We start from the raw sequence: 72,089 nt of genomic DNA, 5'->3' as shown, positions 1-72,089 counted from the left end.
GGTAAGAAGTATTTCCGTCCGTCATATTCAACTTTAATTCACGTGTATAGCAGCCAACCGGCGAAAAGAAAACCGTCAAATTGTAACTCTAGTTAGTTTTAACTTTCTCCTCGCGTATAACCAAATTATTCAGCTCGACGCTCGCTTGAGTGGCGCACATGTTTGGAGTTCCGTATCCTAGCAACGTCAGACCGTTCAATTCAAATGGTTAATTTATTTAAAAAAAATACTTTTTGTGGATTTAAATACTGCAATTAATGTAGGTTAGTGTCTTTAAATTAATAGTCAATCACATATATATAAAGAATTGTTTTGGTATTTCTTAATAATTAATTAATATGTATTTGTCTAAAGCACGAGACAAACTGTCTTTATTTTATTTTGTTTAATTTTAATTCCAATTTGTGGACTATTATTAAAATGCTATTATCTTGCTGAATAATAGCATTTTATTTTCTATGCCATTTAATTTTTGTTCGGAAAACAGTAGGCTTCACTTTTCTGTTTTATTTCTGTTTTATTTTAATTTGTTGATTTTTCTAAATTATTTTACTAAATATATTTACATACATATATATTATTTTATTTTTTTATTTGTTGATTTTTTTATCATTTCAACTGTCTCACTAAGCGTTCTGTTATTGTTATTTTATTGTCTTGCTTTTGCTGCTTTGTCTGTCAAAGCACTTTGTAAACTCTGTTTTAAAGGTGCTATAAATAAAGTTATTATTATTATTACATTGAGAATAAATCCCAAGCCTATGATTGGTCTGTAGCACCATTACGTCATCATCCTCCTTCGTACAATGCGTTAAAGGGAAGTTGAAATAAGTGTGAGAGGGACATCACGGAGGCTTTTATGACATCTAATGTGACGGTTAGCTGGTAATCGACTCTCTGAACGGACACTGACACAAAGACTGCTCTGAAGACACCATTCACAATAACTAGCCTTCTCTTTCTGGTAGGTGAGTAGCTATTATTAGCGCTAGCTAGCTAGCTAATGGCTATCTGAAGGGCTCCTCCTGATGCTAATTACGTTAGCTAGCTAGCTAATGGCTATTTGAAGGGCTCCTCTTGATGCTAATAGCGTTAGCTAGCTAGCTAATGGCTATCTGAAGGGCTCATCCTGGTGCTAATAACGTTAGTTAGCTAGCTAATGGCTAAACAACGTCTGTGTTAACCAGCCCAGTGTCTATTCTCTGGCTAGATGCTAACGTTTAGCTAGCCGACACTGGATAGGGCCAAGCTAGGTAACGTAAAATCATTGTAACTTAACGTTGTATGTAACGTTTGGTGAATCTGGATCAGTCGTCATGTTTATTAGATTGCCTACAGTTAAACTACGTTTAATACAGGCAACAACTGCGACTCTATAACACTGATTGATGAGGGACTTCACAAAATTAACGTCATGCAGCTAATGTTAGCTAGCTGTCACTATTAGCAGTACACACCCTAAACTGCATCATCTGTTTTGGCCATTCTCAAACGTTACGTAGATGTCAGACCTAAGCTTAGTGTGTGCGGTACTATTAGACAGACTATTGTGTTTTCTGACAGCTGACGTTAGGTAGTGGTTTGTTCTAATCTAGACATTTTGAATTTACTAGGTAGCTTTGTTGCTAACGCTAGCAGTCGTTAGCTTGCTAATTCGAGCCAGTCAACAACAACATAACAGGTTATTTGTGGTTAACTCTGTGTCGTAATGGGATTTCGACAAAGTTGACTCATTTTTGGACGGATGCTGTGTGTGTTCTTAGTTGGTGGCAATGAATGCAAAATGTCTTAGTTAGAGAGAGATTCTGTTGTCTTAATATAGTGTCGTTGTTAGTCACCTTTAAATCTACAGATTTAGGTGTGTGTGTGTGTGTATCTATCTATCTATCTATCTATCTATCTATCTATCTATCTATCTATCTATCTATCTATCTATATATCTATATATATATATATATATATATATATATATATATATATATATATATATATATATATATATATATATATAGAAAAATGTCTGTAACTCATCCGTGAAACATTTTCCGCCATACATTCCCAGATCCATACGACACTAATCTCCTTTGTGACGCTCTGCCTCACAACTTGAAAGCTACAAGTTGCCAGAGGCTTGTCATTACAGTTACACCAGTTGGTCAACTTTTACATTTCTAGATGTTGTTAAGTTAGTACAGGTGAGAAACTTCTGCAACTTTGGAAGCAGAAGTTCAGATGCCTAAATGTTGGGGCCACTGTCAGGCAAAATAATAAAAAAAGACTCAGCCAAACCCTAGAATGTTTTGCCATACCTGTCTGCTTGTTATGGCAAGAAACCAACTATTGTGTGCAGAGGGAGAAAAAAAAGTGTGGCTGGTAATGTGAAACTCTTGTTGACTTTGTGTGTAGTTACCTACAGTAAATTTCCCTCCGTTGTCATCGTTTCATCCGTTACATTTCTGGCCTCTGTGTTTGGACCGCTTTGTTTTAAAAGAGATATTGTTAGCACAACAGTGTAAAACTATGACATTAAAATTTCTGAATATTTCCCCCATTCTGCAAACAAAGTGTGCATAAACATTTTAGTTTTTAAAAGACTAAAATGTTTATCTTTGTGGTCGACGATTCCTGAAATCATGTTTATCCAAATAGTCCTTTTTTCATCTAAAGCATCACATGAAGTATGGTGTTAATCTATTCTGAATTCTCGACTATAGCTAGATCGGTCCAGAGTGAACAGTGCACACATATGAGTTATAAATATCAGCTGCAATATTAACCAGGTATGCTGCTTTAATATATTTCATTTGCAAAGGTTATTAATGAGCTGGACAATACTTTTAACGTATTTATTTATTTACATAAAACCTAGTGTTTTCTGTACTATGGCCACTATGTTAAAGGCTCATTCACCTGCAGAGAAAATACTTGCCTTATGATGAATAAGATAACTATGTTCTCATTGCTGTTTGCAACTAAAAGCTAAACAATTTAAGAAAATTGTTTCTTTGCTTGTCGTAATCATGATTCATAGTTGCAGACAATATGTTGCTTAATTTTCGAATAAACACAGTTAACCTCTATGTTTCAATTTGATCTCCTGACATTGATTTTTTGTTTTGTTTTTATGCGACACTGAGCTTTATTTTCTCTCTCCTGCTCAGATATTTTCTACAGTTTTTCACAGTAAGTCAGCCTCCAGAAGAAGAGACCGGGCAGTGTGACATGGCAAGTAGAGGCGGAGCTACACGACCCAATGGGCCAAACGCAGGCAACAAGATCTGCCAGTTCAAACTTGTGCTTTTAGGAGAGTCCGCTGTGGGGAAGTCAAGTCTTGTACTTCGTTTCGTCAAGGGGCAGTTTCACGAATTCCAAGAGAGCACAATCGGAGGTACGTGTCTTTGTCTTTGTTAGGCCATGATGTTGTGGTTTCTTTCCCTCTGTGAACAGGCCTGCAAAATTGCATGCAAGGACTGACATGCCTTTATTTACCCTCTTGTCACAGGGAGACTTGCAGTGAGTCATACAGTGGAATGAACATTGAATATGTAGATCATTTTAAGGTTAGAGGTGAAATGAAGAGGAGATTAAGACTGTGGGTGTGAATATGGTGATGAAGAGGAACGGAGAGCTGCAAGAGTTATTAGGTGAATTCCTGGACGTCGTTATCTAGTTCCTGGTTTGTCCAGCAGATTACGTGAGATTAAAGCAGTCAGTTATCATCTACATACTTATTGGCCTTACATGTTGCTTACTGGATGTCATGTGGTTGATTTAAAATTCAAGGTGTTTTTGACTCAAGGGTCGCTGGTTCAATCCCCAGAACGGCAAATGTGAAGTTCTGGTTAGTTTCCAATGGGGATGTGTGTAACTGACTGAATATGAAAAGGGAGTTTGCCTGTCAATTAATCCACCCAGAGTAAATACGAAAATCTCACCCTACTTAATGCTTCAGCACCCATCCAGATTATCAGTATAAAACATGTTTGATTCACTCGGGTCCCGTTTTCCAAACGTGGACTAAGTCAACCAGATAATCCTGTGTGCGTGCGTGCGTGCTTGCCTGCCTCCAGCACTGGTCTTTAAATGATCACCTTCACAGAAACATGTTTTGTGGATCTCCAGTAAACACATTTGTCATGGGTTCCTCTGCTTTGTGCACCTGCAGCTGCCTTCCTGACTCAGACGGTATGTTTGGACGACACAACGGTCAAGTTTGAAATCTGGGACACAGCTGGTCAGGAGCGCTACCACAGTCTGGCTCCCATGTACTACAGAGGGGCCCAGGCAGCCATCGTGGTGTACGACATAACAAATGAGGTGAGTTCGGGTTGCCAGGTTTTCATGCCATGCGGTTGCAGCTATCGACGTCGCTCTCACTAAGCAGAGCTGGGACAACATTGTTGTGAATGATGAAGAGATAGAGGGGAAGAGGGGGGGAGGGGAGGGTTCCGCTGAGAGAGAAAGACAGACACAAAAATAGAATGAATGTTCCTCAGTGACAAAGCCAGCAGCAATTCTGTTCAAACTAAGTTTTAGAAAAAGTTTAGCATGTAGCCAAGTTTTTTTCTTCCTTGTTTGCATAACTTCCTAATGGCAGTATCACCCTGCCTCCCACGCTATACAAAATGCTGCTCCCACTGTACTGTTTGTTTCATTTTTCATCAAAAGCATTATTTAATTGTTCCCCTGTTGTTTTGATGAAAAGATTAGCAAAAGCCCAGCCAGCCGCCCTGGGAAGCCTCCTGTCGTCCCCATCTTTCCCTCACATGGGTCTCATTGTTGTTTCTCACTAACCGAGTCATCCTGTTTTGCTTGCCAGGAGTCATTTGTACGGGCGAAGAACTGGGTTAAAGAGCTTCAGAGACAAGCCAGTCCAAATATTGTAATAGCTCTGGCTGGGAACAAGGCGGATCTCGCAAGCAAGAGAGCACTGGACTTCCAGGTTTGTGTTCTTATTGATCAATTGTGGAAATGGAACCAGAAAAATCACAACGGGTATATGTCTGTTAAAGCTAGTGTAAAAGATTCAGACTGATAATTGGCCTTGGTCCTGCCTACTGTACCTTCTCCCACATTAAGTGTTTTGAGCATGCAAACTGTGAGCGACTAAAAGTCATTTTAATGAAGGATTTCCTGGTTTCACTTTCATAGGATGCACAGTCATACGCAGACGATAACAGCTTGCTTTTTATGGAAACATCTGCAAAGACCTCTATGAACGTGAACGAGATATTCATGGCCATCGGTGAGTTTCTCTCATATCTTGTCTTTTTTTTTTTTCACATGAAATAAATCCAAGCCGAGCTATTCACCACCTGCCTTGTTGCACCAGCTGTGGACAGACAGCGGTGCATTCTGGTTGCTCTCCTCCACCCATACATTTGGGAAAATGCACACGTATTTGCATGCAGGCGATCACTGTGTCTGATGAACTGGACCGATGAAAAAAGGCCACAACAGGATATGAATAATGGAGGCCGGGTTTATACTGAAATGAAATGTCACGGCCCATAATGCTCAACAAGTACTCGCCACTCTTTTTGGAAACCTCCCCGGTGGCTGTTGAAGTAATGGTGCATCTTGTCAGACCTCGTTGACTACGTCTCTCAGGCAGAGACGTAGTCGTGGCCTCCAGCTGGTCTGGAGGCCACTGAGGCCTTTGAAGAGCGCAGCCCTTAAACTCAGCATCTGAGAGCGGGAGCTCCATTTGAATTTAAAGGACACTGTTCTCTGGCGTGAAGCGATCACAAAGAAGTCCCGTCAGCCTCTTGTGTGACGCCCATACTTCACCCACACAGGTGTTTTCACTTATGTTTGATTCGACTTTTTCTCAAGAACAGACGCTGCTTGATTGACAGCTCCCTCACTCTCCCTGTTAGGGCGGGACAATTGGCACTGTTGTTGTCGTCTGTGTGTTGTCTTTGGCGGTATCATGTAATTATATTTTAATTGAAAACACCTGTGTGATGAGTGTGCAGGTCCTTTTTTAAAGGGATCTTTATGCGAAATGGTTGTTTGTTCGGAAAATAAATAATCTTGGTGTAAACCCTTTATTAAGAATAATCCCTTGATGTACCAGCAACAATAATACAATATACGTAACAAAAACAACAAGATAATTAAACCACATGTGATAAAAACATAGATAAAATAATAGGACAAACAAATTCAGTAGATTATACTCCAATTGGTAGCATTCATTATTAAAGTTATTAAAACATAAAAGGGATCCTATGTTTTAATAACTCAAATACTGATGTGTGTGTGGATATACATCCAGCATCGGTCTGGCTTATTCCTGTTTTATGATTTTATTAGTTGTCAAAAACTGTACAAAAAAATTGACAAAGAGCCACTGAACACCCTGTTTTAGTCTGAACATGCCCCATTCTCAAATTTAAAACATCCATTCAGACCCAGTCTATTCTGCCCAACCACAACCGTTAGAACGGCTTTCATTTTTTGTGACCATAAGTGACACAAGAGGGTGGAGTTCAGTACAAGGAAACACGAAATAAGACATTTTTAGGCAAACAAAATGTTGCATTTAACTTTGATGAACTGAAAACACTGTGAAGGAGTTAAAGTTGTGAAACGAAAACATGGACGACTCCCACACCAACACTGTTTACTCTCAATGGTAATCATTTACTAAATGAACATCATGCTGTAATGAAGAAGCCTGAAACTAGAGATTGAGACCATAAACTCATGTTTACAATGTTTACTGAGGTAATAAATTACGTGAGAAGTAGAGTCATTTTCTCATAGACTTCTATACAACCAGAGGACTCGCCTCCTGCTGGTCAGAAGAGAGAACACACGTTAAAAACACTTCCGCATTGGCTTCACTCTTCAGAATCGGAGGTTGCCGCCTGGTCTGGTCCCATCTTTACAAGTTGAGCAGTTGAATCGGGGGTGTGGTGTCCCAGAGAATGTTACAGAGTTGTAACAGTTTGATTTGAGGGGTCTAGGGGACAGAAATCATAGACCTTCTCTGAAAAATATTTAAATAACCTCTGTAGTGATGTAGACCGCAGACTGGAACCGGAACAATGAAAAGTACAATGAAGTGACCGTACATGTAATTTACTAACTCCTAAGAATAGCTTCTTGGTGACGTCGTCACTGATCTTGTTGCCGTGTCATTACAGCAAAGAAGCTTCCCAAGAATGAGCCTCAGATGGCCGGAGCCAGCAGCGGGCGGAACCGGGGGGTGGACCTGACGGAGACGGCTCAGCCCACCGGCCGTTCCTGCTGCAGTAATAACTAACTCTTCCTGCTCACCCCACACACACACATCCTCTGCCCCCCCCTCCTCCCTCCCATCTGGACATCGGGCTCCTTGGCTTCTTGACGTCAGCCTCACTCCCCTGGAATAGCTAAAAGACTCTGTATAGCTGCATTTCTAATACTTTTCTTTTTGTTTTTTTGATGTTCTTTTGTTTTTTTTCAACTTTTTTTTAAGAAGTGTATATCAGTATAATGGATGCATGTATCACTACAACGCCTAAAAACACATTTTTATCTCTTACTCAGTTTGGAAGACTAACCCACGTTTCAGAAAGACGAGCGAGCGACGGACCTGCGAGCGTGTGATTGCGTGATCTGCTGATGAGAAGGTGTAGCCTCATTTGTCACTTCACAGGGTCGACTGGGGTGCGAATGGTGTTTTGCCTGTGATGCTCTTTGTGCGCGGGTTAAGTTACGCTCACAATCAGAAGAAACCCAAATTGTTCCCATCTTGAGATGCCGGCTGTGAGGCATCGTTGTATTGAAACGGTGCCAGGAAAGATATCCCCCCCCCCCCCCCACGTCTGTTACACAGGAAGACATCCTAATCCAAGGCTCCTAATGCGAAGGGCGGAAGATGCATTCGGTACTGTACTGTTTGTGAAAAAGTTGGAAAATACACAAGTCTTTTGAGAGTATTGAAAAGTAAAAAAACTGCCTTGATACACATCTAGCTTCCTATTCTGCGCGACCATCTGTAGAGCAATATTGCCGCACGTCAACAACAAAGTCTTTGCGGTGTGGAAAACATGGAGTTTTGTAAAGATCGGGAACCAACACCTTCAGGCCAACATGGCGGGATTTTTTTTCTAAATTCTATTTTAACAAAATCCTTTCATGTTGCGGCATCATCAGAGTCCGTCACATTTAGACACTGATACGGTTTCGCGTGGGAAATAAAAACAGGAAACTGCAGAGACTTTGAGCACACGATGTTAAACTCGTTGTTAATCTGCTCTGTTTCTGCATCGATTTGAGTGATCTCAATCAAATTAGGTGGGGGGTCGTTTTTAGAATACAGTTCAGGCCGCACACGAACAGAATATTGGACTACCACCCATTGTCTGTGGAAAAAAAAAAAATATATATATATATATATCCTGAAATGTTGTTCTAAGGTGCAATGTTGTCTTCTTCCTCCTTTAGCACCGCTTGCAGAGCTCCTGAGCTCACAAGGAAATTGTCTAGAGATTCCGAACAATTGTACAGTTCACTATAGTTTTCTTCATCCCAGACTGTGTCACAAACTGGTCACATGTTAAGCAGTGGTGGTCTCTCTTAGGTATATGTAGTGGTCTTAACAAAAAAAAAAAATCCCCTCCCTGGTGTCTTGTTACTTTTCTCAGAAAGGGTCCATGGTCATGTTTGAAAGGAACTTTTATGTCATTGCACAGTGTTGATCATGTTTTAATTAATGACTTGCCCTTCGATTTTATATGACGGACTGTGTTGGACTTGCTAACCTACAGCTATAAGCGGGTGGCATAATTAACCTTACTGGTGGTCTCTCTTACGGCTTAATGAATTTTGATGATGTAAAACAGCATTACTAGTGATGGGCTGATCAGTTTTGAGTGTCTGAATACAACTTAATAAATTCAATAAAGAGGTCTCTTGTACGCCCTTTTTGCTCTGAATGTGTCGGCGGCATCGCATGTGGGAGGAGTTCAGATTCTGCTTTTATTGAAACCAAATTCCATGTTACTCACTGAAAGGCCAAACTTTAATTTAACCACAACTTGGATGCTTTTCTTTAATTACAAGACTGTCGTCCACAAAATCCGTACAGATCTGAGCTTTAAGGTTCTTGTGAGTATTTCTAACTGGAGCTGCAATAATTAATAGATTAAAAGACAATGAATCAGTATTTCATTTTAAGACTTCTCCATGCTTCTGTGGAGCTGTATTTAGGCACAGCGCATGCTTTCAGCTAAATGCTAACGTGTGTTATGTTAAGCAGGTCATTCTACCACGTCCACCATCTTAGCTTATCAGGTTAACGTTTGCTACATTTGCTTATTAGCACAGGTTTTGGTAGAGGCTTATGGGTTTGACCTCATGCTGGTGAAGAAGACACATGGATGTGTGTGCCTCACTTCATTGCAATTCATCCAACAGTCAACACATGACACAAGATTGTTTTGGACAAAACAAGCTTTTTCAAACTAATTTTTAAATCAAAGTTGATAGAGAGGCAGAGATAATCCCACCTTGAAAAATACTGGATCCTACAATTCCCATGATGCAACTTGATTGCTACTTTTTGTTAGACCCTTGCTGCCTGGAAAACACCCTCCAGGGTTTAGGTGTGAGTGAACTGAAGAGTGAAGTCGATGCAGCGCTACTTCTGTCCTCATTTCTCTGCTCTCTTGGTTGAACTCTGGTGTTTCTCATGTATTTCCACCATCTGCCTCCTCTCTCTCAGCTCTTGGCTGTGTTCCATCCCGACTCTTCACACACTCCTCTGAACTCTCAACCGGGCTGATCACATGTTTGGCCAAGACTCAAATCTCAGTGCAGAGATGACCTCCTACTCCTCAATTAGAGTCCTTAGAACCTCGTTAACAGCCTCCTCATCCGCCCACGCAGCAGTGGAGTGGACGGGATGAGGAGTCCTGAGGCTTCACGGCACGGGGATCAATACCCGATTAAACTCCTGGTCTCCCTCTCCTCGTGGTCGCCTTGATGACGTCCCTCAAGAACAGACTGTGCTTCTTTTTTTTATTAGATATTCCAAAGATCATAGAAGACTTGTGGAATAATGTTAGACAGGACTACAATGGGAATGTTGATATGATCTAAATCTACTAAATGGACGTCGTGGTACGATTGTTTTCATTGGCACAAATACACTTTGAACCTCAACACTAAAACAGTATGTATAGTAGTATCACAAAGATTACAAATACATGTAGTTAATGACATTCACAGACATGTTTCTACTTTTCATTATAAGTTATGTGGTTCACTGCTTTCCCACATCGTGCCCTTTTTACTATGTTGAGAAGCCGCTCACCACAGAGATGCACAAGGGAACTTTCTGCCCAAATGCTGATGGCATCTTTCTTTCATCACAGCGGAGCTTCGTGTTGCCAGAACGGCTTAAAAACGAAACGTTAGTCAGACCCTGTGAGTCACTACGTCGCATGCTGCTTCGCTGAAAGAGCTGCTCGTCTACTTTATCCAGAGAGTTGAATCACAAACCCTGTGATGAAAGGTCCAAACATAAGATGAACACCGACCACAGCTTTCGATTACAATCTTTCCAGTGGGAGATTATAACCCCTGATCTTTCCACACTGTCAATAAGGCGGACCGGCTCTGTGCCACCACTCGGAGGGATCCTGGAAATGTAATTTCTGCCCGGTGACGCTTTGGCAGCCTTGTCCTTGTTACAGTCATGCCAATAAAGCATTTTGAATTGAATTTGAATGTGGTTCATCGTATGGAAAGGAGTAGCAAAGGCTTCTCCCAACACTGTTTTATAGTGTTTTTAACTTTAACTCACAACACTGGTGCCAACAACTCATCACAATTAGCCGTTAAGTGAAGTGTCACAGTAAAACAGCTTTACCATAAATGTACTTTACTTTGAGGTACAACTGCTCTGCTGTATTTGCTGTTCACAGTATGATACTGCTATTGAATATTTTATATTGTAGAGGGAGCCGGGACTCCAAAAACGCGTACTTGTTTCCAGGTTGTAGGACTCATGGACGGACAGACGGACGGAACCACTCATCACGCTCTGCACCATAACTGTAAAGCAATTATGGTTGGGTCCATCTCTGTTCGTCTGAAGATATAAAAGTCTTTTAAACTGAATTCAGCTTTCAACGGTTTCCCTGGCAACAAAATTAATTTTGGATTTGTGCAGGATGTGACTGTGTGCAGCCTGCCAAAGAAGAGGACAAAGTGGGAACAGTGGGTGTTGTGGGTGTTGTGACATTTTAGTCAAAAGCCTGCAAACGAGGTGTATCAAAGTTTTCACTCATAAAGTGTGAAAAGTTTGGACGTATCAAAGGATCTCATGACTCAAACTGCACTCTCAGTACTCGGTGCCGTCTGTCAGAGTTGATGGTGATTGTTTCAGTTCGAAATCTGGCCCTTCACACTCATTGACGGAGCTCCTGAGGTAGAAGTGGAAAATACTGCATTTTTTAAAAATGTGACAGGCACCAAAAATAACACTCACTTTGTGAATAAACTTTTCCCTCGGCAGTATATTAGAAGGTGACAACACTGTGTTTAAGATGCCAAACACTGAACGTCTAGTGGATTTGAAGCATTCTGGCTTTCAGCCCTCTGAACGGAAATCCAGAGCAAACCAGCAAGGCCTTTTCTCAAGACAGAGTTGCATCATCTTTCACCGATTTATCACCGCTATAAAAACTCTCGAAAAAAATTAAAATTTCTTGCAAAGCTACATTTTTCATAAGCACACTGAATGTTAATGCGTTTGGTTTCTTTCACATAGTTCACTTCACATAGCCATTTATTTTTAAGCTATAATGAGGAACTTGAATTTTGTGTTGATGTTGGCGGTCCCTGTGGACAAAAGTGGTAGTGCTTTTGAGCACCAGAGTCCCTTCACAAAATCTCTCATTTCACTGCAGCTGGGTCTGACAGTCTGCCCCCTGGTTCTGGTTCTGGTTCTCCCGTGACTCCCTTCCCCCCAGCAGGCCCGGCAATACGGTCTGTAATTACGTAGGTCATATAGAGGCATCAGCATTAAATTGAGACCGTTTCATAACCAGTTAAAAGCTCCTCATAGTAACTTTAAAGGAAGACATTTTGACACGCCACAGTTAGAAAAGCACAGGTGTACGTAATAAATGATTACTGAATTTGTTTTAGCTGCTTCAGTTCCAGGGTCCTGGTTCTGTGCATGCTGGCTCACGGTCACATTCTCATGGTTTACTGGGACACTTGAATCAAACAGAGCCCTCGTTAATGTTATCAGAAGCACCTGTGCTTTTTCCTACTAAGACGAGTTGTGCTGGGGAAAAAAACAACACACCTGGTTCAATCAATTAACTGAGGCAGGTGCATTAAGTGCATTTAAGTACATCACCTCATGTGACAGACTCCACCCATGAGGCCTTTAAATCAGGCCCGACACCGACTCCCTAAATATAAAGACAAATATATCTCCAATTGGTCTTTGAACCGTGTACACTTTATCAATCATAACCGGCTTTATTGAAACTCAGGATTCAATACTTGCAAATGCATTTCCCCCTGTTTGCCACGTGGGGGCAGCAGTGCACTGCGCCAACACAGTATTCCCGTCAGTCCATCCATCTCTGGAAAAGAAAATGAAAATCTTTGCAAAAATAGCCCAGAAAACAACATCCATCATACACCCTCATAAAAAAACTCATGTATTTGCACTTAAAATGTTGACCTGCTGGATTAATAACCACTTTTCACTGCACATCAGTTTTACTGTCAACTACATACAAATGTCAAATCTTGAGTTGAGCGAGTGGCGAGAGGGATGATGCAGCATTATGTTTTTTTCCCAGAGTAGTTCAATTGAAGAAAAAATAAATACATTTTGTGATAAAGAAATCAGAGAACACGATTACATTCGGGCCATTTGCACTAAAAATGGCCCGAATGCACATGTTTAAGTCTTTGAATGCAATTCCTGCACTGACAGGGAAAAATAGAGGAAATATGGAGAGAAGTGAGTCCACTTGGTGCCATGTCCTTTAGGGAAATCAGACATTTACGTTGGCAATAATATGCCATGTTTTCATCAAGTTTTGGTTCTCTGCCCTTATCACATATCATTTTGTTCAAACAAAATGCTGTTGGTGCTGCCAGAAATATAAAATGCATGACTTCATGTCTTTGTGTTTAGAAATATAAAAGCTTTCATGAACTGCCAAGTCTGAATCTATATTTTTGATTGTCGGCCCACGCCAATTTCCGGTAGGCAACAACCTTTCCACTTAACAGAAAATGGCAGGTAGCATCAAAGGGCTGGCTGGCTGCCTGCATGTCATGTGTCGAGGCACAACACGAGGTTTAGAGCTCCTGAAAGTCACGGCCGCTGCCCGCCGTGATCTCACCTGTCCTGGCTGTCGCGCGGTAACCCTGGGACGTCGCCACAGCGACAGCCTCATTACAGTGATAGCTTGTCCGGCTGAAAACATGTCCGCTATGTTTTTTGTCCTCGTTGATGTTATGATGTGCAGTGTTCCGGCGATGGCCGGGGGAGGGGTGGGAGTGGGGGAAGGGGTTTGGCGGACAATTCTGCAAACTGTAAACTCCCGAGCTTCAGACTCCGAGATGTCTTTCATCCACGTCCGGCCTGCAGGCTGACGAAGGGGCAGAGGGAGCGGGTTACCACAGCGACACACCGCAGCATCCCCGGCTCATAAGCCGGTGTGGTTTATCACTATGTGGCTGATGCTTATCTGATCCACCCAGCTCTCCGGTGGCTCACACCTTGATAGTAAACAGGTCATATGGTGTTATATGCGCATACAAAAATAACATCTTCAAACAAGGCTTTGATATTGTATATTGTCCTTTGATATTTGATACCTTGTTATTACAAAAATAGCAATGCCCGGCGTGAAGTTTCCATCTGACCCAATGCCTTATTTCAATGCACATCTTTTGGATTGTTATCTCTGTACATTGCACATGTTCTTGACATGTGAACCTTTGCACGTTCCTTGGTCAATATGTTTGTCACATTTCCATCACTATAGTTCTTTTCATTTTAAATACAGATATATTTGACATACTGTTTTAAAATGTATTTTCCTTGTTGTTATTGTCATTTTTTCGTTTTCTATTTGTAATTCTTGACTTTTCCAATACATGCATTTTATTTGTATCTTCTCTTCCTGTGTTTATTGTTATGCACCAACATATCAAGGCAAATTGTATGGATGTTTAACTTTAAACAGTTTTGTTGTTAAGTCTGAGTTTTTTTTTTTGTGTGATTTTATTTGTGAAATGTTTATTTTGCCATTTTGTCCTGGACCCCGTTGGAAAATAGGATTTAAATCTCAATAGGACCGTCCTGGATAACTATCTACAGGAAGCCTAACATTTGGTGTTTTACAACCACACGCTGAATTGTTTTTTATTATTTAATATCCAATGACAGATTGGATGATTGTAAAATGTTAAAACTCAAAGCAGCAATGAATTGCCTCGTTGCCTGCAGGTTGTGCCAGCGTTACAGCGATTGTAAATGTGCTTGCCTGTAGGAGGCGACATCAGCACGTCTACATCTGCAGTTCTAAACTGCTGCTGCTATTATTGTCATTTCCTGAAGGTGGTGCAGGTTGTCAGGTGGTGCAGGTCGTCAGGTGATACAGCTAAAGTTTTGTCCCCCTGTAATTCCAGATACCATGTCATCTAGTTATAAGTCAAATTGGAGTTGATGTGGCGAAGACAAGCCAGAATTCCTTCAACTCCTATTTCATTTATTCAATGAGATGTTGTCAGCAACGTCTCCACATCGCTAACAAAATATGGAAACATGGACACACCACGAATGACTGAATGTCTTCACAGACTATATGAAGAGGAGAAATGATTTTGTAAGGGACACATTGAATCGTGTATTTAATTGGATACATTTGGACAAAAAAATATGAATTAGTCACTGAAAGTCACTTTTTAGTTTATAGCAAACTTTACTAAAACCAGTGCTGGAAGCGGGCCGCTATCAGGTTCTCTGGTTGATTAAAAATCTTAAAGCCCAGCATAAGTGTTTTTGCTCCGCGCCTCATAAGCTGTATGAACATAAAAACAAGATGGAGAGCATCTGGACGCGCTGACGCACGACTCGGTACGGGGGGGGGGGGCGGAACGAGGGTGCTGTAATTTATCGAAACAATGTTCACGTCCTTTCTGTAAAATACTTACTGAACTATTCGGCATAACTTTTTTAAATTTGTGAACAGACATAATGAAACCCAAACACAAAAGTGTTCTGAATCTGCTCTTTTGATTTACACAAAAGGATTCTTCAGGGCAGACATTTTCAAAAGGTCCGAAATGATGTGGTTAGTTTGAAGTAAAAAAAAACCTTTGATTTTTCTTTCTCTTTTTTATCGTATCTTTTATTCACTGTAGAAATCCAGAGTGTAACAATGGTTACTGTTAGCATGTGAATAGGGGGAGTAGTGGCACTTATTCTTTTGAATCTGACTCCAACAGGAGTGAATTGTTTATTTGTTAGGAACTATTTTTGGACTGATACACATTTGGACTCTAGTGAGTGTTTCTGGCAGTAAGACGGTGTATGTTGGATTTGACTCAGAATAAACCAGAGTCATGGTAATGACCAAACATGTCACCCACACTAACGGTGTGGCTCATTAGTGTGTTTTTAACAGCTATATGATCGATCAGGCTTTGGATGCACAAACGATACCTGTTAGTAGTTATTATTTATTTTGGTATTTTCTTTAATTGGATTTGTTGACAGTAAGAAAGAGAATATCACATATTTTCACCAAGAATTCTGAAACATTAAATGTAACACTGAATCATTTAGGATATCTACCTTACATAAGTACGGTGCTTTCATCCAAAGCACCGCGTATGTAAATGAACATCGATGTCGGTGGCCCCAGAGGGAGTAAAAGCATGAACTCTGAGAGCTTTAATGCAGCTCTCTTCAAACCCAGCGGACTGAAATAAGCTCAATAAGTCTGAGCAGAAGATAAAATCGCTCTCTAAGCTGAGCGTTCACTCTGAAGGGCTCCAGGAAGGTTACATTAAGAGATTGTGATCTTCCAGCCACCAGCAGCTTGCATAGTACCAGTGAATCTCTCATCCAGTATCTCCAACTCTTTCCACAGATGCGTTGCCTCCATATGTGCCCAAATTAAACGCGTTAATGTCTTTTTGTCCTGCTTATTTGGTTCCTTGAAATGAAACGGAGCAGTGTAAGTATTTACACCATCGTGCATTCTGTTATATGAGACAGACATTGTCATGGAAGCTCACCTTCTACTATAGTTCCCTGTCCTTGAAATTTATAGCACCTCTCAAATGTGTCCGCTCACGAGCGCTCACGGCCGGACGGTCGCTGTGTGTTTACTGCTCTGTGGTATTCATCAGGGTCAAAGTGTCCGTCTCACTTGACTGACACCAGTTTCAGCCAATAATTAATGGCTCAATAATTAATGGCTCAATAATTGAGGGAGATTACGGAGAGCTGAGGTCATTCTGTAACGCATGCTAATGAGAGGCTGTCTTTTTTAAGGCTGTTGAGAGTATTTTCAGATTTAAAGAGATATTTAAAACTCCCTCTCTAAAAACCGACTCTAACTCTAAAATTCCAACAAAATGAAACCATAGAATCATGAACCCTGGCGGTAGGCAGACCTAACCTTTGGACAGAGTCAGGCTGCTGTTTCCCCCCCTCTTCCAGTCTTTGTGCTAAGCTAAGCTAACCGGCTGCTTACATTTAACGGACAGATGTGAGAGTGGTAACAGTCTAAATCATGTATATTGCTGACAGAAAGCCAAAGAGTGTATCTTCCAAAATGTTAAACTGTTCCTTTCGCCGTCTTGTTTTGGGACTTTACTCAAACGATTACTTTCGACTTGCAAAAGAAAGCGACTTTGGTATCGCGGACTACAATCAACACCAGAATCTAAAGGAGATGAACAGTTAAATAGCAGAGAGTGATTTTCTGAGTCAGCTGCTTTGTGTGAGTCACAATAACAGGAGAAGGCGATGCTGTCTATATTCATGAGCACTGTGATAAAACAGCTGTCAGCCAAGTCCTTGAAATGTTTTGGATTGCTCTCATTGTTCATGTACCTCTGTTCTTATAGCGGAGTCCCAGAGTTTTCAAGAGCCAGATGCAAACCAGCGCCTGATAGTGAGACACTTCACGAGCTGCGTGTGATTTTAAAGTCACACTGAAGTACGAGTCATGTCTGTTTTTTAGTCAAATTACGGAAAAACTAGAAAGTTAAATACGAAAAGACATGAAGCGTTAATTCAGTTTGGATTAAAGGCAAATTATAACTGCAAAGTCCACTAATTCCACTTTCCTGATTTTAACTTTGTCCCTTATACTTAAAACACTGATAGTAGCTACACGTACAAAAATTAATGCATTGAAATTTGTATTTCCCAAATAACAATTTGTATGTAATCCACGTAACTATGCAGGGAAGTTAAAGGGCGACAAACTCCACACAGGTGGGAGGTCAGGGTGGATGAGGATGTCCGACATCACGTGCCTATCAGACAGCTGTGTCCCGTGTGGAGACACAAGTCAACACTGATCCGTCACGTAACTTCCGTACTTAAGTTACACCACTTCAGTAGTTTTATTGAAAAGACTGCATCCATGTAACAAGAGAACGCACAAAAAAAAGTTTTAGAACAACTTTTCGTAAGTTATAATGCGTTAAAACATGTGTTTTTGTTGCTGAAACAGTCACATTTTTACTTCTGCTGCTTTCATATTGAACCCTTCCGGTTGTATTGCTGACATGGGACGTGAGGTTTTAGCATTCGAGTGTCTGAAGTCGAGAGAAGACTGTTGCCAGGTGACTGACAAAGGATATAAAAAAAAGGATTTTGTGTCCTTGTGCCTTTTCAAAGACATTTTAAACGTAACCTTGATCGGCTCTGACATTTTTAGAAATATCAGCATATGTCGCAACTCGTGAACTTTTGACTTTTGCAAAACTTCCACTTAAAAAGTTGAGAAAAAAAACCTAATTTATTCCTTTATTCAAATGGACTCTTCTTGTAAACATGGTAAACACAACCTCAGTTCAAGTCGCCATCTGCCTCATATATTGTTTGCTGCATAATATAGACGTTTATCCTAAGAAGTCTATTGTATTATAAGAAATCTCCAAATCTCCACGGTCCGTCTATAAAAATCTGGTATGTTTAAAAGACGAAAATAAACAAAGGAATAGGTTAAGGTTAGGGTTAGAGTTAGGATGAATTAGGATTAGGCGAGTCACAGTAAGGGTCAGTAAGTCTTCAGGAAATGAATGTAAGTCAATGTAATGTCCCCAAACGTCAAGAAAATGTATGTAGGTGTGTGTGATTATATATAAAATGTGAGTGAGTGTGTTTATACGTGCACGTGTGTGTGTGTGTGTGTGTGTGTGTGTGTGTGTGTCCTTTAAGTAAGTCTCAACCTTTCTGCTCTAAACCTACTTTGAGCTTCAGTGAGTCACTTGAAAAAGTAGCCACGGTGTTCAGAGAGCAACCGGTGAGCAAACCTTTCAGTGCCTCCTCTCTCGTTAAATCTTTATCTTTTGTTACTGGAGCCTAAAAGCCCTCTGTAAAAACAACACCCACACAGGACACTAAAACCAGGACGCTTTTAAATGCAGGTGTTCTGACAAATTCACAAGCGGGACCGCGTTTCAAGAAGATCATTGCCCGCGAGAGAGCCTTTTTGTAAACATCCAAACGTCAAAGCCTTTAATGGACTGGAATGTTGATTGAGGCATTCATCACGACGTTGAATCAAAGCTTTTGCACGGACGTGTAAAACGGGCTTGCCTGGACCTGCCGGGAGTCCTGAGGGCAATGTCAGTGCAGCTCATGTCGAGTATCTGTTATAACATCTCGCCAGAGCGCTGCGGCCTTCAGGGGTTTCTCTTCTTGACCGTCTGTATATGAAAAATGAAAGACAACTTCGTTCTCTTTACAGTGCCTGCATCATAAATCTATAGCAAGTCATGATTTACTATTAATTATCTCCAATAACACTGAACTGTTTTATTTAAAGCTACGATTGCAGAAGCAATTCACCCACTTTCCACTGAGTGTTATGTGTAAAATGTAAAAGGTTATACCTGTTGGCCAGTATTTCAGAAACATATGTCGACACGCTCTTTATTGTCACCGTGGGGGTGCAGGGCTCCAAATAGAGTCATAAATAACTTTGTCACACTTTGTGTTGTGCTATTATTTTTTTTTACAAGTTGAACAGTGCTTGTTGTTATTCTGAGCAGGTAATAAGTGGACAATGTGCTGCTTTTATTCCATTGTTCTATTGTTTTCTTTGTACGCCGCGGCGTATAAGGAAATGTCACATGGATCTGAAACGGGACTTTTTGGATCTCACGAGCAGGAAATGTCACATAATTTAGACCTAAGATCCGTGACAACAGACTTTAGGGAAAATAATCCTTTTTTTAATTTTAGGATCATAACGATGCTTCATCAGGCCTGATGATAATGACACACAGGTTTTGCCCATTAAAAGTGAATTAAATGAAAAAAGTGGTAGTTCAGTTTTCCATAAATAAATTCCAGTCAAGAGGTTTTTTTCCTCCTTCTGTTTTCTTACCAGCTCCTCTAAACTTTCTGCCAGTTGTGCTTCTGAAAACTGGATAATTTTAGTCTGATAATTAGACTGCATTGCCAGTTAATTTCATGCCATCGTTCAGACTGACATCATGTTGATGTTAGCCGTGTTCTGTTCTGGGAGAGTTGTGTTGTTTTGCTCCAAACGATCAGATATTATTTTCAGGCGAAACGGATGCTGCAGCTTTTTCATGTTAATCAAAGAAATATGACAAATTTAAGAATCTTTATTTTCTACTTATCTGCAAGCCTGCGCAGCTGTGTCGACCTCATCTGTGCGTGTTGCCGTTTACACGGCTTTATTTTTTGCCGCCATTCTTCTGGCTCTGGCACACGAACACAGGAAGTCCACAATCTTAATACCACAAACAAATCCACCACAGACTCAGTTGTTTTTACAACTGGGAAAGCAGCCATCAATGAGAACAACCGACCTATAATTTGTGGCTTTTCAGCAACACAGTTTACGATCTTACTTTTGTTGGTTATTTTATTAACTGATTTTAGCAACAAAATAGTTTTTTTGAGTCAGTGAAATAAATGATTCTGCATTTCTCCCACACCATTTTTCCCACAGCAATGTATTTGGACCTTCGTGTTGACAAATGACAAAATTATGATTTTTATGTTTGAGATATTATTACAATTTTTACTTTATGTTTTTAATGCAACCCCAAGCGCCAGATGTTGGCATTTACCATTTTTGCAAATCAGAAATATGTTTTATATCTACCTTGTATCACACTCACTACCTTGTATCACCACTTGTATCACACTCACACTACCTTGTAACACACTCACACTACCTTGTATCACACTCACACTACCTTGTAACACACTCACACTACCTTGTATCACACTACTTGTATCACACTCACACTACCTTGTATCACACTACCTTGTATCACACTCACACTACCTTGTAACACACTCACACTACCTTGTATCACACTCACACTACCTTGTAACACACTCACACTACCTTGTATCACACTACTTGTATCACACTCACACTACCTTGTATCACACTACCTTGTATCACACTCACACTACCTTGTATCACCACTTGTATCACACTCACACTACCTTGTAACACACTCACACTACCTTGTAACACACTCACACTACCTTGTATCACACTCACACTACCTTGTATCACACTTACACTACCTTGTATCACACTCACACTACCTTGTAACACACTCACACTACCTTGTATCACACTTACACTACCTTGTAACACACTCACACTACCTTGTATCACACTTACACTACCTTGTAACACTCACACTACCTTGTATCACACTCACACTACCTTGTAACACTCACACTACCTTGTATCACACTTACACTACCTTGTATCACACTTACACTACCTTGTATCACCACTTGTAACACACGGTTTAGGCACCAAAACCACTTAGAAAAGAGATCATGGTTTGTAAAAACGTATCAGCGTAACGTAACTAGTGTAAAACAACTGCTGTTAGTGAACATTCATACCAAACATTATGCAGTAAATTATGACCGTAGCCTGTTTGTTAATTATTCATTATATCAACTGTTGCACCATAGCCTGATGATCATGAATATGTTAAATACTAGTTTTATATTGTATTTGTTTAGTTTCAGGTACACATATTCACTCACTATTGGTTATTGATATTAACAAGCCTTTAATGTCAGTGTTTTTCATCATTATTGTACTCATTGTCTTGTAATGGGCTTCAGCTTTGGTTCACTTGATTTCAGTATTAGTCTGGTGATGAACTGGAGTCAAGAACTAAGACGTTCTCCTCTCTGAGTCACACTCAGGCGTATTCTGCATTCCACCACTCGCTTGGTTGGAAGTCCAGCTGTTCACAGCGTTTTCCCCGCTGACGGCGAAGCAGTCAGGCAGTGTTTTTCTGCTGATGGCTCTCCTGAACAGCAGATAGAGAGGCTCCGCATCCCACTTACAGATGTTTGTGATCATTGCTCCAGTGAGATTAAATGGAAGCAAGATGGGGCCCAGAGATTCTGTATTGGTTTTGGAGAGCGAGCGGGGGAAAGAGGCTCCCTCATCTGGCTGCACGGCCATCTTTCATGCCTTGGGGAGTTCGGGGGGTAGATGTGCTACAAACGAGGGATGGATGAATGAGCTTAAGGGTTCATGGAAAAGTTCACAGACTGAACACTGAGCTTAATATGAATCGCATGAGTTATGGTGTTGTGGTGAATTGAGGTCCCTCCAAAAATGTCAGAGTTAGAGCGCTCCGGCTTGCTTTTGTCAGTGATGTTATTTCCTGGATGGAAAAAAGCCATGTGGGCTCTAAGATGTCAAGACATCGTGGATGTATTTATGGTGTGTGCATGCGAGCATCAGTGTCTGTGATTTTTTTTTCTGATATAAGGGCCGATGTTTGTCTGCCACGTGAATGTCTTTTATTGAATCCTCTGCGTGTAAATACAGCGGAAAAATGTTTCCATCATGGTCACATCAATCAGTTTTAGATGTGCGGCTAACGCTGTACTTGTTTGTTGTGTTTGTGCCAAATGTATCAATGTGGTGTACAACGTCTCAGACTTGCTTACAGGACAATTATAGAGAAGTCTAGAGAAGAACTGCTAAAGTTATTGTAAAGATGAAAATATACAAACAAACTAGACCGACGTCTGTCCAAATATGACTTTGCTGACACGGGGAATGTGATGTAGTTGTGCTGAAAACAAATTCCAGCGACCCGGATCATTGAAGGATAAGGGTTAGGGTTATTGTCAACAAATACCACGAGGAGTCCAAAACCAACAAGGAAATTCTCCTGCTAACAAGTAAATATTGATATATTTTATTCTTCCGTGCCACAGAACTCTATTGTCCAAAAACTATTAAAAACACAAACGAGTCACCCTGTTGCAGTGGTTGTTCCTTCATTACCACGAACACACACATTGTAGTTTATTTTGAGTCAATCCCACTGTCCTGCTGCTGTAAATGCTCAATAGAGCACCAAATGTGTATTAATCCACGACTGGAAATAGTCCCCCAACAAATACCCAATTTACATCGTCTACAAAAAATGACAGTGCCCAGCTTTTTGAGCAATTTACTTAAAATGTTTCTTAAATGAAAATATATATTTGTGACTTGGCATGTAGGAAGAAATAGATCATCAAAAAATATGCCTTGCTCATGTTGGGGCAACTGAAGAGGCGTTTTGCCCCAACCATCCAGACGAGTTAGCGAGCTTTGAACACTGAATTCAGCATCAAAATGTCTGGTTGTTGAGTGTTTAGTTGTCAGAAGCGATAGTCCAACAGCGGAGTCAAGTCCTACAGAATTTCGACAGGATCACAACCTTTTTAGAGCAGCGGGTGTTTCAGTTTAACGAGTGACCATGTCAGCTGGTGACTTTCAGCCTAATGTGTCCGTGGTTGCTTGTAGTAATTTATTTTAATGATCGGCGTCGATAATGAACACAGATGAGTCTGTATTTTAAATTGATTGAAAGGTTTTTAGAAGAGACTACATGTTCTGCAAGCATGACGCATTTAGCTGAGAGTCACCAGTTAACACGGTCACTCATTAAACTGAAACACCGGCAGCATCTCCACATGGAAGCTATAAACAGGTTTACTTATCATGAATCTTTTTTTAAAGCGCCTTTATGTATTGTAGAATAAACTCTCTAAATAAAATGTATAGTTACAATATTAGCATGAATCATAAAGTATTGAGAGATGTACTAACACGTAATATATGTTTTCTTTTCATGGGGTTAGTTGACGGGAAGGAAAATACAATTATCCTTTGAGGTAAAGTGAAGTAGTACAGTCGCCTCATCAGCCGCTGCTGGAGAACAATCTGCTGCATTATTATTCCAACAGGTCATCTGTCATCCAGTAAGCGTGAATATACCCAAATGTAATACGTTTGCCATCACTTGTGGACACGTCTGCTCTGCTGGCTCATTCTAGTTATATATACGATATGATGCTGTAAATAATTTAAAATTGACATCAGGATTATAGATTAGTTTTTGTATTACAAGCACACGTCGTGATACAAAGGAGGAGAGCGCACATCCTGCTGAAGCATGTTTTGTAGTGGTGGTAATGGACTTGTGTTAGGAATTTAAATGCTGTATTCTGAATTTGAATTAAGTAGTCTGAATGTGTTCGTGCGTCGGAGAAGCACAATGTGGTGGTAAATGTTGCTGTAAATGCACAATTTGATACAAACAGAGTGAACATCCTTCAGTTCACAGCAAGAGATACATGTACTCTATTATGGGATTCTCTTGTCCGTTTATATTATATTTAAAAGAGTTATGATTTGAACTTGTCCTGTATGAACTGAACTACTGAACTTCACATCACCAGCATGAACAAATTAGGACTCTTTTTATTTGAAATTGTTCACCTTTTACATACTTGACAGTTAATATACACAAGCCTTTGTGGTCCCTCTGGCCCGAGACATGGTAGTGACGATGTGTGCTGGGTATCAACTAGGATGGCCTATGGTGGATGGGAAGCTCTCTCTCTCACACACACACACACACACACACACACATATCCAAATACACCCAGTCAAGCACACATGCAGAAGCACACGCTTGCACACACACATACAGATTTGCAAGGACGGATACCAAAACACACGTCACGACACGTATACTCTAACAATCTAACACAGTCTAGCCAGCTAATGTAGACATCAACAGAGGAGGGGCTTAAAGTGCATACGTGAACAGAGGAGGGACTCGCTCGCTCTTAAGATCAGTGACAGCCTTTTAAATAACGAGCGACAGTAATCCTCCACTAAAGCAATGATCTTAGTGCCACGCTGTATCTTTACAAAAAGCACAACCCTACTGTAGTTTAGCTCAAACTGTGCCTCGCATCATGAAATAATGACACTGCATAGTTCACGGGGGTTAGTCTTATACATTATTGCGGTACAATGTAGATCCAGGCCCGGGGTCCGGCTGTGAGCCGGGGGCTGCAGGATGGCACAGAAAGCATGTATATCGTAGTTTTCAGTGGGATTAGAGAAATAAATCCGTCATGAGTAGCTGCAGTTAAGTCTAGCTTTAAATGTGGGATAATCCATGTGAGGATAGGTGAGAAGGTGTTCCCGGATGCATAGAAGGAGTGCAGATGCTGACGCGACTCCTCGTTCTGGTCTGGGTGAAGCACATGGTTCGGTCCTTGACGGGAGTCGCAGAACCGCCCCGGGTCAAACAGGTCAATAAGGGGCAAATAGGACTTGCGGGTGGCAGGTCCTGACAGGCCCGGGGGCCGGGCGGAGCAGTGCACCGGGGAGGGTCCGTGTCTGGAAGAGGGCAGGGGTCGGGCAGTGGTTGGTGATGTGGTTGGAGCGGTGCGTGAACGCGTTGCTGAGGGCGGCGGCCATTGCCGCCAGGTGAGCAGGGAGGATCTGCGTGGTGAGAGGCGGGCACAGGCGCTCCTTAACCAGGGACAACGTTATCTGGTGGAGACAAAATACAGTCAGTATGTTCACAGGGTGGAGAAACACGTCATGAAAAAGATTAAATTAAACTAAATCAACATTTTAAATCTTCCATTAATAAAAATTATATTTTTTACCTGAGCTAGAAATACCTTTTTGATACTTTCAACACTACAGATACCAAAAACAATACCTCACTGCGTGAAATACAAACAAAGCCCTTTTTTCATTTCAACAAAAGAAGCCAATGTCTGATAATGTTAAATATCTTCTAAACACAAGCTGTTATAGTTAAGAACTAAATAAAACCCAGATCAGGAACTATTTGATCAAAAAGCTCAGAAAAGGGATCGCAAATCTGACAGGACATTCGATACCAACCAATTTTTAGTGCCTAAATAATTTGCCAGTTAGTTCATTATACTGACAGAAAGTGAATCGACAAATATCTTGACAGTCAACACTTCCTTTTTCCAACATCTCAAATGTGAGGATTTCCTGCTTTAAATGTAAATTTGATGAGAACGTGCAATCTGAAGACGTCACATTGAGCTCTGGGATTGACTTTTTTTTTAACGACCACATTTTTGATTCAATTATATTATATTTGTATAGAGCCCAATATCTCAAATAATAAATTTGCCTCAGATTGCTCTACAGTCTGTGCAGCATACGACATCCTCTACCTTTGCATTGGATAAGGGGAAACTGCTAATCCATTCTTTTACTAATGCAGTTTATCTGTTTTGTTGTCATGATTTTCCAGACTGTTCGTTTTTACAACCCTGGATCAACAGAGGCAACATGGAGGTGTCCCTCTCAAACATTAGACACATGAATAAACAGAAAAGTGGCTGAGGACACAAAGGCTGTGCCGGCACAGAGGGAGTTGGGGGCAGGGGATCAAACAGGTGCCAGAAATCAGCTGCTGATTGCTGAAAATGTTTCAGCTGATTTGTAAGACGCCACAGCTCACATAGGAAACAGCAGTAGACGATGTGTCTTTAATCACTTAACAATGTAGCTGCAATTTAGACAAGAGCCATTGGCAAAAAAAGATGCTGAATCCAGACGTCTGTAATGTGTGTTTTCAGTGGTGATTTATTTATTCCAAAGCCCTTTTTTTCTGGATATTAGAAATTGAAGAATTGCTTGAAGAGTGAGTATGGAGGTATGGAGTTTTTATTGAGGGAGACTCAAAAAAGGAGCGAATAAAAGAAACGACAGATGGCCAAACCTCCAAAAACAACCTAATAGGGTGAAAAGGTCGCCAAAGTTATCTGGCTTAATCTTGTGTATCAGTAATGGAAAATCTACGGTCTCACAGCACCGGGACGGCAGCCGTCGTCACGGGTTATCAATCACTGACTCAGGCATCGTAACCCTATGGGAGGCATTCTTTACTCTCCGCTCATCAAAGAAGATCCTCTCCGTTAACTCAGTCAATGATGGGTTTCACAAAAAGTCATTTCCCCCACACTGGTAACCCCCGCGCTTTGTCTCGGCAAACAGTGGGTGTGATTAATGCCGTCTTCTGAGAGCTTCTGTAGGATGGAAAGTCAGACGCTCCTTTATCTTCCCCACATGGCTCCTTCATGCATCCTACAGATTCTGCGTCATGTGGCACTCAAAAAAAACAAGATCCGCCTGGCGTGCAAGAATGCCGAGGGGGGTTTGCCACATAGGACAGCGAGAATCGGAAAGTTAAACAATCAGCTTGAGGAAAGCATTCAAAAGTTCTTTTCAGTTCACTTCTCGCGTTCTGCGGTTTGTAAACTTGCCTGACGCTGACGCAGAGGACCACACGCCGAGCTACTCCAAATAAGTTAAAACCGACATTTACAATTGCTTATAAATAGCATTTGACACCAGTCGGCATTCCGCCTCCAGCGCGCTGACTCGGAGGAGCCTTGATACGCGGCGTTTTGGTCAATAAAATATCAAATTAAATCCCGCTGTTCCCTGCCAGTGCTCTTTAATAAAAAGCCAGGTAACAGGTGATCCGGTTATGAAAGTTGACATTTCATTGGATTAGGTGCCGTCAGACACTTTGGAAGATGATTAAAAAAGAAACATCAAACTGCTAAATTTGTTTTGAAAGCAAGACAGAATGATACTTATTATACTAATAACAGCGTCTCATGGCTTGATGCATCTATTATAACTGCAGTCACTGTGACTGTTGTGATCGACATGAGGACTTTTGTTGCTGATGAAGATGACTGAGACTCACCGGCTGCTTGGTCTGGCCTTTCAGCGGTTTGCTGTAGGGGCTGTATTTAGGTTTGGCTGGTTTGCCTGCTGCTCGGTCTTTATGACGCCGGCTGCTGATATGCTGAAGAGGAGAAATAGGTTGTTAAATGAGGCAGACAGGTCCCGAGTCACAAGATGGTTTAGAATGACAAGCATGTCCTTCTACTGTGGTTAAATATGTAAATGTTCTTCTTCTTTGCATTCCAATAGTAACGAAAAAACAGAATAGAAAAGATAAATCCTTTGTGTCTACCGGTATATATGTGGCTAAAATCCACATTAGCTCGAATGAAAATGTTCACCTACATAATACTTAATAACTAATACAGTTTGCTGTTGGTGAGGCCGAAAGATACGAAGGATAACCAGGAAGGAGAAAGGAGAAAGGCTTCCAGCTCTTATGAACATCCACGGCCGCATTCATGATTGCTGAAGTTTAAAAAAAAGCTCTCTGGTTTGCAATCACTGAAACCACAATGAGGAAAAGGGAAACAACTTGTACCTGGGAACCCTTTTCACCAGCAGTGAACAGATCAATCAGCAAAAAATGGCCTTAGAGTAACATCAAATTTGCTGGATTATTTAATACTTTCAATGTAAATAAGGTGCCAGAGACAGAATAGAAACTATAATTACCAACGTGCAGTTGTATGCCTCTGCAAATCAGTCACATTACAAATGATATCCATGAGGTCACAGAGACCTTTAACCACCGAATTCTAATCGGGTCATCTTTCAGTCCAAGTGGATGTTTGTGCCAAATCAGAAGAAATTACATCAACGTGTTCCTGAGATATCGCATTCGTGAGACTGAACAGGAAAACCTAAATACATGCATAAAATGCATCAGAATAGACTCATAGAACTTACAAAACAAGTGCCAGACCATCCTCGAATGTGTCCATCCTTGTGCCAAGTTAATTTAGCTAATAAGTATTGTGAATAAGTTAGTTCATTTGAAGCAAGTTGGGTATCCCTGCGCTACAGGAAAAGTCTCGGGGTCATTCTGTGGGAAGCATCTTTTGATGTTTCTTGTGTGCAAGTGGCCTGATATTGGTGCTAGAGGAAAGATCAGGGGGGGGGGGGTCACCAAAACCATGAGATACATCTTCAGGGGATCACGAACCTCCACAGCAATCCGACCGTCTGATCTACAGATAGCTTGTCAGACAAATGAGCTGGTTAACAGGAAACTTTGACCAGTTTTTTAGATACTGCACCTTTCTCTGGATCGTCCATAGACAAAGTGTGAAGATTGTCATTATGCTTTTATGACAGAGCTGCCTGTTACCTCAGCCTCAGGCTGGAAGCCATCTCAGGGTAGATAGCTTACCATGCGTTGAGGTGGGAACCTGACTAACAGAGAAGGAGAGGCCAGCACTAAAACACACCCCTCTCAAAGCGGACAGTATTACAGCTTTATTGCGACTGGAGACGTCCATGGTGAAGTACAATGCTGCATTTAAATACAGTTGACAATGGGAAGTGATATGAAAGCTTTTCTGAAGACCCGAGACCGGTGGATCTGAATAAACAAAGAAAACACAGGAATCTGGAATGAAAAACACAGAAATCCTGTGTAACCTCAAGCCAATAAATGATTCTGTGTGGGTACACGTGGACAACAAAAGGCAGATTTCTGGCTGTCTAAATTTCACAAGTCCTTGCAGCGGATTTGACAATCACACTTTTCCTCCGGTTTCGAGCTGTAACTGAAATTTGCCACGCTGGATCCTTTTCACAGAGAATCGCTGCTGTTTTAGAAGTACTCACTAAAAGCCCCTGCATGAAAAATTCATACAAAAGCCTGACTTCTTTCCGGGAGGAATCTCAAGGATAGCTCAGGAAAAAAACGAGTGGTTTTCAAGTATAGTGGATTAAACCCCCCCCCCCCCCCCCCCCTCCCTCCCCTCCCGTGACAGAATGATCAGCTACAAGAAAAGACGATTTGTGGGGCGCCCTAAAGCAACAACTAAGATACACGTTCCTGCCATGCCACACTAAGGAAACTATCACAGAGATCCTTGTTAGCTCTCGAGCCTCATTTCCTTCACATCATGTCAACGAGAAACCCTTTGCTATATTTGAGCAGAGGGATTAGCAGAAACTTGGTTATAGCTCCACTTCTGCAGCAGAAACCTCATTGCTTGGTCTTGTTTATGCTTTACCAAGAGACTTCTGACAGGAAACGCTTTTCTTTGACAGCAGCGCAGCAGGAGGAAAGGAAAGATCATTACTAGTGGCGGTGCATCTTTCTATCCAGAATATTTTCATCTTAAATCCAACAAAAAGTTAAATCTCACACTGAAGTCTTTCCTTTACTTACTTATTTGCCTAAATTTATTTTTCAAAGCTTCAGTCTGCAGGAAAGTTGAAGTTCATTAGCGTTTGAGCATTTCAGAGTTGTCAGTCTTCCTCTGTCCCCCTCACCTGTTTTAGCTGAGTCTCTGAGTTGACGTGCACATCGCACGTCTCACAGTGAAACGTTTTGTTCTGCAGGCCCGTTGTTGATTTGACGGTTGTTACAGCCAGTTTGCTTTTGACTCCCGGCCGGGGGAAAGACTTGATGGAGCCCACGCCGGTCCTGGCCTCGAGCATCGTCTTGTGCTTCGTACCTGCAGGTTCAAACAGGAAGCAGTCAGTACATTTACTTCACCCAGTAGATGCTGCCTGAGGGGAAAGGTGAGATCAGAGGTTCACGGCTGTTATCTTGTCTCTGGTGTGGGAAATATGAAGGTCAGTGCTAAAGGGTCGTCTCGTAACTTAGACTACAACGTCTCAGATCAAAGTAGAGAACCCCGTTAAACTCATTCACACAAAGTGTCATGGTTCCCACAAATCTCCCTTTTTTGGATGTCCCTGCAGGGCACTGTTAGCATTGATGTTCAGGTCAGCCTTTAAGTGACTGGGCTTTCATGTGCAAACACCATCTTTACGTCTGGTTCGATTCCCTGCCGATGGTGCTCGTGTCAACGTGCATTCCCACGCATTTTCTTCAGGAAACGCAATTCGAGGTAGTGATTATCAAAGGAACAGGGCATAACAACAGCTGCAGTGCTAAAATTAATAATGACAATTTTTCATGATGGATTGAGCTAGCTTCTCCTCGATGCTCCAAAATAATACACCACTGGAAATTCACTACATTTCAAACGTTTTTGTTTGTTTTGTTTGAATGTGCTCCCTTCGTCTCCTCTCAGATTGGGAATGATTCTATTATATATATACTTTTGACATATCCAGAAGTTAATATTGGTAGAGTCGAATCCAACAGGTTATTTTCTATATATATTTATTTATTATATACAAAATGAGCAGTTCCAAGTCTCTTTAAAACTGTCATCTTTGGGCTCAACCACTGTACCCAAAGACTTTCCCTTCCTTCACTGTTACATCAGCCAAAAGCATAATGCTGAGACGCTGGAGGAAATTCATCCACCAATTTATCAGGAATGGTTTACAACAATGGCTCAGCTGGCTGGTAATGAAAGGGTCACACAGTCTCTGTTGAACAAGCTTGATCAATATGAGTTCACATGGGAGCCTTTCACTGCCTGGCTATCTGTAGCTTTGAGGTCTCGTGTGGACTCATGTGCTTAAATGTGGAGAAGATGTCAGTGTGTTTGTGTCTGTCATGCCCCTGTTGATAGATTACTTGACTTCCTCTCACTATTCGATTTCGGCCTCGGGACGTCTTTTATCAGCAGATTGAATGGGTGTTATCAGAGGTTATCAGCCTCATAGATTTGGGTTGGAAGGGGCCTGCTACACCTACTAGTGGATTCAAAAGACCGTTATCATGTATAGACATGGTCGATCACCAATACAAATACAAGAAGACGATGCCGACCTTTAGTGGGCAATGTAATTTGGATGGGAGCAAAGGAGGAAGTCATGACACGTAGTATAAAGTGCACTTTCGCCCATGAGACCGCTTTCACACATGTCCCGTGTGAAACTTAAAGTCAACTATAACTTATTTTACCGTACATTTGTACGCCAAGTTACGTAACTTATGTTAAGTGTTCTTATTTGAACCCAACCCACAATCATTTCTTAAAACTAACCAAGCAGCTTTGTTGCCTGAACCTAAAGTCCTTTTGTTTCAATTCACGAGTCAAGGGGTTTTGTCTTATGTACAAATACCTCGTAATTATTAGAAATGGCCAATTGATGTTAACATTTGCAGAAGAATGTCTCTCGGACGTCTCTTACCGCTGTTGTGAGCCTCTAGCTGCGATGCGGAGTTGACCACCACTTTGCACAGCGAGCAGTACAGAAGACGTCGAGCTTTCTCCTCCTCTGTTTCCGCGTCCGTCTCCGCCTCCGGTTTGACCTCAGGCTCCAGGTCTGGTTCTGAGGGCGAGTTGAGAGTCGAGTCCCCTCCAGCTGCCGAGGTAGTCTCCGGGGTCGTCAAGGATGCCAAGGGTAGTGCCGGTCTGATCACAGGGGATAACGTTAGGGGCACCGCTCCAGGAACGCCATCTGCAGAGAGGAAATAGATTATTTATTTTGAATTATATGGCTACATTCATCATTTAGGGGCAAAGATGTTATATTCATGCAATGTTCAACCAATAGGTGTTCTCTGGAGACTTTGAGATGTGGATTTAAAAGCAAGATTATTTCCATAGTTGAATCTGAGTGCTGTAACAAGATGGGTTTTTGTTAGAGTAATGTGAGAGTTGGGAAGAAAGACAGATATTCTGTTAATTTGCACAACATGTTGGCGTGTGAACATTTTAGCTTTAAGACACTGGCAAAAACCACATTCAAAGAGTTTTTGAAGAAGAGCAGAACGTAGGGCTGGGCATTGAAAAAAAAAAAAAAACATCTTCACCAATTTGACAACACTAGGAAATACGCTACAGTTAGAAAACAGGATCAAATATGGAAACGCTGCAAGACGCACAGAACACAACGGAAAAAGCCCCCACAGCAAAATACAACAGACTGCTTTTCCAGCGACATAATAAATACATGCTGCCTTTTCATGACACAAGGAGAAGATATGCAGGGTTGGACATTTCGAATTTTAACTGATTATAACCTGGTTGTAAACATTTCACAATGTGGGGATTATAAAGAGGCGATTTTAAGCTTCAATGCATTCGTTTTCTAATGTGACGCAAAATGTCGAAACTTGAACTGAAAAAGACTGTTTGTATGGTTTTGCTTGCAGATAATCACCGCAAGCATTCTTCCATTTAATGCAACGTGAGATTGGCCTGCTACCGCGGCAGCAAAACAACCCGCACAGCCGTGATGGCCTGCACATGGCTGTGAACACGGAGATGTCTCAACCAGCAGCCATCAGCTAACAGTGCTAGCAATGCTAACAGTGCTAACAATGGCAACAGTGCTGGCAGAGCTAACGGTTTTAACCTGGTGGGCCTTACACTACCCAGTCTGCCCACCGTGGGTGGTTGGACGGCGTTCTCAGCAGTAACCGACCGCTGTGCAGTGCGGTGGCAATTAGCTTGCCAGAGGGACTCACACAGCTTCCATTCAAATAATAGGTATTTAATGAAGTACTTTATTGGTATCGGTATCACTCTAGGACTACTGGTATTTGTACTGTATTGACCATACCCAGCCCTACAAGTAGCCTCAATTTATCTTAATGATGGTAAAGTATATAAATGATGAGTTACTCATATGTCATATGTTCAATTTTTGTTATTGAAATATACAGCTCTGCAAGATAAGCTGACCTTTAATTCACTGTTATTCCATTAATATGTTACACAAATAGCTGCTGTTATCTGAAAGAAATGTCTGATATTTTCAGGCACGAAGACAGCGGTCGATCAATATATTTGACTCATAAAACAACACCACACGTCAGCGTATGGAATACAGAGGACTTACTGCCACATATACGAAAATTTAATTTTGCCTTGGGAGCGCCACCTGATCGATGCCAATGGCTCCGAGTTCTCCGCACTCCGTTGTCACAAAATGAAGATCAGCCAGCCAGGAGAGCAAATCAATAGTGAATTATGTCATGCTATTTTTGTGAGCCATCATATGTGGGTCTCATTTATCCCAGCGGACGTGTGCTCCAGGTTGTATCGTCACGGGGTACACTTCAGGCAAAGGTTAAAAAAATACATCGGAGGTTTGGAGCAGCAGGTATGTTTCTGTTAAAACCTGTGGTGAAAGAAGTATGGACATCCTTTACACGAGAAGAATCAGAGAGAGCTTCTGGCGAATGGTGAATCTATTTAGTCAAGCTGTGGTATTGAATGGAATCCAAGGATTGCAGCTTATTGCGACGGATGCACGTTGAATAAAAGCTTCAGCTAAATGCTTTAAATCTATGCAAATATATGCACTGTGGTTTTTTTCTTTTCATCCATTAACCTTTGAAATGGGTTTGAGGCACATTTATACTTGTTGTAATACTCTCCTCTTACAGTTGACTGACTCCAACTGTGAAATTCGCTGCACTTTTATGAAATCTTGAAAGTAATGAACCGAAGCAAGCGGTAAGAAAATGTACAAAAACAATAGGACGTCTGCATTGAAATGAGGGGGAAAGCTGCAGGGTTTGCTCTGACATTTTGTAACAATATCATGAATTATATGATAACAAATGCTTCATTTTTCGGCAGGGTTGGTGAGCAACAAAGTAAAGCTTAAATGAAAGTGATGATGGTATTTGAAAGTAACCTCCCTAAAGCAGTCTGTCAATGTATTGGTGAAGCTCCACACTCATACCGGGGTGTTGGCTATATTTACACAGCAGGCCTGCCTGCTCTGAATCAGCAACAAAAATACAACCAACAGCCAAAACAGAGTCCACCCTATAAATCTACTTCTTATCAGTGCTTGAAGTGGAAAAAAACAAGTGCCAATACAACACTTATTCACGTACATGTTGGCATGTGCATCGGCCTCTATCAGCAATCATTATTATACGTAGTCTGAATTTCTTCAGTGAATAAAGCATTCTAGGAGATATTGGGTTTGGGGGTCCTTATTATTTAAAAACTATACAATTTCACATAATCTTCGACCCCTATTTTTACTATAGATAACGCCCTAAAAGCTTAAAGATGAATCTTGCGATCGTCAGATATTAATTTTAATTATTTACACGGGGAGGCTTCCAGGAAGGATCCTAATCAGATGCCTGAACCATCTCAGCTGACCCCTTTTAAAGCAAGAGAGCAGCATTTCTACTCCTCTCGAGCTCCTTCAGGATGTCGGAGCTCCTCCACTTATCTGTAACCGGGCTTTTGCAACTGAAGTGCGAGAGCAAGGCCATTATTTCCAACGGGCTCTTTCCCGGGTATCTGCATGCGAGCCATAGCAGCATGCACTACAGGTCACAAAAAGTCAACTAAATACTCTGACCTCAACTAAATGTGTCCAGTGGGATTCAAACGTTATGATGGTGACAATTTTACCAAAGAAAAGAGGGGGATACCAGGTTATCTAAGTGATACTGTGATGCTTTTAATTCTGCGCACTGCGTCGCCTAAACTATTTGTTTTTCCCCGTTTGGTTTAAAGGGGAGCTCATCCAGGCTTTGAAGGAAACTGATTTTGTCCGCTTGTATCCGCGATCCATTCTTTCGGCCCTTACCCAAAGCTCATGACCATAGCTGAGGGTTGAAACATCGGTAACTGAATCAAGACCTCTGTAAAAAACTAAGCTTTGTCCACAGTACTGCAGACACAGCACCAATCCGCCTGTCGATCTCCATCTTACCCTCAGTTGTGAACAAGACTCCAAGGTACTTGAACTTCTCTACTCAGGGCAGTTGAGATTAGGGATGCACCGATACCGATACTAATATTGCACCGATTCTGACTCAGATATCTTGATCTAGTATTGGTGACAATGGGGCAGATCTAATGTTTCTATACTATATACAGTATGTATTGTAATTTTAATTCATGCATACGCTTTCACCAATTTGTTGAAGCATTAAAACAGTTTCCACTTGAAATGTAATTCCTTTAATTTTGAACATGTTTTCTAACAAATTGCTGGTTTGTTATTTTAATAATAACAATTTAGTAACCTATGTGATTATTTTTTATATTTTGTTTTACAAAGTTGGGTAATGCTAAGTCAAGCCTGGTGTTGCCTTACACATAAAAGAATGATCCCAGTCACACAGAGAGAGACATACGCATTGTTAGAGCCAAATATGGTGTTGTAAATACAACTGCATTTCTCTGTGTGAACGTTGGGTGGCGCTGTATTAATGTCCTGGGCTCAGGTATATAGGTCCTGAGCTCACCGTGGTTGTCAGGTGTTTGACCCCGGAAGGGCAAAGGGTTTTGACCGCTATACGCTATTGTGATGCGTCAATGCAACTGGTGCATTTACTGTCGGTGGAAAGAATTGGACCTTTTTATATGTTGTTCCACAACAAAGAAAATAAACAAACTATATATCATTAAACAAAGTTGTCTGAGATGATGTACCTAATGCAACGCACATCACAGGTAATCTAGACGTACAACGAGCGCGTCAACCAGGTCACTCCAGAGGGAAAGACACCTCAGGAGCTTACAGAACAGGACTGGGCTTCTTTAACATGCATTATTTAAACACTGGTATCGGATCGGTACTCGGTATTGGCCGACACCACAAGCTCGTTATCGGTATTGGAACTGAAAAAGTCGGCTGGTGCCCTAATTGAGATACCATTTTACAACAAGCCAAGAAGAAAACCATGTAGAAATGCAAGATTCAAGTTGCACATTTTTTCAGATGAACAAAGTAGTTTATATATATATTACTTTATATTTAAATTATAAACTTGATGACATGGTGTGGTGTCTAAGCGTCTCTCTTCACTCTGTCAGTTTTGCTGCAGTAATTCTTTTAGACTATTTTGACTGTCCCTGACGGGATCTTTCCATCACATGACCTTAAGTTCGGTTGTCTAGATTACCGTTGCCAGCAGAGGATTGAGCGTTGGTGATGCAATGTGGTGCAGCTATGACTAATTGACCTCTACCTGTAAAACTGTGTGTGTTTTCAGTAGACCATGCCTGTGGACTGATCTAAAGAAGAACATCTGGCATTAAAAGGCCATTATTCCAGGCTGTTACACTCAATACCATGACTGGAACATTTATTTAAAGCCTCTAGATGCTAAAAGAGGGGACCAGTGACTTCAGTTATTAGTAGCGCGTAATTTATGTTCTGTTTAATTTGAGTTCAGGCTGAATGCGCTACAGGCAAGAGCCAGAAAATCTACCCATTTCTTCCAATTTATAGAATATAAAAACTGCCTCGCTTAGCTTTACAATCACAGTGTTTTGAGTACAAAAAAGAACACTTACATTTGAAATTCCGCTCAAGCAACACACCTTTTCATGTTCCTTTCAAACCCTAATGGTTTAAGAGCCATCAACGACACAAAGTGTAACTTTGCATTACAATGTCCCATCAAGCCCAAGCCATTACCACAAGAACAATAATTAATCTGTGAACTATTTATGACGTGGCTGACCTTGTCACTCCTGATGAATAATGTTTATGCCACGAGCAGAGCGGCAGCGACCTCTTTGCCCTCTGCAATTAGCAACCACCTACTCCCCAGTTGGCTCCGGTGTGCCAGGCTTCAAAACAACCTGAAATCACAGCGATTAACTCACTCGATGCAAAAAAGCTGCCATCGCACCTGCTCCTCTAGGCAGCTTTTCAATGGCACGGTCACCAGGCCGAGTTTGGTTCCAGATAAGTGCGAGTGAAGGTTTGGTGTTCATGTCTTTACCTGCGAGTCGTCATTGAACTACTTTTTGGCAGATGTTCTCACCACGAGCGAGCTAAAAGAAACGCACCATCAGAATTATCTTAAAGTAGCTTTCAGAGATTCTCCAGGCACTTATCTGTGCTTCACAGATTGCTTTTGGTTCTTTCTGTAGATGGCCTTCATTTTTTTCCTCTTTCATTCATCAACAGCTGAGGAGTACAATCTGAATCATTTTCTCACAAAGACAACGTTGACTCCACATTGACCCGGTGTTTTGAACAGCAAACACCAGTTGGGGAGGGTAAACGGTTCGGGAGCTGTTGTTAAAGAATACTCCAACACTTTGGCATTCTGCTTGTTTTCTCTGATATGTGGAGTGGGAAAATCAATATCAATTTCATTTTTTTATGAATTCAGTAGAGAGATGGCTCCATGATTTTGTTTTAGCCTAACAAACACTGGAAGGAGGGGGAAACAGCCTCCAAAAGCTTTTAATATTGAGCATGAACGTTCATTCTTCAACCTGGAAAAAGTAGTTTGACATCTCATCTCAACTTCCTACTGGCTTTTTAGCTTTTTAACTGCATCTCACAGTCTTCATCAGGGTATGAAATCTGCTCAGTATGCTTTGCGAAAAATTTTGTTTTTTACATATCAAACAAACAAGGTGTAACTAATCAGCTATAGAGGTCTTTTGGACAGAGCCAGGCCAGCTGTTTCCCCCCCACTTCCAGTCTTTATGCTAAGCTAGGGTAACAGCCTCCTGGCTCTTGCTCCGCACTTAACGCACGGACACGAGAGTGTTATCAACCTTCTCATCCAACTCTCAGCAATAAAGTGACTCATTGTATTTCCCACAACGTCAAACTATTCCTTCGAATTTAAACCCAGCTTTGGAGTTGTTAGAAGAAACATTGGACACAGCAAAGATGGCCATGTTCTTGTTGCTAAGCTAGGCTGAACATGTCAAGGACCTTCCCCTGTAATGAAACATAGAGAGAGAAAATTGATACACAGTTTTTTGACTAAACGTTTGTGTGCAAGCATATTTTCCAACATGGCAGAGTATTACTTTAACGACAGTAAGGACCAAGTCAGAGCTAATGGCTGTTTAATCTCTGTATGATAGAGTGAAGAACATTAGTATTAATCAACAAAGTGAGAAAGGTTCTGTCTTCATCTGCCTACTCATTATATGGCCTAGTGGTTGGTGAGGCCATCCCATGTAAAGACATGCATGTCTTTGCCCTTGTGTTGGGCTGAACCCATCTACCACGGTGTCATTAAAGAGCCATTTGCTGATGGAAGGGCAGGTGATTAAAGTGTACTTTGGCTGGCCTAGGACGCCGTGCACTCTGGGAAGCCTCCAGTAATCCATATCCCCAGTCAGTGTGACCTAACTGGCTCTGCGAGGCCCAGTTAAGAACTCAATCCCCTCTCATTAATGGAGGTAATGACTGTGATCAATCTAAAGTTGGTATGGGCGAGCGGAGCCCGACAGCAAGGTGGGAGGAGAAAGAAAGAGATAGAGAGGCCAGGTAAGAGAAAGGAGAGGATGAGAAACAAGAACAAAAGAGGATAGATTTGGAGAACAGATGGAGCTGGAAAAGGGGAAAAGTTAAATGAAAGTGAAACTGGAAAAGTAAGCAAACTCGGACCAAACAACAGTGGAAAATCTAGTGTGTGGAATAAGGGGGAACAGGGGGAGGCAGGTGAGGGGACGTGAGAAGGTGAGAGGAGAGAGATAACATTGAAGGAGAGTAATCGAGTGTGGGACACAAAGGGAGAGAAATTGAGAGGGTGGGAGTGCTGAAGGCGACAAAGATAGAGAATCAAGAGAAAAGCAGAGCAGGACAGGTGCTGCGACCCGTCGAGACAGGACACCGCCTGTTTCTTCCCTCCGTTTGTACCTCGGCCTCTCTTCACGCTCCCGAGATTCGCTTTGGCGATAGACGAGAAACGCCGCTCTGAAACGCTTCCACTCTACTTAGGCTTTCAGGCAAACACAGGAGTCCCCAGAGATCTGATTACCTTTCTCAATGACGCCGGATTGAGCTCTTTAATTAAAATGATTGGGCCTTATTATATGCTGTCACAATTTAAAGGACAGAAATCCCTCATGGCTCTTGAGTTCTGTCAAATTTCATTTGACGGCAATGATTTTTTTTTTCTCCCCCCCCCCCCCCCCCCCCTTCCTCTCTTGTCAGTATTCAAAGTGAGTAAATGAGAAAAGAGTCACGGTTGAATGTTCCTAGAATAAAAGATTGATAAGGTGAAAAAAATTTGCATTCACAAATAAGCGTGCATCGACGCTTGCAATCATCTTTTTTGTGGAAGGGGGGGGGGGGGGGGGGGGGGCATTATCTCCGATATTTAACAGCGGCAGGAGTCACTGAATTGAATTCACACTGATTTATCTCTTTCCAATTTCATCCGAAAGCAAATGATCCGCGGCTAATTTCTGTTGGGAAGTATTTTACGGTTGCACATTTGCGTCCAAAATCCCCCACAAATGAGAACATTTGCAGCGCCGCGCGCAGGTACGGAGCCAATCTAATCACACACTCATCGGGTTTGCTGCCGTCTCTGACGTCTGTCTGTAAGCGCTTTTTCCAACCCAGCGCGCACCTACGAAAGACTCAGTCACAAAGGCAGTTTTTTTTTTTTTTTTCCTGGGTGGAGGAGGGAGGGGGGAGGGCGGACGGAGGGCGCAGCAGCCGATGGGGGACGTGAGGAAGAAGGCTGTGGAGGGGAAACAGCCTTAGCTAGCCTCCTGCCTCCCTGCAGCCGGCTCCGTTGTACAGCTGCTGTCAGTGCTGGCATGGCTCCCCTGACAATCTGCTCTTTAATAGCTAATATCAGGGTACATTTCCTCAGGCACTGGACTGGAACTGAGAGATGGCGGGCTGTGCTGTGGGCATTTCTCTCTCTCGCCCTCTTTGCCTTTCTTGCTCTATCTCTACTCGCAAGGACACACACACACACACGCACACACACACAGAAACTTGACAGACGGCCGGCTGAGTCACCCTGCTAATCTATACTATCTCGCTGTGTCCAACTGTCGGTCCATCTCAGAACAGAGACAAGGTCGAAGACAGGTGTGCATTTTATGAAATCGAACCTGTGATTACACGCTTTCACACAGACTCATTATCCCTCAGCGATGCACTAAATGTGTTCTTCGCACATCAACTTAAACTAAATGTACAGTTTCATTCCACAAACAATTTCTTCCATTACGTTGCTTAAGAAGTTGTGTCTCAACATTTCAACCAAGCAGTTTGTCTTTCGCTTGCTTCTGTTGTTACTCAGACTTTCCTGTGATGATGTACTGAAAACGGAACATATTATATCAACCGTAAAATATCATAAAGGAATCAACAAAGCTTTACCTTATTGTATATATTTAATTTATGTTGTTTTTATAAATTCCAAGTTCAATCACCATCTTCATTTTTAGTTTGTTTTCAGACCATTTCAGAACTGACTTGAGATGATGTGTTGAATGAACATACTGCTGAGAGTTCACTCTACTCATTAAAGAAGAGGGGAACTCCACAGTTGTTGATTCAACTTAATATCTTCAGTTATCTGAACTTAACGGAGTCAATCTCACATTTTTCAAAACTCTAGGATGGCTTTCGATGAATTAGTTCACTTGAATCAAATTTTAAGGGCAGCAGTTTAAATAGAGTTTTAAATTACTTGAACCAGCTTTAGATGTTTTACAGTGTTTTCTTACAAAATAACAGCTGCCACAAATAAAAGAAAGAATGACTCACTATTTCAGATGTAATCAATCCTCTTGTTAAAATACAGCTCTTGAATGACACAGGAAACAATCGGAAACAAAAAAATAAACAAACCTTACATTGTTCCGGGCATGGATATGTTGTGCGTTGGAATAAAATTATTACAGACCGGATATGTATTTTGTTGGTAATTTTCGAGCAAAACAAACCCATTGAAAGACCACTCTGCAAAAAGCAAACAGAGCTCTCCCTCCCTGTTGTTTACTCTCACGACGGCCATTATTCTTCCCTGAACTCTGCTTTTCATTAGAGCGAGCTCGGTGCCACTGATAAACCGTCAAATACTTCGGCCATACAGATAATGCGGCATTTACCCACCTCGACTATTCATTCTTCTGACATCCGAGCACATTAATATTCATTACCCAGAGCCACTTGTGACAAACCGCCGCCCCCGTGCACTGTAGATACGATAGTGAGATGATGCAGGGGGTTTTTTCTTTGTAAGGGCACTGAAATGAATAGCCATCTGTTTAGTTATGAAGGCTTGTTGTTTAAGGTCTCTTGAGTTCTCTGCCTCTGTATAATGTATGTATAATGTATTTGGTATGTTTTGTCAGTGAATGTTTAATGTCCGTTCTGTGTGGAGTCCATAACAGATGGTGCAGGTACAGTGAGAGGAGGTCTGAATCCCATCTTCACCGTTGAGCACTCATAGAGGGAGTGCCAGTGTTCACCCAATATGGATGCAAGTTTAAAACTTTATTTCCCTGTTAAGTAGCAGTATCACATATAATATTCTCTATCAGTGTCTTTCGTCAAGGCGATATGATGTATATATTCAAATAATTTAAAAAAATTACGGTAAATGTCGACAAACTGCAGCGTGGATCAGCTCAAGGGTTGATTAAGTGCAAATTGCTCCACTTAACGGTTTGACGTTTGTATAGCAGCTCAGTAAGTCTGTGGGATGCGAGGCAGTATGCTGCCAGGTGTGAAGCTCTGAAAATTACATAAAGATTAGCATGTGTGAGGTTCAACATGGAGAATTAAGCACTTGGCAATACTGTTTTCTCACCTACTTTTGAACTCAACAGAGGAACATTATTAGCATTTGTAGCATTTGTGAGGCAAAATCGTCGGAACATCCCCCCTGAGGCGTGATATGAATGCCTGGTAGGGCATCTTAACCGTTTAATGGTTCAATTTTCACCTCAAGCGACCTTTAAGCTTCGAGCATGAATAGGTCAGACTTGACAAATAGGTCACGGTACACGATGAGCTCCAGAAATGTGCACCTGGTTGAAATACTTGTGGAACATTGGAAGAAGTGCATGGGCAGAAGTAAAAATTAATCCCAGAGCGAGACGGCTCAATGTGTTTCCAATTCCTCTAGAAAAACGTCTATTGCTACAGTTAAAGGGGAAGACTTTCACTGGGCCAATTTCATGACATAATAATAGGCGGCTTAAGGAATATTACATCGGAGGAGACCTAGAGAGCGGAGCTCCTCAGCAGCCAAAGACGTTATCCTCCACACAACCAAGACGAAACACAGCAGATAAAATTACTTAAAATAATCTGCATCTGGTATCCCGTCAGGTGCTGGAAGTTGCGGTTCGTGTTTGTTTACTTTTCCAACATGTTTTAAAGCAGGGAGTTCCACCGAGAATAGGAATGTTTTTCGGCAGACACCTGGCCGAGATAACCGGATTTACACAGCCACCTGGCTGCGACGTGATGAATATTAAGTTGCACACAGTCAGCACTAAACAATGTGCACCAGCAAAAATGTAATTAAAAGTGGGACAACAGGCAAACGCAAAATACAAATCCAATGTAGGAGGTTGCAACGTTTTCGGAAAAAAAAGAGTTGAAGAACACAAAAGCAACATCACTTTACAGAAATCATGACCCAGCTATTCAAGAAAATCTACAGGCCTCGTTGTTAGCAGTTTCATATAGGAGCTACGGTTGAAAGAAAATAGTCGTATATTCGGGAGAAGGCAAACATCTCTACGGCTAACAATCTAGATTTATAAATAGCACTACAGGTATGAGGAAGGGGGTAAACTGTCCCTTTAAAGGCATGATGAAAAGCCTGCCAGTATAGCCTCCCTCTCCAAGAACTCTGTTGCTCTTGTGTGTCTTTGCCGTGTCACCGCAATGAATTCAACACACGGTGATAATGGCACACCGTTACAGACATTCTCCCCTCAAAGGCATTCATGGTGTTGCACTTGGTTTTACAAACAAAGAAAATGTGACAAAAGTAGTTGTTCGAAGAATGAAGAAAAGAGAGCTTGAGAGGTAAAAAAACAAAACACCAGCAACATTGTCTTTTAGGATAAAGAACAAGTTAATTTGTGAGACCAACGCGTTTCAGATTGTGGCCTTCCTCAGGGTTATCATATGACGGCCTTGATGAGCACAAACGTTGTTCTTCATACTCAGGCTGTTGTCGTACAGAGGTCGTATCTATACCCACGGAGAGGATTGCGCTGTAATTTGTAGATAACCCACAAAATTAATTTGTATGTAATCCACAAAATCATAAACTAGGAAATAAAAAGACTGCAAAAACCCACACAGGGCAGGCGGGAGGGGAGGTGGATGGGTCAAACAAAAAACGGTGTTTCCGCACGTTGTTCGTGCCCTTTATATTGATTTATTTGTCACCATTTAAGTCACAGAACTTCTGTCGTCATTTTAACCCAAACCACAATCTTTTGTAGTGTTGTTGCCTGAACCTAACTACATTTATTTTCTAAAGATTGTATGCTGGAAACAAGCGGAAATTGACGTATTGCTGCTTTTTCTCAGGAAAACGCACCAAAAATTAGGAGTCAAATTTTTCGTCCGATATCATACAAACTGTAGTATGAGGATACGTTGTTATTAAAGTTAAACCTGCCTTAATTCTGCTGTCAGAGAGATGGGGTACAAGACACTTTAGTGACTGAAAACAGCCCTTTATTTCAGCGCTCCCTCGATAATGTGTTCTCATTCCAATGAATAAAGGAGCCACGTTTTTCATATGGTGCTGTTGTCTGTCTGAGCGTGACATTAGATGGTCTGACCGGCATCTAGTTTGAAGCATACTTAGGCCCTACCTCATTTTGTTGACTGCCCTGTGTGTCCTGCAGAGATCTCTGAACTCTAAAAATTCAATATATGAGTCAGTAGCCAGCCACTGGCAGAGCAGCCAACACATGCTTGATACAATCAACAGTGAGACCATCCAACACCGAAAGTAATTGGATGTAAATTGCCAGAAAAAGTGAGTTTTTTTTGGGTCCAACATTCACTCTCAACAGAAGGGCAGCAGCTACAAAACTAAAACAACAAAGAACATGTGTTGGGGAATGTGCAGCTAGCAGGAAAACACAAACCTTTCCTGTCGGTGCCGTTGGGGACCCGCGAGGTGTTGATGCCCTTGGCGGTCTCCTGGTTGGAGGTTTCCTTGGTGACCGCTGAGCCTTTGAGCTTACGCTTCGGAGAGTCCAGGGCTTTTAGCTTCTTGGCATGTTTGGTGCCCTTGTAGTGGGCCAAGGCCTGGTTCTGTGAGGAGAAGGAATAGCAGGCTCAATATATCGCTGGGGAAGCAGCAAAACACAGAGCCAGGACGAAATGCAATGTGAAAACTAGAGGACCACAGTCAGAGGCAATGAAGCACACGAAACATAATTAGCAGGGGACAGTTGATACGTCTTGCAGTCCTGTAAAAAGGGTAAACATTTGAAAAAAAAACATGTTTTATCTTACAAAACGATTGACACAGCCATGTAATTGGTTTTCTAAGTGCTTTACTTTTTGGATGTATTGGGGTAATGATTTCATGGGGTGTTTTTGTGTACTGGAAAGGCTATATATTCGTAAATGCAGCATTGTTTATCAAAAATAATGAATTGTTATATAAAAATGAACTTCTGTAGAATGCCTTGATGTCTTTTTGCTAAATCTGTCTCTGACATCAGTCATTGTTCCTCGTTTCCAGCTCCAACATAGCTGTTGAGATTTAAAATGTGTCTGGCTACAAACTCTAAAGAGGTGATAAAAAAAGACAATTCAGAGTGAATATGAAACAAATTATTTATTACCATCTGCATGTCAATGATTGAGAAATTTGTGTGACCCATGTATCATTTTTTGGAGTGGCTGTTTGCTTTAAAGTCCGAACACGTAGTGCCGCTAAGATTCACCTTCACAAAACATTCAGGAGGCACACAGAGGTGGGACATATGCAAAGACTTTGAGCTGTCCTTGTTTACTTCTGCACACCATCCCCGCATACTTTGCCTGTGGCAGGAAGGAAGGTATCAGGCGAGATGCAATTGCCTTTTGGAATAAATAAGTATGCCAACCATGCATTCCCAAAAGGCATCTGTTAGCATCTTTATTGATGGGCCTCAGTGGGGATATTCACTAAAGACTGCTGGGACAAAGAGATCATTCCAGGTACTTCACCATGTAAGCAAAACACTAGTCTTGTTTCCTTTTTGTTCTTCGTCAGCTTGTTGTAGAAGTACTGAGACTCTGAGATACTCAAAGGTCTCCACACAGCTCTCAACATGGCGACGGCTGACCCGGCAGCTTGCAGCTAGCGGTGCAAACAGCGTTAACAGTGCAAACCACAACAGTGCTGACAGAGCTAACAGTGTTTACCTGAGGGGGGGAACTGGAGTTTGGGTGCTACGCTTTCGCGGCATCGCTTGGATTGGGACGGCGTTATCAGCTATTACCGACGTATGAGCGCAGTGCAGAGTGGCAGTCGTGAACTAGCCGCTCTGCAGAATATTATATTCTGCTTTTATCACTAACAAATGATTGTAATCTTGTAGCAATGTGGAGTCAAGTTTAGAGTCATTGCATACTACTGCGTAGATTATTACTGCATCATATCATATAATCATATCATGTGTGTTGTATGTAAAAGGCTACAAGACTTGAGTAAATTACCTAGTTACATTCCACCACTGGTTCTAGCAGTTATTACTTTAATTGTAAGAAAATAAGATCAGTCAAATTGGCCTTATTTAATTAGAATATTTATTGTCAACTTTCTTGATTGTGTATGTGACAGCTTAAAATAAGGAGACAAGTAAGGAGGTTTCATTATACGAAGGGAATAAAGTTGCTGTAGCTCAGTCATTTTGTCGGCAAAGGTTTTGAAATTGCTGAGGTACCTTAAACATTTTCCCTTCATCCTAGAAACCATTTTTGGAGAAGGTGTCATTTTTTCAAACTGAGTGCACATCTTGTTCTGGCATGAAACTATTCATTTTGACTCACATTCATCACTGTCCAGGTACCAAAGACATAACTTATTTTGTTTTGTCAGGAGACTCAGGTGGTATGGATGTGTGTTTAATGCGACTACACCAATAATTCATCTTTCATTTGAGAAATGAAGTGGAAGAATTGCTTGAATTCCAAGTTTGACAGACGTATGATTAACACTGAGAGGGATACCATTTGTTTTCCTTGCAGGTGCTCTGTGAGGTGGAAAAGACATTAAACAAATCATAGTCTGGTTTTTCTTTTTAGGATTTATCGAAGCTGTCTGGAAACCAAAAGGCCACAGTTTAAATCACCATGTGTCCATCAACAGACGTGTGGCCATAAGCAAGATTACCCGTTTTGACAATGTATGTAAACCTGAATGAGTGTCTGCTAAAATGTAGATGCAGCTTAGTCCTCCGTTAACATATCTGCTAAATATGATGTGGTCCGACCTGAACCAACCCAGTCGCCAGAACAAATGTAGGCATTGAAGGTTGTTGAATGCAAACCACTGAATGTCGATGTTTATGAACCAAAAATACATTATAAATATGTTTCATGAATACCTTTTCAGAAACAAACAATGACACGTTGTTAAACGATTGGCTTGATTAAGGCAACAAAAGGTACTTGGTTATAATTTAACACAAAAACATTACGCAACAGCATAGCGCAACAACGCAACGTAATGCAGCACAACAATGTTTAGGTTACAATTGCAAAGTCAACGTTTACTTTTGCTTTCACACAGATGAACACACGGGTCTTTAGATATACGCAACATATGCGTATATATATTTGTGCTCCTGTGAGCTCAGTTTTTAGTAATATTTGAGTTTTTGAGTGACAATGAATAGGACAATAACCAAGGAACTTGAACTTTGATTGTTTGTTTCATTTTTACATCAACTTTTCTTTTCATGTTTCTAGTGAAAATGCTCTAAAATACCCTTTTTTAGCACACAGATGGAAAGTCCATTTGTTTAAATTGCATTGGCGATCTTTGGTGGATAATGCTCTAGCATAGCTGGACAAGCTATTGCACTTGCAAAACTGTGTGCGCACACTTACGTATGCAATCATTGTTTGAAAAATGTAAAAGGGTCTCACAGTGCACTACCTGCTCAGCCCCAAATATCTGACAATTAGCAACTAGCTGGTGAACATAACGGAGCATTTAATGGCTAAAGAGACAGATATTTCCCTCCAGAGTTAACCGAGTCAAAAGGGCGTGTGAAAAGATTCACCGGAAATGAGGAGGGAAGCTTCAAATGCTTGCTTTTACATCCCAGTGGCTCAATTATCAGATCATTGCAACAGCGTAGTTTATAGGTTCATCATCTGCATGTTTGAAAAAGGTGGTTGTCTTGAAGTAATTCTATTTTCATCTGGATATGGTTTTCAAAACAAAAGATTGAAGTGAAGCTACCTTAAATACTGTGAATAGTCAGTGAGTCACTGCAAATCATCCAAGGTTCTGACTAAGCAACTTGAAATGTTGGTTAAATGAATGAAAGCTTTGTACAGAAATCTGAGCAAAACAAACCCCTCGTTTGACAATTTAGTTACAACATCAAACTGGTCATTTGTTTGCTGGAAAAAAAGGGGATATTTGAGGTACCAAGACAGGGGGGATGGTTGTTCTAGAACATGTTCTGGTTTCGTAATTAAATTAACTCAACATGATTCAAACAAGACTGTGATCAATATATTCCATAAACAACAGGACGTTTTTTCAGAACAGGAGGAAAGCTCAAAGCGTAGGAAAGTTTACAAATGTTACAGCTGTGTGTGTTTTCAGTTGCCATTGACTCCTGCTGCTCATATGCATCCAACAAAATACTCATTCATTTAATGTTCAAATAAAAGAATCTCCAAAGCCCAACATTGATGTAATGGAAGGTAAACCATCTTAAATCATTTATATTTGTGGCACAGCTTACTCCATTTTGTTATTAATTCATGAAGTTGGAGTTGTCTCCCACTTTTATTTGTGGAGTTCATGCACCATTTTTAGTCGGTCATAAATCTTTACGACCTACATTCCCAAGCGAAGGCTTGCAGCCAGTTGTATTATGTAAGGACAGTGTTTTTAACGGCAGCTGTAAATGTAAATGAAACCTTAGTGATGCAGATTTTAGGATGGCTTTCCTCTTGATGGTCCTCCTGGTTGTTACCACAACATCTCAAAAACTCCCCCACCCACATTCCTTGTGGATGACTGAAGACCCCAGCATACTGTCCCCAATCACAAACAAACAAAGAACCAGTGCACATTGCCTCAGTGTCTGTGGGGGAAGGTAGAGCAGGTATCATGGGGGGACAACCTGATTCATTGTGTGAGTCAAATGTGCTGCGAAGGACGTCTGAACCAAATGGAAATAAACACATTCGTTAAATATGTTTCCCTCTAGCACTGGGCTGCAACCAACTGAATATATTTATATTTTCCCTCAATACAGTCCAAATCTGGCCTCCATTGGTGTGTACAAATGCTGGGATGTGAATGCAAACCCCAGTCAGTTTGAATCCAGCCAGCATGGAACAAATATGAGGGGTCACAAGATGATTAAGGCCCTGATCAGACAGAAGCATCACTCATTCATCATTTAGCAGCATGGTCTGCTACATGCAGGAGCAACATGAACAACTTGAGTTGAAAAGAATTCAACTCTGACCAGACAAGGGCCCGAATTCATTAGCGATTTTTCTGATTGTGGTGACTTTTGCTGGATAGCCAGATTTATACAACTGAACTGAAGTTGTTTTCAGTATTAAAACTGTACTTATAACTTGTAGGTAGTGTGAAACGGTAACGTTTTTTGCCTAAAAACAATAAAAAAGATCTGTTGAGGGCCCAACAAAGTTCTGCTACAGACATTTTTATTTATTCTTTGGACTCACAATTATCAGCTTCTGTTATACAACAGACTGAGCTTTTTCATTGAAAAAAATTGTTTAATATGCAATTCATAGTTGAAATCAAACATTTAAAACATGTAAAAAGAGTTTACAGCCAGATGCATTTAACACCAACATGGTGATCTGTCCTTTATTCAAGACCTGTGAACCTCAGGCCTTGTGCTAAACATTTTAAATGATGCTCTTCCTCCCATTATGAAGCTGGCAGATCAGGACCATTGAGAAAACCATGCCCAGAATCATCAGGATGCCAGATGCAAATTCGATCCACGTGAGTTCGTCTGACACTCTGTCCAACCACGTCATGATGTACCTCATGCACGGTGTCGAGTACGGTGTCGAGTATATCGCCCGTCTGTCCAAAACTGCAGTTTCTCGAGGTGTCTGTGCAGTTACAAGAGTCGGGCACCACCGTCAAGTTGCCCCAGTCAAGATGTCCAACAAAGAAACCATAACAGAACCCGGACCTTTCCACCTTCTGAAACGACACCTGAACTTCCTTGGACTATTCGCTCAGCGGGAGCAGCTGCTTCACGCGGTTCCTCACCAGCTCCTGGGCTGCTGCAGTTGTTGAAACGGCTCCCAGCGCCACCCCGACCAGCAGCATGAGGAACATAACGAGCAGGCCCTTGAAGAACAGGACCAGCCGCCCAGGAAGCCAAAAACCAGAGTCATGGCACCGATAAACATCAGGAGGTGTGTGGCCGGGAAAAGATCATCGGTGATCTGGTAGTCTGCTTCGCTGATCCTGATGTGTGTGGACAAACTGACAATAATGATGCCACCCACAACAAACTGACTGCCATTGTTCAACTCCACCATCAAGCCAGGAGCCAAATGACAAAGCCTCTACCACCAGGTGGTTAAATATATGTTAAATATGGGTGGAGCTTTTAACCCGATGTTGGGGGCGTGTTCAGTGGGTGACGGATCACTGAAAGGAGAGAACAATGAAAACTGACCTGAGGAGGTAAAGAAAAGTTGTTCTCTCAGTCGTTTAAGCTATCAAATTAAGCAGTGTTTTAACTCCACCTTCCAGTATCGGCTCAGCTCGCTTGGAACCTCGACCGAGGTGGTACTAAAAAAAAAGTAGCAGGTACTATCCACAACTTTTGATAAACACAAAAATAACCGTTCTAATGTGTAACGAATTGAACTGTACTGCTTGCTGGAAGTACGACTTCTGCAGTCCTTGAAATATGGAAGAGTTGAACTGTGGTTCCTCAGTAGATAGGGGATGTTCCTGAGTTCCTTAAATGCTCTAAAAAGACTAAAAAGCGGTGATATGTACATTTCTTCATATTTGTTTCAATAACATGTATAAAAGGAAAATCCCTTTTCGATTAACAGCTTGTAAAAACTGCAGGTAAAGAGCTAACGGAAGTGCTGTAAATGCATCAAATGTAAACAGGTTATCCAGCGTTCCCTGTTAAGGGAGTAGATCAGTCTGGTGACTCACTCGCTGTCAACAAATTACAGACTTGAGTCCAGTTTACGATCTCGTCTCATAAACATGACTGCATCTGGTAAAGCAGAAACTGAGTGAATCTGTTGAAAGTGAGCAGCTCTTTTCTCTTCATGATCTTCAGGTCATTGACTGGTTTACATACAGACTTTCCCAACAGAGCCGCTCGGATCCAGTTTTAGCAGAACACCACGGGCTTCCTGCTCGCCATCATCTCTCGGTCCACTTTATGATAAACTGCCACTGGAGAAAATTGAGATACTCTTCTGTGCTGTAGCTGTGGTTTCAAAACAAAGAGAGGAATAAAAACACACACCCTGAGGGTATATGAGACCTCCCAGCTCAACACAGTGCTACCTGTTGATTGACAGGTAAACACAGAGTCGGTCTCCCTAATGAAGCCTTAAAATAAACAGCTGATGAACACTAAATATACACTGAGATAGATTTCCACATGTAAAACATAATAACCTGAGTAATCACCGACACAGTCAGTGTGGGAAATGGATTGATTACTCCTTTAATGAAAGAGCGATGACATTACTATTTAGGGATGCTACTGATTTAACAACATGCAGCAGCGCCAGTGATTAACTTTTCAAATATTTTGATTACTTTTGAAATGGTATGGAAATTGAGCGCGAGGGGAATCGAAACCCATCTGCTGGTCCATCGGTATGATTCAGCAAGCTTGTATTAGTGCAATGCATTTCATTACTGTATCGCAGAGTGCACGTATGAGCTAATGACTAAACATACTTTGTAACAAGATCTCCTTCCTGAATCTATTTTGCTCACATGAGGCCTTATATTGAAAGCAAAGATAAAGACCAGACATCCATTATCGTGCTATCATGAGCTAATCGTGAGCCTAAGTTAGGATAAATGCAATGCAGTAAGAAGAGGAAGATGCTTTCACAATAAAAGCACCCTTTTTAGACATTAAACTGTTCAACAGCTCAGAACAAAGCGTTTGTACTCGACTCCATCCCTTCTGTTGTTTTATCGTCAGAACGCTAATGGTGCATTCATTTCACTGTGAGTGGGTTTTCTACAAGCAGCTCACTGATGTGTCCCATTGACATGATAAAATCTTTTGTTTTGTGTGCAATTGGTCATTTAACACACCAGTACAACCACGCTTGGGTGTAACCACTTGAAGCTACCAAGAACAGTTTGAGAAACTCAGGAATTGATTGCAGGAACCTAACACCAGTTTTAAGGTCCACGCCAATTGAGTTCTGCAGCGATGATGTGTTTTAATAGGCCAACCAGGAAGTTAGCATCTCACTGGCGGACTAGTGTTCCAGTGATGACACTCATTCGTCTCATTTAGCCACTGGTTTGCAACCGTTTTTTTTAAGACACGAAAAAGCTTCAAAATTCCCAAAAGCGGTATTTACTGATGTATTTAATATTATAGATCAAAACGTTAAAATCTCTTAAACTTGTGTAAACCACGAGCAAAAAACCCATTCAAAAAACTAATTTCTGTGTTTTAGGACTCATTCTCTGCAGCGCGCTAGATATCTGAAATGTCAAAGATATGATTGAGGTAATTCAACACTGTTACATAGTTTGTCCACCAGAGAGCACTGACAAGTCGAGTACATATGTAGCGAAAAATTTAGATTTTTTAAATTTTCTGACAGATAGCCGTCACTCGTTAACCGATCATTAACTGTGAACCGACGAGTTTTGTGTCTTTCATGCAGGGGTGCTGTGGTTGAAGTGCCTAACAAGCCGCCCAGCTGCTACGATAACTCGGTTAAATGATTAATTCTCTCTAACACACCTACGTGATAGTGTTTAAAGAAAGAGAAGGGGTGAGTGAGAGCCCAAACATGAGAAATTAATCAGAATACAGATAAAACTCCCACATCAGCAGCTTCAGTCTCAAATGAAAACATCTCCCTATTGTCATGGCTCTTGGGATATGATAAAAACTTCACAACAAAGAACCATTTATACATCTTTAATGAAGACGGTTGAAGAGATTTTTGTGTCTGTGAAAGATGTTCAAAGATGCTTGTAATGATGAGTAAGTACTGCTGCTTTTCCTTCACCTTCTGTATCGTGACACAAACTCAGACATTGTGATTTTTTTTCCTCACATCTCTCGGTGCATCGCACGAAGCAAAACCTTTCTATCAACCTTTCGTGCGAGTCACTCTCAACACCTACAGAAGACTGAATATATGGACTCTATTTGGAATCTTCCAGTGACTCAACTATTTTCTGTCCCCTTTCAGCGACAGAACAAATCTGTTGCCAATTATCACGAACCTCTCTCTCAAAGTTTATTTGCTTATTATTCATATACAGTATGTCACACTGCGTTAATTTGCGTAACTCATTATCTTATTTTATCGTATAATCTGTGCATTATTTCTATAATAACAATACAGCATGTTGATGATAGTTGTCTGTTACCCAAAGTGTTGCAGTCACAGTCTATGGTCTGAGCTGGCCGATGCTGCAAGACGATTGGCCAGTCTGCGTTAGATGAGTGGGACTTAGCAGAGGGTCAAACTGGTATCATGTTTTAGTCATTCACTACTTGGTAAGATGGTTGCTGCTGCCTACAAATCAGTTTCAATACGACAGTTCAGCTGACCTCATTTAAAGATGTATAGGTCAGACCACAAGGCTATTCGAATGGTAACGCTGTTTAAATTGAAATGCCCCATTGCTGGAAACCCACAAAGACTGGACTCCAACAACTGACGACTGAGTAAATACACCAGACAACGCGCTGAGTGCTCAGTAACGACTGGAGCTCTGGTGGTAGATGATCTACATAATTTAAACGTAATTCTAAATGTATTTTTTTTTACTTTTTAACAACATATGACCTGCCCTAACAGAACGATAACTATGTGAAGGACAACGCGGCTGACACCAGAGCAAGGGAAGCAAAATCCTTTATAGTTTGTAATGTGGTCAGGGGGTTGTTTCCTGTTTATTTCACTCGTGACTTTTGAACTTTCACTCCTCTTCAGAAGAAGAAGTTGCTCACCTGTGAGTTGAACCTCAGCTGGCAAACGCTGCAGGAGACGTGCCTCCTCTTTGCGGTGGGACGGAGGCCGAGGGTGTGATGGAGGACGGCTTTCGGCACGGGGTCCATCTGGAGACCGGAGGGAGACACACGGAGAGAAGGCTAATTAAATGAGTTGCTCGAGCTGACCTGTAAATCACCTTCAGTCGTCCATCACTCACTGGGCTGTGAAGTGAATACAAGGCTGCCTGGAGCTTTTTTTAGAAAGCCGGCCGTTCATCTCTGTGGCCCTGTCCACACTACTCCGTTTCTCCTTGGATGCAGATTTGTCAAATAGAAACGATCTCCGTCCACACGGGAGTTTCAGCATCATTCTCGAGTTGATCTGCGTCCACACGGCAGCCGTCGAAGGCGGACAGCACGTGACCATTAACTACACTGGGCATGCGCGTGACGGTGTAAACAGGAAGTGAATTGCTTGCTTAGTTAAAAAAAAAAAAAATACTCACTCTGTCTCTCTCTCCAAATTTATTTTAACATCAACACTTACACAAACGTTTACTAGATTATGGGTCCATCAATGTGTTGTTGATGTCTGTTCTCACTAGTAGCTCTGAACGTCATGTCCGCCTAGCTAGCTTCTAAGCTAATTTTAACATTACCGCCAATGGAGAAATGCTAACCGCGATTAGCATTACAGCGGTGCGGGTCTATCTCTCTCACATCAAATTTACTTTAAAATCAACACTTACACGTAAACGTTTACTAGAATATAGGTCCATACATGTGGTCAACACACGTCTCTCACTCTATTCTGCTCTTCCTTCGTGCAGGAAAGCTTAGCAGATCGCTAACAGTAGATCCGTGAAATAAAGACCATGGAATCCATAGAAGAGTTTCAAGACTTCAGTGTGAATCTTTATTTGTAAAACTGTGGAAGCACAATATGAAATATGGCTTTACGAACTGTCCCTATACACATTACACAAATACAAAACAACAATCCATGATATAGCCAGCATGTAACATGTCCGCCTAGCTAGCTTCTAAGCTAATTTTAACATTACCGCCAATGGAGAAATGCTAACCGCGATTAGCATTTAATACAACACAAATGTTATACTAAACACGCGAATAGAATATATCTACGTACATATTTTCATGCTCCATAAATACATACTTACAGACTAAGGTCTCTCAAGGCTACCAAACGGAAGAAGTAAAACGTTAGAGCAGCATGTCTTCTCATTAGAATCTAAAAACAACGAGCTGCTCCATAGGGCTGATGCCGGTCACGCCGCTCGCTAATCACTCCAATAACAGCTGCTTCCTCCACAGAAATGCAGACTTTTACTGCATAGCTGCTGCTAGCTGTTGTGCTAGCAGCAACGCTTGCAATTAGTTATCCATGTTGAAATGAATCGCTGGTAGCCCAGTTTGTTTTCTTCCGGGTACGGGTCATGTGATAGTGAGTGTGACGAATCAGGGACGGAGACGTCATGGTTGCCAAGAACCAATCCAGTAGCGAACACGGGTGTGGGCGTAATTTTTTCTAAGCACATCCGTATCCGACCGTCCACACGCAAACGCAACCCCGGAGTTCTCAAACACCTCCAACCTCGCCGGAGTTTTCAGATTCCTCCGTTTAGGGTGCTCCAAAACTCCGGCGTAGTGTGGCTGCTCAGTGTAAACGTAGCAAATACGGAGTAAAAACGGAGTAGTGTGGACATGGCCTCAGACATTAACACTCAAGACACACTATGAGTGTTTGACTGCGTAGACTTTACTGTAATCAAATGAGCACTTGGGGGACACTACTGGCATCATTGCATCTCTTTATCATCACCATTTCCCGAGAAAAGACTAAAAGCAACAGTGAATTTAACCTAACAAGTGTCTTCTGTGAAGTCACAGTCTGTGTTAATGTTACAGTGTTTGTTTGCTGACCACAAAAACACATGAAAAAACCGTACTTTTGCATTTGGTGAAGTATTTCTTCATTGTTTTCAGTGTGACGCGATGAGTTTATTGCTCACAGCTCATGAAATGATCGAAGCAGTGTAAAAAAAACAAGAATCACACGCACGAGGCTGACGTCTTTGTGTTAAGTAAAAAAGCTTTTCTCAAAAGCGACGAACAAATGAGGCACAATTCAAGCCACAGTAGATGAAGAGGAGAAGCCGTCGCTGTGCATAAGTGCTTCAACACTCCACTTTCCCCCTGACACAAGTGCCACAAGGCTCGCAGAGCCATGAAGTAACGTATAAGTGCAAATGACGCTCGAGTGACAAGCTGCAGTCGTTGAGTTGCCTCTGAATAAATTAATTCATTGTTTGGATTGCAATGAAGAGATACTGTATATCAGCTAATGCTGGTTATGGAAGCCAGCCGAGTTCTATAGAAGCACAAGCAATATCAAGCTGTGGCTTCACAGATTAAACCTGTTGGCAAGAGAAATTCATTGAGCCTCATGCGAGCAACAACTCGTACAAACATATTTTCTTAAGTGATTTGTAAAAGATCAACATCTTTCCTGTATCGTCTCATCGGCCTGTGGTAGTCTGCGAGGAAAAGAACTCTGAATCTTAATGTGAGTAAAGATGGAGATTGAATGTTACATAAATGAAAATAAAAAATGAACTGTGTGCAAAATGAATATTCTGTTCATAATATCGTATTTATCATGGCTTGTCAATTCATTGAGAGGTTTGATATAATACATATTTTGCACTTGAAATTATTTTATCTGCATATTTTGGCAATTTATAAAGTTTAGTCAATGTTGTGTTGTTCTGATAACTGTAGACTATTTAACATTGAGTCTAGTAGGAAAGGCTAGCGTGCATTCTGTTTGTTTTACTGATGAGAGGAAAAAAACGAGAGCCTGTTAACGCCGCCGAAATGCATTATTTGGTCTCATTTATAAAGTATTTAACGTGTGCATGTTTTAAAAAATCTGTGTTTAGGACAAAGTTGCGGTTTATCAATCGTGTATCCCTTCAAAATGACTTGTTTACATTTTCAAGATAAGGTGAGGTGGAAATGGCAGTAAGAACATTCATGTACGCACCAATTCGCTCTTTACACAATTTATAGATAAGGCCTATTGGAATTGTTTTCGGAGTGGATGCTCCAGATTAAAAAGAACAAAAGTAAAATAAATTGCAGGGGAGATGTGGCGCGCTCACCAGCAGAGGAAAGTCACCACAAACACCACAACTCCAGTGTACTACGAGAAACAGAGAGCTTATCCCGGCGGCAGTAGGATGAATCATTCGTTATTGTGTGAACTCGTTTAGCAATAGCTTGAAGGTAATACATGTTAATTTACATGTAAAAGTCCCACATAAAGTCATGGATACTTCAATTTTGAAAAGCATTTTACTGCACTTTAAGTTTCTGTCAACCCTTTTTTTTATTTCAGTCACAATACAGCGCTGCACTAATGACACATAGTTGTTTTTATACTGTTTTCTGGTCCTCTATTACAACTGCTTACAATGCTAAGTGTGTTATGATTTTGTCCTCTGATTTCCGACAGCAGGAGTGGATTCCTCACAGTGTGAAATTCCTGTTTTTAATCTTAGGTAACATTTATGCAAATTAAAATTGCCCACAAATGATAAACCATCGATTTACTATCATGCAGTTGAAGAGAGTTTGTTGAATCCGAACACTCGTGCAAGCAAGACAAACAGAAAAAAAAAAATGAAGCACATTTTTTCTTTGAGAAAACACGTACACATAAACAAAACCAGCACAACAAGCACATGCGTTTTCATCTTTTAGACTCTAACTAGGAGCGGGCATGCCGCTGCATTGCTGTACGCCGCCTGCCTCCCTCTGTGTGGTGACAGGGCTTTGAGGAATGAACAAACACATCTGCCTCGCAGTGAAAGTATCTCAATAGGCACCACTTGGCTACAGAAGGAGGAAAGGTGCCGGCAGTGTGTGGGAGGATTAATCCGCCTTGACAATTGTGCTGCAGAAGGAGTGCGTGCCCGCCAGGTTATCAGTAGGCGCAACAATGTTATGCTGTCGCTTTCTGCGGACTCTGTTTTTGGCTGAACCGAGGCTGTTTTCATTATTTTTTTATTATTTCAAAAGTGTTTGTGTGCAGAGGTGGGAAAAAAAGTTTCCTGAGATATTCACCTTTTGGAACAAAAGTGGAAAACTACTAGTCCTTACTAAGTATCAGTAATCATCGTCGTACAGTATAAAGTGTTGGTGGTGGTCTTTGCTGAAAGGCACTCCTGATCTTTTCATTGTCACCCACATTGGCAGTAAAACCAGCCAAACGATTCACAGAGGGCCGAGGCAGGAAGGTGAGTAATCAGGTGCAGGTGACAGCAACGGCTGGAACGCTACCGTAGCTTGGAAACACACGCGATCTGCCAAAGAATGGCTGAAAACTGGTCTCAGTATCCACACTGTGACAGACTGAATGAGGAGCAGCTGGTTAAGCAGGTGACGGGGTCAGGTGATCTCTAGAGGAGGTAAACCCACTGGAGGGCAACTAGTGATGTAAAAACACGGAATGGAAATTTTCCAGAAAAGACACAAGTTGGAGAAGGAAAAGAAAGAGGCTGAAGAAAGGGGAAGAGAGAGGCAGGCACAGGATGACCTGGCTCAGAAGGACTGGATGGTGGATGACTGGGTCCCTCGGAGAGTAAGGAGTCTCGGGCAGAGGCCTGATGGGGACAAACTGGAACTGAAGCTCGGAAAAGGCAGACTGAACAGATTCTTTAAATGCCAAGACACACCAAACCGACATCAAAGAACTAGCGTCGATGAAGGCCAACTGCTTCTTCCGCCTGTGTCGTGACCAAAAGGTTGTGTTTGAACACCACAAAGGCTACAGCCAACTAGCATGTTCATTCTGCACCTGTGTGGAAGGAAATATCTTGTATTTGTCATTCAATAGGGAGTAACCAGATGACCTATGACTGCGGATATAAAGGCCGTTGTTATGATACACACATGAAACAGAGCTGCGTTTGCCGACCATTTTCTCACCACTCTCGCTCACCACGTAGCCTCAATCCAGATGGCCAATGTCGAAAATATTTGTGAATTGGAATGAGATGTAGATGAAAAAAGAGAACAGCCTTCGGTGTGTTGCCTCTTGACCTCAGTCGTTTGCTTGCTTCCCTCACTTCTCCACTCGTGCACTAATTCGCTTAAGCTAAAATAGTCAAACGGAAGGATTTCTGTCAACGACGGGCTCGGTTGACGATGAAACAATTCGCTCAATCGGCCGAAAAGCCAACGGTGTGGGACACACCACAAAAACTGGGGCCACATATGCTCACCAACGGCTCGACACTTACTGACTGGTGTGTCACGGCCTTTAGAAAAAGAAGCTCTGCTAAGGAAGCGCGACATGGGTATGAAGTGATTGCAGACTCTGATAGAAGGACAGACACAGAGGCAGCTATAGGCTCAGACTGAGAAGAAGAAAGAGGCACTGAATGAAAAGCAACAAATGGGTCTAACTGAGGAGACACATTCAAGTTGAGACAAACAGCCTGTCAGAGACCAATTGAGAGGCGGAAATCGATTCAGGTTCAGACAGAAGAGACAAGTTCAGGCTTAAAACAGACTCAGATAAAGGGGTGAAAACTCAGCCGTCACAGACAGGGACAGGGTGTAGTAATGGTTTGAATCATAAACTGTATATATGTAGACGTAGTCAACGTGATGTCACCCATTGGTTTGTGGATTGCGGTTTTGAAGCCTCGACTTCGGCAATTTCGCTATCGCCATCTTGGTTTACAGTCATCATCATGTTGTTGTTTTTGCAGCCAATAAACAGAAGTTACCATATTTGGATTGCGGAGGAGTGACGTAGAGACGCCGTATACGGCTCTGGTAGTGGCAGCAACCTGTCAGTCACAGTAGCCCCGCCCTAAAGCATACTCTGCTTTATGGTCTGTTTGACTCTAAATGGACCATAATTTACTAAATGAACATCATGCTGTATTGAAGAAGACTTGAAACTAGAGATTGAGACCATAAACTCATGTTTACGTTTACTGAGGTAATAAATCAAGAGAGAAGGAGAGTCATTTTCTCATAGACTTCCATACAATTGGACTTCTTTTTGCAACCGAAGGAGTCGCCCCCTACTGGTCAGTAGTGAGAATACACTTCCGCATTGGCTTCACTCAGCAGAACCGGATGTTGCCGCCTGGTTTAAATAAGGCCAACAAACATTTTCAGGAAGTCTCTTCAGGAAAACACTCGTTAGTTGTCACAACAGAGTGACTATAGCGACTCGCGTGACTAAAGACCGACGAGACAAAATGTCGGCGTTTACTTTTAGTTTCGCACGGAACATAAACAGAGGTTTCCTGGACAAGAATCCTGTGTTAGTTTGTTCTGACGTCAGAAAGGTGTGGAATCAAAGAGGTTTCCGAAGCTGTGCAAACCATCTCACAAGCAGTTCTGATGAAGTGTAACGGTGCCTTCAGAGACAGAAGCAGGTTCAGCCTCGGAAAGAGGGACAGCAGGGACATATAGTGGATTTATTGCAGGGTTGTAACGGGTTGCTGGAGTTATGGGCTCTCAATATGGTTCTGACTGACTTCAGATTTAATGCCCAAAAATGCAATAAAATAGTTGCTCATTAGTGATTTTTGACTGAGCAGTGAAGTCTGTAGTGCATAATAAAGCATATTTTTCATCCTGTTTTTAATCACTTTCCCTTTTTATGTCCCACGTTTCGCAGAGAGTGAGCTGGAACTGTAATATTTTTGAATGGTTCCACTTTCACAGATTGGATCCAGTCAATTTCTGTCAAAATGAAAACACTTGGTTTTATACATGTTTTTAAAATCGTGCTCCAACAATTAAATGTTCCTCTCACAGCGAAACAATTACAGCAATTGAGCTGTCAGCGAAGTGAGGGAGTCTCGCATGAATCGCTGCCAGTGCTTATGGTCACAGACAAAACTCAGCGTCACAAAGTAGTCCTTGGTGGGTGTTTTCAGACACTTATGATCCACTGTGGCACTCAACATAAAATGTTTTCTGAGGAGTGGCGACTGTGGCTAAGTGGAGAGCAGGGCCATCCTTCAATCAGAGGATCGGTGGTTCGATCCCCGGCTCCGCTAGTCGCATGTTGATGTGTCCTTGAGCAACTTGACACTTAACCCCAAAATTGCTCTCGTAGCTGTGCCTATGGTGTAGAAATGTGATAGAATCTGAATTGTAAATGGATAATAACTGCGTCTGCTCAATGACTGTCATGTAATGTTTCAGCTCTACAGCAAATCTATATTTCTGATAGGATATGTCCCCACAAAGTGTTGACACAGAAAATCTCAACTCGTTACATACTCACGCTTGGTCGAGATCCATGGCGTCACTTTCTAACGCACTGGGTCAAACTGTGATGCTCCAATACAGTCGCAGTAAACACGTGGTTACTGTTGTGAATTCAAACAACAACTCTTGCGTTTGGGGAAACAAAAAACATTTTGTAAGGTTTTGGAAAACAAGGTCATGGTTTGAGTTTAAAATATGTTTGTCAAGTAAAAAGTGAAAGGTTGTCAAGTTGATGGTTTCACACGGAACACAAACTGTCCTGTGTTTGTTTGTCCCATCCATTTATTGTATGTCATCAGACACTTAGAGCATTTTGTGTGTCGGTATGAGACAAAACGTAGTTATTTGACCCCATGGGAATGAGACTGGACTGGAATAACAAGGTGTTGGTCTGCAGGGAGACTATATGTGGTTTAAAGTGTGCTTTCAGCTGACTCATTCTTTAAGTAGTCGTAAGCTAAACACAGTGTTTACAGCCAAAAAGTGTAATTTAATTGTTGGTGGAGACCAAAACAGAGCAAAAAAGTAGAATACATATTGGGCTTAACATTTATCAGTTCACTGGAAACACAAATCCAAATGAATGCACCATGTCTGCTGAATGTGTAATCTATTGTTTAGCAAACACATTCATCATAGTAGCTTTATAAGGATACAATAAGTTGAGTTTACAGCATGTTCCACTGTCGTACGTGGCCAAAGAAACAAATGCAGCTTTAAGGCAGAAACAAGCCCTCAGTTTTGCTCTTAAGGTACATTTAGATGTATTGAAAAATGAAATTCAGACACAGCATAAATTCATTCAAGCAAACTGTGGCGAGGTCAAAGCCCTGTTATGTTAAAAATGGTTACACTTGAGTGAAAACTTGCAGTTATTCTGAATTGTATAGCTCATGAATGCCGAGAGACAATAAAAGCTTTTAGGGCTTCAGCAGCACTCGAAGGCAGAATGATATAATACACAGCTACTTAACAGTTGGGAAAAAAATTGGGATACATTATCTGCTTTTAATGGAGAATAAATTTACAGAAAATATCTCTGAAAATGAAACATTTATATTTATACAGAAGAGCATTTAGCTAATGTCATGAACAAAACTCGGTGACCGGCTGCTATTAGACACCAGAGTTTACATGACTTCCATATCAACGAAGTGTTGTTGATTGCTCTGCTATGCACAATCAGCATTATGAAACATGCTGCACTAGATGTGTAGCCAAAGTCAACGAGGTAGAAGCAAATAATACACAGTGAAATGTGCAGCTTTTCACCGGGAAAACACTGTAAAGTCTGCATTACATTGGAGCAAAGGACTCTCCTCTGCCTGTGCCCTGACACACTTTGTTGCTAAATTGGAGAGAAAAGAAAGAGTTATGCAACACTCTACCTTTGTACTGTAAATCTCACCCAAGTCTTTGGGAAGGGAGAAGAGGATGACACATTGAGTTGGCGAGGCTCGCTGGCAGAGGGGGAAGAACACTACAGCAGAGAACCAGACGCACTGCAGCCTGCTGGGAAACTGGGGCCTGAGCTCTGGGAGAGCTTACGCCAGTTAAAAACATCTGGGCCACGAGAGAGCGGATGACCTCTTACTTGAAACACGCACTGGGCTAGAAACATGTTATTTCTCCGTCACTCTGGTGCAGATGCTGTGAAATTAATCTGTGGTGATGAGTTTGGTGATGAGGCCACAGAACATGGCACGATCCTGCAAAATCATCAGGACAGACTTAAGTGCGTGGATATATCATTAATCACCGGGTATAAAGTCGATTGAATGTTCTCGGTCTGAATACATCCCACTGCGCTATTCTTGGCGGTTAATTTAATTCACCGCTGAAATTCCACCTCCTCCTGGGCATCTTTTCCATGTATCCTTTTTAAGAAATCCCCCTGACATGCAGCATTTCGTTCCCTCCCCGCACTGAAACACGATGTGTTCGGGACCTCGTCTGCAGAGAGCAGCTGCGGTGCCAGGGACATGTTCTTCCCCGAGCTCCTACTCCCATCAGCCACCCACTGAGCCACACACCCCACATGGGCCACGCCCGCCAGGGACGGAAATGTCGCCGGAGCAAATGTACAGCGACGCACATGTTAACGCACGCGCAAAGACGCACAGCAATAGCCAACCCACGCACGCCAAAGCACATCACACATGTCCGATTTTGAAGCCTGCGGTGCACAGTGAACTCAATGTCATCTTTCAAAATCACTTCCTTAAGCGCTAATATGCAATTTGTTTTCCTCAGTTGGTTGAGTTCCAGCAGCACTAAGACTTGTCAATCATCCTGATGAGATGTCTGCCTAGAAAACAGCTTCTTGCCTGAGGCTGAGGTAACCGTAGAGCCGACGCAGACGATCAGAGTGCAGACGGTGAACGCAGCCAAGCTGCCATTAAAGAAATAGAGATGTTTGTCGTGTCTCTGAACAGGTCTTGCACTCACATAAACATCCTTGACATTGTCGATAAAGCAATTGCAGGTAAACACGGAGGGTTTAAACACGGAGTCAAGGGCACAGCCAGTATGTTTGGATTAGTTTATATAGATGTCGAATGCAGATTTATTTTGCTTTTTCTACAATTTCCCTTTTTTAACTTGGCGGCAACCTCCGGTTCTGCTGAGTTAAGCCAATGCGTGTCATAAAACTGCATTCTCTCTAATGACCATCAGGGGGCGACTCCTCCGGTTGTATAGAAGTCTATGAGAAAATAACTCTACTTCTCTCTTGATTTATTACCTCAGTAAACATTGTAAACATGAGTTTATGGTCTCAATCTCTAGTTTTAAGGCTTCTTCAATACAGCATGATGTTCATTTAGTAAATTATGATCAATTAAGAGTCAAATAGACCATAAAGCAGAGTATGCTTTAGGGCGGGCTTACTGTGATTGACAGGTCGCTGCCGCTACCAGACTAGTATACAGCCTCTCTACGGCACAAAATTTGGAACAAATTTGATTTAATTTTAAAGCTTGCAGATAAATTAAACTATGACATTTGAATGGTTAAGTGTAATCGCTGGCCTTCTGAGAAAACCTTATCAAGATTCAGGACATGTAAGTTAACCCGTTTTTTCCTTTCACTTTGATCTCGTGTCTGTGGCTGTCGCCTTCCATTCTTCTGTCTGTCTTTGATGCGCACTGATATGTCTTCGTCAGAGGAGACGTCGGCAGCGTGTCGACAGCGAGGCAGAGTAAGCAGGTCATTTACCGGATACCATCTGACAGCCCACAGAAGGCCTGTCCGTCTCAAAGTTCAGCACAGACGCCGCCGCTGACGCTCCCCCACTCACCGCTGCCGGATAATGTGACAGGACAAGACAGTGATGAGCTGAGACGGCGGTCGAGACGGGCCGACTCGTACGACTGACGCCTGATAAAAGGGACAGAAACACACACTGAGCGCTGTCAGTCTTGGTCTCGCGAGGCTTCGTATATGCCAGCCGTCCCTGATATCGGTTCGTGTGTGACAGAAGGAGTTAGTGTCACACAAACAAGCTGGCATTAAAATACACAACAAAGGATCGAATAATCAATGACGTGACATTTTGGTTTAATTCGGCTGCCTGAGTGCTTTCTGAGGCGATTAAAATGTCTTTGAAGGAGCAGTAAGTCACGTATTTACTGCACGTTGAACGTGTGTTCATTACTCTATTACGTGATGCGAGTTTGTAAAAGCATGATATTTGCTTTTTACAGCGACATATGACACAACCTGTTTTTCACTAAGGCATCATATCTCTAAATAGTTCATTATTGATGCTATCATGGTTTGTTCTACATCAGTAAAGCAGTGAAACCAGTCTGTGTTAGGTTAATCATCAAGCAACACACACAATGTTGGTTTTCCATCAACAGTGGCCTATAACTCAAACCCTTTCATTATGCATGTGAGTGTGTATACATAATTTATGTGGTCAAACAAATTACAGATCAGAATATCCTGGAGGAGTAAGCCCTTTAGAAAAGACCGACTTCCTCTTCGTCGTGACAGCACACCTCAGCGTAGTGACTGTTGAAAACATGGAACATTTGAGTGTTTTACGGATAGTTGTCGGGACTCCGGACACCCAGCTTGAAACCGGGTCAGTGCTGGACAAACCAGGACGTCTGGTCACCGTAATGTAGAGCCACTGACTAAGCTGCCGTAGTTTGACAACTCTGGTTGTAAAAAGAAGTCTGATTGTATAGAAGTCTATGAGAAAATGACTCTACTTCTCACATGATTTATTACCTCAGTTTATGGTCTCAATCTCTAGTTCCAAGTCTCTTCAAGATGAGCGAAGGCCCAAATGCCAAACTCAAAGTTTGCACAAACCAATGGGTGAGGTAACCACGATGTCCACCTGTTGTATACAGTCTGTGGTACGACTTCATGTCAGTGTGAACACGAACTAAAAGGAAACAATGTATCTTTTTTCTTTTCTGGGTCAAGACCAAACGAACCAAACTGCAGGTGTGCGAGCAGCCTAAAATTAGGGAAAGATGTCAAGGTTAAAAGTAACTGTTGACTGTTGGTAGGAGACGGAGCGTGAACCGCTTCCCCCGGTGTCAAATTCTCACACTTCAACTATCCACGCCAGCTGTTGCTGCCTGTTTGAGCAGCCAGACTAGTTAGTACTAGATTCTACTCCCGTTGCCTTAGTTTGCTGAACACTGCTGAAACTGTATTTCACCGAGATGTTAAAGTCCACATACGTTCAAAATATTTCGTGTTCTCGCTGCAATAAGGCACCGTTCAGAAAGTTTACAGAAAACACGGCTCTCAATGTGCTTCAAGGGATATAAAATAGCAAATCAGCTGCTTATTCAGAATGTTTCCAATATTCACATTTTAAAAGCTATTTAAATATCGCATTTAAAAAAATAAAACAAGAAATAAGGGGCCCAGACAAAAGCCAAACCGGCGGCACATACACATATTAAATAATAGGGAATTTATTTGCAGCGCTGGCAGTTTTGGAGGCTTTACAATGATGTCTTTCAAAGGTTCAGAGCTGCTGGATAGCACATACCTGCCCAACAGACACCTGTGTTTTGATCCATTATATACAATGTGGGCTATACATGATGCATGTATATGACTGAGGCGCGTAGTGTTTATACTGGGTGTTCTCTTCACACGCTCCGGAGGTACTGAGGAATCTACTCTGCAATAGCAACATATACATTTATATCTATTAAAATACACATAGAGAGAGAGAACGACTGGTCAATGAGGGCTCCGCTGGTGAGGTCTAAATGCTCTATTCACGGCCGCCAGCCCCGCTTACTATTAACCAAAGTGGGATGAATGACCTGTCGAATGTAATCCTCCCCTCTATGTGTCTCCCAATTACCTCCGCCGCCTGGCCCAGTCCGTTAGTTCATCATCAGATTGTTGCCACACGGGAAGGACTTCAGGAATTAGCAAGTCAAATCCGAGGGGGGATTTCATTGGCTTATAATTAACGAGATCTTTCAGGTGTTTCGTACAAAAACACAGAACTTTTCGAGACAGGAGGAAGGTGAGAGGAGAGTGATCACCAGAATATTGAGCCAGAGAATTTATCAGGTATAAAATGCAGCGGTGAGGTTTTAACGGTAACAAATGTGCGTTAAATCACTAAAGTCAGTTTGTGATGTTCTCAGATATATTATATTATATTTGCACAACTGGAAACGTGGTAAGGAAAAGTAAATATTGCAAGAGGAAAATATATGAATGATTAAATCTGTGCCAAGACCTTGTAATTGTAGGAGTTCAAGTTTTAGTTTGTATCTTATTAATTGATCGGCTGTAAAAGTAAACAATAAGAAGCTTCTTTGTTACCAGCTGACAATTATTTTACTACGTTTTCTCAGTTTCAGGGCTCCAGACCGTACAAGTAGGAACAGGTGGCTAAGTGCCACCTATTTGAAAGATGGACGAACGGATGAAATGTATGAACGAAATGAAGAATTAGCTCAGAGCCTGTTATATCTATTCGGAAATTGTATTCTAAAGTGTGCAATTATGTGCAGCTTTAGGCGCAATGACTCTGACAGACACACGTACACACATGGAGGAGAAGGCTGACAGATAGGAAGGAAAAAGCGAGAGATTTCATTGTTGAGTGCTTCACTGGATGGGAAAACTCACACCGTCTGTGGTTTGAATGAAATTCATGTAATCTGCTTTCTGTCTTCGAACACTCGGTTTTAACTGAGTTACTAAAGATCGATTCGATTTTCCTCAAACTTTGGGGGAAAAGTCTTGTTTCCACTTGATAACTTGATGTCCCTCTTGTACATCAAACAGGTCAGTGTGTTGAGCTTTTTGCTAAGATGTAGAGCTTCTGCTTATTATTTAAGTCCAATTAGTTAAGACAGAATGATGAGGAGCAGGAACAATGTAGAATACATCGTATGAACACATCGCATTATGTTTTTTTAAGGAGCAAGGTTACTTAGTGATTTAATTAATAATTAAATCACCAAATGAAGGTGAAGAGACGCATAAATAAAAAGAGGTGCTGCATGGGCCAAATGTTTTAATGTAGGGAAGGTCGAACATTTCACTTTATTTGCTTTCAATGTCTTTCTTGTGTAGGAAACAGAACCACTTTGTTGGATTTAGTAAAACATGATGGTTTGGCTTAAAATAAGTATGTTACACATTATTTTAGTTACGGACATAAATTTGAATAAGTGAACATTTAATTTGGCTTCACTTGGGATGCAAATGTTCGTCTCCTGCGTCAAAGTCCTGTGCTTGTTTGACCTTCCCATCCACCCAAACCAATATGGACTTCTCACTCTTTCACTAGAAACGTATTATGGGACAAACGTCATCCGGGAGAAATGTTTCCCTCCAAACATAATTGACGATGCAGTTTTGTTGTATTGGAACGTAATTTCAAGAGACCAGGCTGGCTCCAGACACCACTTCTTGTTCGTCCGCTTTTTTTCCATTTCTTCTCCCCATTTTTCTGTAACCCTGACCTTTTTTAGTCTGCACTTCCTTTTTTTCCTTCCTCTGCTCCTTTTGCACTTCTCTCTCACAGATGCAGTGTTTTTCACCGAGTATGAATGTTCCCTCCAGATTTTCCCATTGCTCTTCACCGCTGCGCTGACCCCTCTCACACCACTGGGCCCTATCAGGATGAAATATTGAACTGGGAGAGCTCCCTCAAGGCATTTGGCAGGCACACTGTCTGTCCCCCGTCCAGCTGAGATAAAAGATAACAATGTAACACCGTAGCCCTCCTCCTGCACCAGGTCCTCCCAATAAAGCACCAGCATAGAGTTCCAACTGGCTGCGATGACTGTTTAAACTAATCATCCATTGTAATTTGATCTAACTAAAGGTCTATTTGTGGTGAATCGGTATTGCTCGTCCAAAAAAATAAAGCTTTTACATCTGCCATCCTAAATCATCAAGGATCAAAAAAAGGTTCTCGAACATTAGTGGAAAACATGCTTTGGACTGTACAACATCACTGTACAGTGCAAGTTATGCCCTCCAGCTGTTAAAATGCATGCAAAGTGTGCATGCTTAACAAAGATGTAGCTCACACTTAAATAGGTTTAACATTGGGTATGTTGCAGCCAGAGACACAGACGGACACATGCATAAGTACTCATTTATTTAGTTGTCTTTATTTGCATATTGGTGTTAAATCCAAAAGTAACGCAAAGTAATTTATGTAATGTACGTTAAAGTTATGTTACTTTAATATTATTAAACTTGGATTAGGTTAATGATTGGTTGATTATAGTAATTGTAATGGAATACATGACGGCCTATTACAAAGAAACACAGCTGTGTCATCTGTAAATGTGTGGATTGAGGAGTGATGACAGCCAATGGGAAGCAAACTGAAATGCTGCATACGGTCAGTTTGCATCCCTGAGATTGTATCTGTACAGAAAAAGGCTAAATTGCCATCAACAGAATGGCTATATTTGTCATATAACATATGCCATAATAAGTTCTGTAATAGTGCAATGTCAGGACATGGAAAGTCTTTGCAAATGAATCACCATGCATGCAGTGAAACTCAAGAGGGTGGACTTCGATCGTGTTTTTGCTAAATTCCCTCACAGGCTAATTTCTAATCCATCATTCTATCAGAGTGCTTCAGCTACACCCACAGGAGGGAGGAGAGTGTCTCACTCATGACAGGGTTCAATAAAAACTAAGATTAAACGATTTATCTTCTCATAATAGTCCACCATGAATATCAAACAAGGCTGATGCTCTGGTAATGAGAGAGGAGCCCGAGGAGTATGGCCATCTATTGGATTTCCAAAATCAATGCCCTTGGATAGAAAAATGCATGAGCCACCTGCAAACACTGGATCTTAACAATGCAACGTGCGCGTCGTACTCCCTGCAACTTTCCTCACGGGCCCTGCGGGACGTCAAGTTTCTAAGCCTGCTTTCATTGATGTTGCTATTCTTTAACTTCACTTTGGAAAAGCTTGCTGAGCAGGCGTGCTCCACATCAACACTCCCTGCTTCTCATGTATTCAGTTAAACATGTTTACACTTGCATAGCACTTGCACTCTTTGGCTGAATTTGAGGGGGTTCCTTAATGGTTTTGCGCTCTCCTTAAAGTGCAACACAATGGCAGTTATTGCATTTTATTGCACATGGATTCTTCCAGGCAAAGCAAAGAATTCAAAAACCACTGACTTTCTGCCCAGTTTCTTCACTTCCAAGGAGGCTGCCACCTTCTTATGTGGGCTTTGCGGCAGAAATAATTTACAGTTGACCCTTGTTTGAGTTCTCTGGGCACACGGGGGACACATTTTTGTAAGCTCACGAAGAGAAAAACACTGCTCATGAGAGAAATACATTTGAGAAAGCTTTACAGAGGGGAAGTATCGCTGAAGAGAAACAGGGTGTGTCTGAAGACCTCATACGACTGTGTCCGCCCCGGGATGTCTCATCAACACATTGATTCAATCCGCAGAGTCTGTCACTTCTGTGAATCCCCGGGTCAACCTGGTCTCCGTGCAAAAAGACACGGTTGTATTCTCCCTCCGGGACTGGTGTGTATGGGAAAAATAGTGTTGCAGGTGCAAAACTGCTCGCACTCGCGCTCCAGCTGGTTCTGTTTAGACGTGAAACATTGTACAGCGTGAGGCCAACGCTAACGCACGCACACACAGTGGAGGAGATTACTGAGGGACGGATGTCAGAGATGGAGCATGCTGGGACACTCCCACACAGCTGTCTTTAAGGGTAATAGTACTCGGATTTCATATGTTTGCAATGTGCAGATTGTTATACTGTAGTTTCATTGATATAAACAATTCCTAAAGGCAGAAACAATTTCCGCTCGAGTTAAACCTCAATGGGAAAAGACAAACCGCTGCTTCTTTGGCAGACTATCGCATCAGACTCCTGCCTCCAGTGAGACAGAAGAAGAAGATTATAATATGAAGCCACTGCTCTTCCTTTAAACTTGTGAAATTGAAACTTCCAAATTCGTCCCAGCCCTACTATCCCATTGTCATCTATGACAATAGTTGACAAACCTTTTTGGCTTGTGACCCGAGCCATGTTGAACTCACAGATTGTATCAGACGTTTGTTTTCAATTAAAATATTTTCAGAGGCATATAGGAATAACACAGAAAAAAGATTAGAGATACTGGGAAATAATACAAACATCTGTGTAGCAGAAGTATGTTTTTTTATAATCTTGTGAATCAATTGATCCTTTACTAAGCTCCGCCCCCTGCTGCTACTTAGTCAAGCTGTCGGTACCATGGAGCCCACACTGTCACTAACTGAATAAATGTGATCTAACTTTTGGAAAAAAAGAAAAAAGCGATTTCTTAGAGAAGCAAACAGAAGGGTCTACAATGTGCGTTTGAAGGACGTATCCAGGATGTCAAACTGATTGAAAACAGGTTGAAAAGATGAAGATAGAAGCCAAAGCCTGTTCAAGGGGCGGGACTGAGGCTCAGGTCAATGGGTGAGGCTCAGATTCTCATAGATGTGAACCATGCAAAACCTCCTGCTAAAGGACACTATACTTTCACTTCTGGAGCTGTTTCAGAAAGTTCTCCCGTCCTTTCTTTATCTGTAACTCTGGTGTTTGGTATGAAATCCATACATAGCAAGTTTGTAACAAAACAGATACACCTGATATAATAGTGGGTGGTTTAGGGGGGTGGACTATAGCCTTAAACTGCAACATACCTTCTTGAATTTCTCAAATTGAGTATCGTTCCCTGTTTTAAGATGACCAGATGGGCATTTAAAGCTGACATATTTTTCTTATCACTTCAAAAGAACCCCAAGCACACAGCAACGCTATCAAATAAGCAAAAACAGATTGCTTCAGTCCTCCATTCCTCTCCCACATCCAAGCCTCTGATGTGCGGAGAGAGTGCGCCCTGAAACACTGGATGGAAACAAATATACATCCCCGCTGTCCGACTCACACCCCTGTGTTCATCGGTTATCACACTGTGGCTGACATTTCACAGGATTCAAACACCCAGAGGAGCTTTGAGAGTTGTTAGCCTGAGCACAGTGCCAGTAGGTCACTTAAGACAAGGAGGAGACACTGGACTACAGCTACATCGGCTCAGCTTCGCCTGGGAAGCTGGCGCTAAGCACCTCCATAAAAAATCATCTTGAGCTCCCCACTATTATCTCTGCATTCCACCGGAGACGGAGAGAGCGGTGAGCTGGCAGCTATCCAGAGAGAGTGAAATATTATCGTGGGAGAACACATCGAGACGAGCTCCACCAACATAAAGCTTCCACTCAGTTCAGGGGGTTAAAAAGCCCCCGAGCCCGAGCTAAATGATAAGGGCCGCTGTGCCGCGCATTAGACAGATATGCACTCCGCTCCACCGCAGCAGGTGTGACTCGCTGGAGGGAAGGCGGCTGGCGGTCCCCGCTCGCTCTCCGGCTTTGATCATTCCCCGCCGTTTTTTGCGGGCTTGCACGCTTTCCCCCGGGAATACAATTTATTGAGTCCATTAGATGTTTATGGGACACGTGTAAATCAAATAAGAGTCTGCAAAACAGCCCGACTCACCCTTTGTTCTTTCCATTTTATCTTCATACAGAGGAGGATTTGAGCAATCATTCGTCATTTGGAAGTCAACTATGAAGAAATGAAGAGGATAAAGCTCATGGGGGGGGGCTGCCGGTTCTGGAAGTAGTTTTACCATCCTGAATCCCCTTTTGAAGATTTTCTTTTTGTGATATCTAACGAAATAGAATAGGAGTCCCCTCGATAATGTAACAATACAAAGGTTTAGATTGGAAGGTACTA

At 41.7% G+C, this 72,089-nt stretch overlaps 3 protein-coding genes across 6 annotated transcripts in view; 1 reads left to right on the top strand and 2 right to left on the bottom strand.

Moving 5' to 3' along the window:
- The window catches only part of efhb (EF-hand domain family, member B), a 4,113-nt gene extending 4,088 nt beyond the window's left edge, over positions 1-25 (bottom strand). The window contains exon 1 of the mRNA XM_076081115.1: positions 1-25. This exon is cut by the window's left edge and continues 38 nt beyond it. Within this exon, the coding sequence (XP_075937230.1) occupies positions 1-25 (25 nt within the window).
- A 766-nt stretch (positions 26-791) lies between these two features.
- rab5ab (RAB5A, member RAS oncogene family, b) lies at positions 792-8,912 on the top strand. 4 transcript variants are annotated; one of them, XM_076081118.1, is made up of 8 exons: positions 792-964; positions 3,162-3,225; positions 3,305-3,388; positions 3,503-3,644; positions 4,166-4,317; positions 4,820-4,942; positions 5,152-5,245; positions 7,155-8,912. In XM_076081118.1, exons 4-8 carry the CDS (start codon positions 3,605-3,607, stop codon positions 7,271-7,273), a joined length of 528 nt encoding a protein of 175 aa, XP_075937233.1. In that variant the 5' UTR covers positions 792-964; positions 3,162-3,225; positions 3,305-3,388; positions 3,503-3,604; the 3' UTR covers positions 7,274-8,912. The 4 variants fall into 4 exon arrangements, with proteins under 4 accessions (XP_075937233.1, XP_075937234.1, XP_075937231.1 ...); XM_076081119.1 differs by having other exon boundaries at positions 792-968; XM_076081116.1 differs by lacking the exon at positions 3,503-3,644 and having other exon boundaries at positions 3,162-3,388.
- A 15,951-nt stretch (positions 8,913-24,863) lies between these two features.
- znf385d (zinc finger protein 385D) lies at positions 24,864-53,617 on the bottom strand. Its single transcript, XM_076081176.1, has 6 exons — positions 53,510-53,617; positions 44,213-44,381; positions 31,557-31,826; positions 29,772-29,956; positions 27,322-27,423; positions 24,864-25,106 (listed from the first exon to the last, which is right to left on the bottom strand). The coding sequence occupies exons 1-6, from the start codon at positions 53,615-53,617 to the stop codon at positions 24,864-24,866; spliced, it is 1,077 nt and encodes a 358-aa protein (XP_075937291.1).
- Positions 53,618-72,089: the final 18,472 nt, after the last annotated feature.

This window comes from Anarhichas minor, unplaced genomic scaffold, assembly GCF_050575085.1.
Source record: "Anarhichas minor isolate MPS153535 unplaced genomic scaffold, ASM5057508v1 ptg000079l, whole genome shotgun sequence".
Classification (NCBI taxonomy): Eukaryota; Metazoa; Chordata; class Actinopteri; order Perciformes; family Anarhichadidae; genus Anarhichas; species Anarhichas minor.
The sequence above is the reverse complement of the archived record's forward strand: the minus strand, read 5'-3'. Positions and strand labels throughout refer to the sequence as shown.

What these genes read in the sequence shown, in the direction of transcription:
- rab5ab (XM_076081116.1), top strand. Translation starts at nt 3,223, where the DNA reads ATGGCAAGTAGAGGCGGAGCTACACGACCCAATGGGCCAAACGCAGGC. An exon ending in CCAAGAGAGCACAATCGGAG is followed by an intron (nt 3,389 to 4,165) that starts GTACGTGTCTTT and finishes GTGCACCTGCAG; the next exon opens with CTGCCTTCCTGACTCAGACG. An exon ending in TGTACGACATAACAAATGAG is followed by an intron (nt 4,318 to 4,819) that starts GTGAGTTCGGGT and finishes TTTGCTTGCCAG; the next exon opens with GAGTCATTTGTACGGGCGAA.
- znf385d (XM_076081176.1), bottom strand. Translation starts at nt 53,617, where the DNA reads ATGGACCCCGTGCCGAAAGCCGTCCTCCATCACACCCTCGGCCTCCGT. An exon ending in GCTAGAGGCTCACAACAGCG is followed by an intron (nt 29,957 to 31,556) that starts GTAAGAGACGTC and finishes TTGAACCTGCAG; the next exon opens with GTACGAAGCACAAGACGATG. An exon ending in CAGAGACTCAGCTAAAACAG is followed by an intron (nt 27,424 to 29,771) that starts GTGAGGGGGACA and finishes TCTCCTCTTCAG; the next exon opens with CATATCAGCAGCCGGCGTCA.